Source organism: Castanea sativa, chromosome 10, assembly GCF_040712315.1.
Source record: "Castanea sativa cultivar Marrone di Chiusa Pesio chromosome 10, ASM4071231v1".
NCBI classification, from domain to species: Eukaryota; Viridiplantae; Streptophyta; class Magnoliopsida; order Fagales; family Fagaceae; genus Castanea; species Castanea sativa.
This window is the reverse complement of record NC_134022.1, coordinates 31707761-31779634: the sequence shown is the minus strand read 5'-3', so window position 1 is coordinate 31779634 and position 71874 is coordinate 31707761. Positions and strand designations below refer to the sequence as shown.

The 71874-nt window shown below is 36.7% G+C and overlaps 5 protein-coding genes across 8 annotated transcripts in view; 2 read left to right on the top strand and 3 right to left on the bottom strand.

The window, feature by feature from the left end:
• Positions 1-641, bottom strand: part of LOC142613075 (transcription factor PHYTOCHROME INTERACTING FACTOR-LIKE 15-like) — a 4032-nt gene extending 3391 nt beyond the window's left edge. For all 4 annotated transcript variants that reach the window (XM_075785261.1, XM_075785263.1, XM_075785262.1 and 1 more), the window contains exons 1-3: positions 502-641; positions 224-284; positions 1-143 (exon numbers count right to left, since the gene is read on the bottom strand). The exon at positions 1-143 is cut by the window's left edge. In XM_075785261.1, the coding sequence (XP_075641376.1) occupies positions 1-143; positions 224-279 (199 nt within the window). In that variant the 5' untranslated portion in view covers positions 280-284; positions 502-641. The remainder of the gene's footprint in view (positions 144-223; positions 285-501) is intronic.
• A 7407-nt stretch (positions 642-8048) lies between these two features.
• LOC142613906 (meiosis-specific protein ASY3) lies at positions 8049-15138 on the bottom strand. Its single transcript, XM_075786423.1, has 11 exons — positions 14962-15138; positions 14238-14316; positions 12198-13715; positions 11934-12087; positions 10857-10997; positions 10639-10702; positions 10379-10528; positions 10245-10303; positions 10021-10155; positions 8782-8873; positions 8049-8209 (listed from the first exon to the last, which is right to left on the bottom strand). Exons 2-11 carry the CDS (start codon positions 14268-14270, stop codon positions 8138-8140), a joined length of 2418 nt encoding a protein of 805 aa, XP_075642538.1. The 5' UTR covers positions 14271-14316; positions 14962-15138; the 3' UTR covers positions 8049-8137.
• A 15335-nt stretch (positions 15139-30473) lies between these two features.
• Positions 30474-35393, top strand: LOC142614064 (protoporphyrinogen oxidase 1, chloroplastic). The gene is made up of 9 exons (XM_075786599.1): positions 30474-31071; positions 31419-31604; positions 31752-31836; positions 32020-32167; positions 32251-32331; positions 32420-32591; positions 34085-34244; positions 34571-34674; positions 34840-35393. The coding sequence occupies exons 1-9, from the start codon at positions 30649-30651 to the stop codon at positions 35137-35139; spliced, it is 1659 nt and encodes a 552-aa protein (XP_075642714.1). The 5' UTR covers positions 30474-30648; the 3' UTR covers positions 35140-35393.
• Positions 35394-38787: 3394 nt separating this feature from the next.
• LOC142613769 (auxin-responsive protein IAA20-like) lies at positions 38788-40183 on the top strand. The gene is made up of 4 exons (XM_075786260.1): positions 38788-38965; positions 39284-39477; positions 39615-39714; positions 39822-40183. Exons 1-4 carry the CDS (start codon positions 38802-38804, stop codon positions 39874-39876), a joined length of 513 nt encoding a protein of 170 aa, XP_075642375.1. The 5' UTR covers positions 38788-38801; the 3' UTR covers positions 39877-40183.
• A 9956-nt stretch (positions 40184-50139) lies between these two features.
• Positions 50140-51326, bottom strand: LOC142613894 (chitinase 10). The gene is made up of 2 exons (XM_075786413.1): positions 50803-51326; positions 50140-50670 (listed from the first exon to the last, which is right to left on the bottom strand). Exons 1-2 carry the CDS (start codon positions 51252-51254, stop codon positions 50307-50309), a joined length of 816 nt encoding a protein of 271 aa, XP_075642528.1. The 5' UTR covers positions 51255-51326; the 3' UTR covers positions 50140-50306.
• Between the last annotated feature and the right edge of the window lie 20548 nt (positions 51327-71874).

Here is a 71874-nt window from a genome sequence, read left to right as displayed (position 1 = left end):
CGTTTGCTCTATTCTCCACCTGAGCATTGTAAGGGTATAAATTATCCCCAACGCATGAATGGCCCTTTTGTGTTTTGCCTGATCGATCTCGCATAAGAATCTCACCATTTTCCCATACTAGCTCCACAAAGTCATCCTCAAACCTGCATTAGAGACCTGTTAAAAACCATGCCACATAAAAAGAAACAACAACATATGAAAAAGAGATTGAAGAATGTATTACGTAGAAGCTAGAGTAGCCAAGCTGCTAGTCATCCTCGGTTTTGTTGGTTCAAGCATCTCCTCTGCCATTGAATGACATCAAAGTAAATTAGAAGGAAACACTTGCAGCCAGTAAATGTTTAGCTATTTAGGCTTCTACAATGCAGCACAAACACATATTCCAAAGTACTGCATGGTATCTAAATGTTCTACATTTGAAGCTACATGTTCCAAAACAAAAATAAAACACTTACACAACTACACCAAAATCTGAATCATGTTTATAAATTTGTGGAGTACCTGACAAACAGTTTCTTTCCCTTACTGCAACTCCTTTTTAGTTTCCTGAATTTTCTTTGTTGGTTAAAGAAGCAGGAGGACTATTAAGTAAACAAATGAATTCATGAGGACTGGATTTATTGGCCACGACATTACTTTTCTTTTCTTTTGTATATATGGCCAAACATAGGCCACGACATCTCATCTGGCACCTGCTCTCAAAAGTTCTCCACTTATGGCAATGGATTGAGTTTGGTGGGATTTTTAACCCAAATCGATTCTAAAAATAGTAAGAGTTTTCACTCAACAAAATAGGAAGAGTTTAAGATTTTTTATTTTTTTAAGTTGGATTCACATTTTTATCCCCGCTAGGGTTTGGTTTTCAAATCTTAAATACCGGAACTCGGCGATTATATATTTAAATTATTAAAATACCTCTATCATTATATTTTCTTACACAAAAACTTTAGGTTTCTAGTGCTTGCTAATGCTTAAATTGTATAAAATAGTATTTTATATTTTCAATTATAGGGTAATCTAAATTCTAACCTAATCCGACTTGTTTGATCCAACTTATGATGGCATGATTTTGGGATGGAATTTTTAATTCAAAGGAAAATTCTATAATTCTATAATTCTAGTAAACCAAAAATACTCCCGACAGCATTTAAACAAAGGTTTAAATTCTGATGGGTCATATCTCAATAAGGTTTATGAACAGCGAAGTTGTTGTACTTGTAAGGTTTATGAACAATGAAGTGGTTGGTTAGAGTCTTATGTAATATATATTTGGTTCGGTTAATGTGTGTTTTAAACTTTTCTTTTTTAAAAATATTTTTTCAAAAATTAAAAAAATTATTAATATTTTTTCAATTTTTAAGAAGATATTTCTAAAAGTGATGCATCCTAAATTTGTGGGCACACATTAACAAAATCTTATATATTTATATGATGCATCCTAAATTTTTTTTTTTTTTTTTATGGGACATCCTAAATTAATTAAAAATGAGAGATCCATAGGCTTCAATTGACTTATCCAACCCTATGTGAACGAAAAGGAGAGGTGCAAGTGCAAGAAGGTGGCTATAGGCCAACCTAGCCATGATATTTTTCTTTTTTCCTTTGCCTACACCTAGGCCATCACATCTCACCTGCTCCTCAAGTTTCGTCTCCACTCGAATCATCACCAACGGTACCTCTGACAACATTTAAACAAAGGTTTTAAATTCTAATGACAGGCTTATGAAAAATTAGTGCAGGGTTAATTAAAAGTTATTAAAAATTTTAAGTGTAATTTGTTATGTGTCTTTGTATTAAAACGTTTAATTCAAAGTATTTACATTTGAAAAAAATTCACTATTTTCTAAATTTTTTAATGATTATACAAAAGTTGCTTAGCTTGTTTTAGACACGTACAAAAAGTATTTAAAGAACTCAACATCTTTCATCAAAATATTTTTGAAAAGAACTTATTATTTTCTAAAAATTTTAATGATTATACAAAAGTTGCTTGTTTTAAACATGTACAACAAATATCTAAAAGAGAACTCAACATCTCCCATCAAAATTATGTTCAATGATGTTCTTTCATAGAATAAAAATTAATCAATTATCATCCCCATAGTAAATTTTCTATCTATTTTCTTTTAATCAGTTCAGTTACAGTCGTACGTATTCCTAATGATTAAGGTGGATTTTATTTGGATAGATTAATGGACCTATCCAATCTAAAAGCAAACAACTCTTTTGTCTAAAAAATAGTGGGCTACAAAACAATATCTACAGTAAGATACGAGTAGCAATACTTATTGGTTCTTCAAGCTGAGTTCGCAGATGAATACAGTAAGATACATGGTCTTGTTGTGATTCAGCTGAGTAGGTGACGTGGCTGTACATTCTGATCATATCCATATCAGTATAGATAAAAGATTCCAATTTGGCATTTTTGCAAAATCTAAAGCAATGGGGATGAACTGCCAAATGTCAATAATGTAAACATGCCAATTCCAACATAACCAGAGTCAGGACATGAACTTATAACCAAGTAAATTGAGACTTCTTCTTTTTAGAAAAAAAAAAAAAAAAATGTTTTTCTTAACCGGGTTTCCACAAATTTTTTTTCTTAAACTTGGCAAAGAAATAAAATTAAACTAGTCGCTAACCCGTGCGATACACGGAATAGTTAAATAAATATTAAAAGAGTAATGGTACATCTACTACATTTTCATAACAATTTCACAATAAATTTTTTGTAGCAATTTTTATTGGTTCTAATCTTCGCTCATTATTGAAATTACTTTTTTTTTTTTTCCTTCTAATATCAACTTGTCACTTAGGATTTATTGTCAAAATTGCCGTAAAAATTTTGTAGACGTAATATTTCTCATATTAAAAATATTTAGTTTAATGGAAGGTAATATGGCTTAATTCACATAATTCATCTAAAAGTAATGAAGTTAAAACAAATGGTTAATACACTACACTTGTATAAAGGAATCTGTGGCATGTATAAATAGGTTAAAACATAATTAATAGGTATAGTAAAAACACACTAAAAACATTTATATTATTGTAGGAACGCTTTGTGGCATGCCTGTTAATGTCTCTCTCTCACACACATATATATAGACTTTCACCCATCTGCTAGTCCATTATTCTATGGTCATAATTACATTATAGCTGTCATTTGAGAAATTAACATACATAAAATAATGCTTCACATAAAAACTTGGCAGAACATATGGTAGTTCAAAATAAGTTAAAATCAAGGAGTATAAGTTTATACGTACATATGCTCTTCTTTGTTTTTTTTTTTTTTTTGGAGAGAGTTCTAACCTATGACCCCTTATAACGATATTCCATGACCCCTTATAACAATGACAGAAATTCTCTTACCACTCATCTAGCTCTTTTGAGGATTAATCATATTAGCTGCAAAACCTGTTGAAATTGGCCACAGCTAGAACATTAGAAATCACACAAAGCGTGCACAATGCTCCTCCAATTTGACAATTATAGAATTAGAACCCAATATTTATTGAGACAAATCCAAAATATATAACAACAAATCAGATAAAATATAAGCAAAATATAAAACTGAAGATTAATGAGCATATATAAATTCTAAAACCGAAGATTAACTTAACATATATAAATGGTGTACATCGGTGAAATCTGCTTATGATTGGTTGTGAGTTGTCTTGTTATCCCTAAACTTTTTTAATATTTCCGCGAATGAGACTTCACCAACAGACTAATCAAACAATATTATAATTTCGTAAAGAAAGTGGAAATAAGAACGTCCCTTACAATTCATTAAAAAATATATGAAAATGTTGTAATTTTAAGTTGAATGAACCCAACTTACAGGAGTCCCATAAAAATAAAAATAAAAAATTTACAGAAGGAGAATGGAAAGGAGAAAAGGAAGCAAATCTAGTGAAGAGGCTGGTTCTGCAATTCAGCAATTCAAATATATTTCTAACAAAAAAACAGAAGCAATCTAATGAAAAACAAAAGCAATCTAATGTTTGTGTCGGTGGCTTGGTGCTTACCGTGAGGTTTTTTGCAAAAGAAAGAAACCCAAACAACTAACTTTAGGTGATAATTTAGGTTTCCTTTAAGTATAGAGGTTGTATGTCACCAAACAACTAAAATTTTTGAAATAGAATTTTTGTTAAAAATAGAATTTTCAAACTTTTGAAACATATATCTAATAGAGTTTTACTTAAACTAAACTATTGTAATACTTGAAAAGATAATTACACGTTGAAGAGAAATAATAAATATATAAGATATAAAACCTAAAATAAAAAAGAAAAAAATAATAGTAACATAAAAAATTGTGAAAGTTTCAAAGGGTTCAGTTTTATATATATATAAAACCATGCTTCTGTTAGAGCATCATTAAGCAACTTCTTGAAATATGTATCAATAATTAAGTCATCACAATCTTGATCTTCCTTGCCTCTTGTATCGACAAAAGATCATCATACCAACTCCGCAGGGGCTCTAGATACTTGATTTTCAATAGCTAGGAAAAGCTTAGGATTTATTGGAGACTGTATACAAAATAGACCAAACCCTTTTAATCAAAACCACTTGAACACATGGGATGGTAGTGGGTATTAGATTTGGTCCATTTGGCACAAAGCAGTGCAAAGAGTCAAGAAATCTATTAGTATTCTAACCTTGGAGGGATTTTCTCTAATCTATTAGATAATAATATATATGCATTCTAATCACATTACTCATTAAGTTATCTAAATAAGTTACATATTATTAAATAAACCATGTAATTAAAAACATAACTCAATGATTGAAAGACATTAAAATACTTTTCCTCCAGAGTACTCTTGAAGAAAAATCTCTCACTTTTTTTCCCCCCCTAAACATTTTCTACAAGACAACAACTAAAGAATGACAAGCATGACAATTGACATGTTTATCGTTTTCATTATCTGGTTGAAATTGTGTACGACTACGAGAACTACATGACTTCATGACCGGGACACAACAGTAGGGTGAGCCCACACTTACGGGAATCTAAGAAAACCCACGTGGACCAACGGGCCCTAGCCTCCTTTTACCATTTTCTTCGGTGTCCTCAAACTCTACATTGTACCTATAAATACAGTCACATCAGACACACCCATTCCCTTAAAACGTCAAATCAATATTTTTCAATCTTTTTTTAGGAAAGACTTGGGAAAAGAAAAGGATGCACTTCACGTGCTCCTCCCGTGAGATTCACGTGCCCCTCTATCTTCTTGTCTGTGTACTTTTTCATACATAAGCATAGACTGACACACGAAACTTTAGAAACCTCCTGAGAGCCAATCGGTCCAATCCTTTCAGCTAATAGGCACCAACTCCCAGAATTGCTAATCCAGTAAGAAAGTGACAGTGATACAAACTACAAAAGTCCTATGTTTTCTTTTGTAGAATATACTCTCTTTTTTATAATTTTTTTTTTGCATCTTAATCATGTAGAATAAATATACTTGTGGACCGATTCTTGCGTCGTGTGTGCTTATTGTTCACAATTTATGTAATCAATCATCTCATATGACTCATCAACAAGTTGTATCATCCAAAAAGAAACAATGTATTATTTGGGATACTCAGCAGCTTGCTATTTGCAGGGTGACTTGAGCAGTAATATTTGTAAGTTAAAATTTATCTCCAATATCAGTTAATGTAAATTTTTCTTCTATTTTGCACAAAAAAACTACTTTTTTTATTTTATATACTCACTTTTACAAAATAGTCACATCAGTTTATCTATTCTCCACATTTATTCAATAAAATATTCATTCTTTTACAATTTTTTATTATTCTCTCCCTCACTGCTTCTCTCTCACAAACCCAATCCGAAACCCATCTCCCTCGCCACCTCTCTCTCTCTCTCTCTCTCTCTCTCTCTCACAAACCCAATCCGCCTCTCTCTCACTTTCTCATCAACCAAACAATAATTACAATCTTCCGTTTCATAATAAAATAACCACAAAACATCCAAACGACACCATAGAACAAATTTTAGGTTTGTTTTGACAATTTTTTTCTTTTAAAATTTTGGGTTTTGTTTGTTTTTGTAGGGTGAAACGAAAATGGAATGCGTGGAAGCACCTTGTGACAATTTTTTCCATGGCGATGTTCACAGACCAAATCTGCCTCTGCTCTTGTGACGATTTTTTTGTAGATGAACTACTTGACTTGTCTAACGAAGATGGGTTTGTGAAAGAAGAAGAAGAAGAGGAAAAAGATAAAAGCTTTGTCTCTGAACACGAAAATTCCAACACCAAAACCACCACTGTCACTGCCAGCAAAGACGAGTTTAGTTCCATACCCACAAGCGAACTCGGCAGAGACGAAGGGGGAGTGAGGTGAGGTGAGAGTAGAGACAAGGAGAGAGTCAGGTGAGAGTGAGAACATGACAAGAGAGAAAAAAAAACTAATAAAATATCAAATACACATGCTATAGTAACCGTGCATATATGCACAGTTACCGTAGCAATTGTGCAAAAATGCACAATTTTACACCCACTAATAGGGGTGTTCTTTTGCTCAAAATGTGTAAAATGAGCACATTTTTTTTCTATTTTGCACAATTTTGCATCAACTGATGCAATTACTCTTACCGTGCAGTGTATTATATTCTCAAATTGAATTCAAACACTTGATTGTATTGATCATTAAAACACAAATAGTGTTATCTTTTTCAATTACAAGTGCCTTCAAAACAAGTATTTGATTTTAATTGAAGAACATGATGTATTACACCTTATTTGTAATATTTTTGACAATTTATTTTTATTATAATAGTATCCTTAATAATAACGTGACATATTTTCCTTGAGGCTGAGATGACCAAATTGACAACTGACATTTGCAATATTATGTCATCTGCTGTATCACTCGTGGTAGTGTGAGTCCTCCAGTACCCTCAAACTCTTTACCTACTGATGAAGTGGTTTCTTTCTGCAATTGCAAACAAACCCTCTGAAATTTTTTCAAATAGCACACATTTTAAAATTCGAGGTCTTAATTAGTAAAAAATCTTGCCTAACTTATATATCTGTTGAGAAGAAAGAGTTGGACCTGAGGTGCCTCATAAAAATTGTCTTAAAATCTCACACAACAGGAGAAGCGCAAACACCACAAGGTCAAGTAATTATCCAATACTTTACAAGCGATATTCATTATTCCCTAATGTCACGTAATACTAAATTAGACTAATTACATTTAAGATAGAACCTACCATTCATGTGTAAAGAAGCATTACTTTTGGGGTATTGAATAATTTTCCCTCAAGATCAGTGATGCTTGATCTTACATTAACACAAACAAATAACCAAGCAATAATTTAGACAGAGGAAGCCTAAAAAAGTAAGAAGACAATCAATTTTTAGAAAAGAGCTAAATCCTCTCACTTTCCACGTACTCAGAGATCAAACCAAATGAAAAGCAGGCCAGCTTCTCAGGCAAGATTTGAAGTCATTAGAATTCATTTACTTGGTGGCATGTAAGCAACGATTTGAAACGCAAGCCTCCAGTAACATTCTTAAGCCTGTTACAAGTTCAATGCAATGACGTGGAAGACACAAACTACATTGATACATAGCAAGACCATGTTGGAAAACAAATTTATTAACATTCATTTATGTACTTGTACACAATTAAAGGAGTTCCCTAGTTTCCCAGTGTGTTCCCTCAGAATTAGAGATCAATCTCAATACTAAAAGCACAGATATAAAGTACTACTACAGCCTTAAATTCAGACACTGTTTCATTTGAAAACATTTACTATTTCTTCCTTTTGGGTGTCATTTACAATACAATTTTGAACTAATTGCTATCTGATTGTGTTTGAAGAATTTTTCTATTGGAACGAGGATATTCTCACACATGGAACTAAGAGACTAATGTTGCTGGCCATTAAGAGAAAATAAAATTGTCCGTACAATTTAGAATATAATTGAGAAACAGTGATAAGATGAAAGATATATTCCTAAGCATGATATAGGTAATAGGATAATATTGATGACCTACAAAATGCAAAGGCTTACAAGGTCAATTCCAAGCATCAGTGAAAATCTTTGGTATTCTGTAACTCTAGTTGAAGTCCACGACTTCCTAGATAGCGGTACAAATCATATCAACTTAGTACACCCTCCTTCAAGCACAAGGATATCACGTGTTTCAATTGGAGCATCTTTCCCCTTGCCAACTGCAAGAAATTCAAAGAATAAAATTACATTATACTAGATAAATAAACAATGACTTGGTATTATGCAGCAAATGTACAGTAATTACTATACATCAAATCTATGAATAGAATATTAAAGAAGGGGGAATTAAAGTTATGCTAGAAAAAACAATGACTTGGTATTATGCACTGACGCAAAGTAAGTACTACTACTATATGATCACATTCTATGAATAGAATATTAGAAAAGAGGGGCCCACTACAACATTTTGCTCCCTACATTCAATAAGCCTAGGCTAGGTCAATTATAATTAGATGTTCTAGTTTGCACGATAATTGTTGCACAAAACAAAACTTCATAGGAAAGAAGAGTCATTCAAAAGCTTATGTTCCAAGCAACTGATAGTGAGACCCACTGAAAGGAGATTCCCAACCACTGCATGCAGCCACCAGCATGTATGTCATACAATTGTCTGCTATGCAACTATCTTCCTTCCAAATAAGCTTGCCACACATCCCGATTACATTATGCCCACAACAGTGAGAAACACAGTCATAATTTTATATATAATAAAAGCAGCACAAAAACTTGCCTCATGGATAGCTGTGATTCTTCTTTCAGCATCGTTAAGTTGGGTGTTGACTGCTTCTTCCATTTGCAAGAGAAGCTTCCGGTGTGATGTTTCTGTCAACAGAATTAATAAAATATATAAGAAATTCTGCATAAAGTAACTACAATGCCAATACATACTTATCAAGTGTATCCCAAAAAAATAAAAATAAAAACACTTATTTATTGCAGCCATAAAATTCTGTTTTAATTTTTCTTTAGGAGGTAACTGCTCAAACTTAGTTTTCAAATTTCTTGTTTATGACATGTTTGGTCAGAATTTCAAGTCCATGACTTCTGCTGCATGATATATTGCAGCCATGAAAGGAGAGCAACCAGCTGCTACATATATCACACTCTCTGACTCATTTATTAGACATGACAAGATGCTAGCAAAGATGAAAATATTATGTATGTTACATCAAAACTGAAAATGAAATAGGTGTACAGAAATTCAGTCAAGAGGATACAAACATTTTTTTTTGCATGGGATTTGTAATACTCAGGTCTGTTTGCATTTAATGAGTTGCATTATTTTTCTTTTCATTTGTCTGATCTCGGTCATTCTCTGTTTACTGTAAACAACCTCATAGGATAAATTTATCCCTGTGATTATGCTGATGTCACCACATTGAACTACCGTTTATCAGCTTTATAAAGGATTGTCGGGTTCAAATGACATTCAAATACTCCCAAATCAAATTGATAACAAATTTATACCATGGGTGCTAATGAAAGAATCAGGATAGAGTTGCATTATCAACACAAAATGATGACTTAGGTACCATTCTATAGTTCCTTACTTGAATTCCAAATCATAAGAGCTAAAACAATGCATTAGCATCACCCATCTGTCACTTACAAACTCTAACCTAATTAGTAATGTGCACCAATCAATGGATTGCACCTGGTGTATTCATCTTACAAAACCGTCAAGCCATATAAACAAAAACTTATATGAATCAATTTATCAGATTTATTTAATTCTAACCCATTAGTTCATGCAGTTAGGCACATTTGATCATGTGGATCCTTCACTTATGACAGATCCATGAGCATTACAATGAATATACAAAATTGGGTTGCTTGTATATGTTTCACATGGAATTCAAAATGTATGATTTATATGCATACTTTGATAGATAATGCCAACTCAAGGACATTTTTTGATGAATTGAAACAATTAATAAATGCACATTCACAACAATAATAGATGCCATACTTTGCTTCTCCATTGTTCCCTTAAACTCTATCTGGTGTGCTTCTAGCCCTTCAAGCATGTTTCTGAAGTCCTGAAGATGCTGATTAATATCCTCTTTGAATTTTTCATGAATCAACTTCAATTCGTTTTGTCGCTCTGTGTGATTAAAACATCACCTTTAAGCTTCATCAAGTGGAATATCTCACCATTTAATGCAATGGTCTAGTTGATACAAATTCTGTTACCTTCAAATTTTGCTTCCAACCGTTTTCTTTTTGATTTACTGAGGCCTGTCAACTTCCCTCTGGAAAAATTATCAAGATAAAAAATAAGAAACAATTGCCTTGAGCTGAGAAACCTATCAACTTGAAATACCTACATGTCTGTCTGAATATGAGACTCAAGGTTCTGCAGCTGCAAAGATATCCCATCAGCAATGGACATCACAATTTCAGAGGATCTTCTAGTAGTCTCCGACTTCATTCTGCTTTTTAGTTTTTGTAGTTCCAAGCAAAACAGTTGTATAGCCCTAAAGTATAAAATGAAACAAAAATCAATCAGAAATAGATTGTGTAGACAGGAAAGTAGTTCATATTTTCTAATGGTAAATTTTATGGTTCTGAATAGCAGCAGAAAAACCTCGACAATCCATCCTCTTGGCTCTGTTCTAAAGGTTCTTGAATTGAACTACTTTCTCCAGTCCCTGGCCAGATTTTACAGAGATAGAGAAGAAATTCAATGAAAAAAAAGCATATAATAAAAGTGAATGTTTGACAGATGAATCAAACATATATATATATATATATATATATATATATATATATATATATATATATATATATATAGCGAAGTTGTACCTTTTGGAGAGGGTGACATGGGACTGATATTATCAAATCTAATGCCTTCACAGGACCGGGGCCTTTTAGTTGAATGAAGTGTGAAATTTGATTTCTCAGCGGCACCAGTTTCTGGAGACAATGTATCTCCTTCTCTACAACCTGCACATGACCATTAGGCATTAGATAAAAGCAGACCAACACTTAAGAAAAAGATGCAGAAAAAGAAGCATATGGTGGTAACAATATATTTTTAAAAAAAAATGGAGATGGAAAAGAAGAAACATATAAATTATAATACTTCCTGACACCATAAACAGTCTACTCTGATGATAGCTACTAGTCGGCGAGCTTGAGGTGTAAAGTTAAAGCTTGAGTTTTCATTCTATAATATAGATTAATAATATGTTACAATTACTTTGTTGATAACATTTATTATCAGTGGTTGATAACTTGTGGAGTGAGGCCCACATATTTATCTTCACTCTACTTATCTCAAATGTATATATCTTCAATCAAGAATTACAGGATTTATGTGACAAATACATAAGATGTTAATAGAAGTATCTTCTATATTGAAGTTCACGTGGAACTGATGCAGGAGCACAGCCAAAATAATTTCAGAATTTCTATGTCAGATTTTCATCCAATTTTCTTTGGATTGTTTCAGTTTTTAAGTTTTTATTTATTTAGTTTGAGATCAGATAGGGACTAAAATTTCATGCTCTTAGATAGGGATTAGTTTGGACTTTCATTTCTAGTTTGAGTTCAGCAAGGATTAGTTTACACATGCACCACAACCTTACCCTCCACCCTTTCTTAGGGAGAGAGGAGGAGCCATTTGTGCAATAGCTCATTGGCATAAACAGTAAACATAATTAAAAATATAATACTTTCTATGGTGTTCTCAGATGGCCATTCTTATTACACAATTCAATCATATTAATTTTATAAGATAGAATTCCATGTTTAGCTTCTCATGCTCTACTTCTCATGTATATCAGTGTTCGTGAATATCAGTTATAAAATGGAGCCTGCAATAACAACTACAAATGCCTTGTTCACACATTGAATGTAAGTATTTACAAGTGTACAAACCACTATATGCTTCAAGGATGGGTGAACCCTCTGCCGAACTCTTACAATCCTGTTCTTCAGCTGATGATTCAGACAGGCCATCTTCTGCATCTTTCTCTTCAATATCAACCGCTGCTTTTTGGGGTGGAAACTTTTTAAGTTCCTCTGCATCACCCTTAAGTTCAATAAGGAAAAACAAAAGGCAGAGAGACGAGAGATTCCAGCTTAGAAACCAGCACCAATACAATACTATCATATTGGAACCTCTAAAACAATAAAGGATACAGAATACTCTGTCTGTGCATTTGATCCATAACGATCTGGTTTTGAAGTCAAATTCCTGAAGCTATGAATGCTTCCCACCGTAAATCTTTTCTTTGTTGGTGGACGACTGGGAACATCATGTTCCAGTTGGTCCGTTTTTGGTGTTGAGGTATGGGTAGAACTTGAGGTGGGAGTTTTAATTCTAAATGTTGGACTCTCAAAGTCATCTTGTTGGTCCACAACATTCTTTAAAGAAGGATTAGCAATGTCTTCTTGTTGGTCCCCATTTGCTGGACTGTTAAAATCCTGCTGATCTGTCTTGTCTGTGAAAGGGGATTGACGTGAATTTTGTTCCTGGATTTTTTTCTCCACTTCAAGGTACCCTCTCTCATTCTCGGGTAAACAATGATGAAAATCTCCCATTTTCTTGCCAGGTGAAGGTATCTCCTCAGCAGGAAGCGTTGCTTTACTCCTATAACTTTCTCCCTGGATCTTATCTGAAGTATCCTTTTCTGGAAACAAAATCTTGCGTGGCTCAATTTTGTTACTCTTTTTATCACTCTTCTTCCACACAGGCTTTGAGGAACCACCATTAGCAGAACCATTTACTCTCCCAGACCATCCTTCTTTAAAGGAGAAGATGTTCTTCTCTTGATTTTTCTGTATGTAACCAGAAGATGGACCACATTTAGTTCGTTTAACTTGCACTTTTGGTGAAACTCTCTTTTGGGTCAAAGAACGAGTTACTGGTCTCTTGATAGTGTGATCAGGATCTTCAGAGTCAGTTTCTATTGTATCTGAATTCTGTCCGGGCCTGACTACTTCACCACCCTTTTGATCAAAATTCTGCCCTGGCTTTAAATTATTGGCACCAACCTCATGACTTTGAGAGTTAGAATGCTGACTCTTAGGTGAAGAAATATTGCCCAATATCTCCCAGAGCTTCATTCTCAAAGTTTCAGTTTGGGTTTCTGTTTTATCTGCTTTATCTGACACATGATCTTCTTGCGCGGCTGCAAAACTAAATTCCTTCACCGTCTCTGTGCTTCCATCCTTCGTTCCCTTCCTTTTGTAGGTAATCCCATCAAACTGCTTCTTACCACTGTCAGTCTGTAAAATTGATGTCTTATTGGTACAAAATTGAACGGAATGTGTCGCTGGTGCATTTTTTTGTCCATTAAGCTTGTTCTGCCTGCCACTAGTGGCTGGTTGCTCTGCACGAAAGAAAGTCTCCGGAAAAGATGACTGTTGGTGAAGTGATCTTGTAGTAAGCCAAGGCGAACCCTCCTGCTCTGGAGCCTCAGCAACAATTGGTTTCCCTTTGACAGGAGCCGTGACTCGTTGCCCCTTCTTTTTCACTTCTATGGAATTTTCCACATTAAGATTCGTCCTTTCTGTCAGGACTGCAACTTCATCTTCCTTAGCAGCTCCAGACATTTTCTTGGCTACTGAATCAACCATAACCCCAATAGATATCTTCCTCGATTGGCTAGACGGCTGATATTTGCTTCCAATACTCCGACAATCACTCATTCGATCCTGCAATATGTTTTTGCAAGGGTGTCAATTATCCAATTTTATCAACAACTTGCTATGGTTCGAATTAATCATAGAAATTAAGGCCTGTAATAATCCCAATTCCCCAATTCCGTTTCCACATCTTTTTTTGTTTACACACACACACACACAAAATTAAAACTACTAAAGTATAAGTTTCTGTGAAAGAAAAGCTTCCCAATAACACAGAACTGAGACTCCAATCAAATCCAAATATCCACAACTAGATGCAGCCTAGAAGATAAGTACAAGGCACAACAAAACCTTCATCACATATGACTTGTATATGAGCAGACGCCATTATCAAAAGTCATCAGAAGTGATTATTAACGAGGCAAATGACACAACATACAAGTAAGCTGATGAATATATAAAATCCAATTTAGCAACAACAGAAAGGAAATGAATGTTAAGCTTATAGCATTTAGCTTTAACAAAGAGTTGGGTATCAAAACACCTCTATCAGCACTATTAGTCCTTAAGTCCAAGATTGTCAGTACTTACATCTCGTAGATTCCGTGGTGTATCGACCTCCATTATCACAAATTTGGCTGAGAGGACACGAAATTAAAACCAGTAGCAGCTGTGACCCAAAAAAGTCACCAAAACCAGGTTAGATGAAGAAGCGAATGGGAGAATTAAACGAATCCATAAGCAATTTGACAAAAAAGGAAGCAAAACACAAAGTAACTAATCTAAACTCAGCTTAATACAACCGTTTGGCTTGTTTTCGAAGAGTTCTTTCATATATTTTAATTTCCGGAGTGAAATTAAAGCAAAATTAAGTACAAAATTCAAGTCTGAATATCTCATTTCTCACCAACCAAACAGAGTGTTAAATGAAAAAGAAAACGATAACTAGAATCGATTACATGTAAGCCCTAATTTTCTCCGGTCTATTCTTCTCACATCCAATTTTGGCAAGGCATTTCAAACTCAATTCTATATTCAAGCTAAAATTAAAAAAGCAAAAACCAAAGGTTCAAATCAAATTCAAATTTCGAAAAATCCAAAATCCTCCGAGCACACTTTACGTTCTCGATCACACAGATTCCAAAACAAAATCAACAACACTGAGCTCAAACAATCACAGATTCAGAATTCCAAAAAAAAAAAAAGGGATTATCAGATAGTAGAAAAAATTCGAGTCCAGGCAAAAGCGAAACTGAATCGGAGAAATAGTTATTAAAACGACGAAATAGACGAGAAAACGAGAGAGATCGCTTACGGCTTGTTTGGCGGAACTAATTGAAGAGCTCCGAATTTAAATTGAAATTTTGTGAACCAAAAAATCGTAGAGGAGTATAAGCTTAAGTGGAAACTGGAGAGAGAGAGAGAGAGCTCAGTGGTGTGAATTTCGTGATCGCCAAAATTTTTTGGCCGAAATGAAATAAGAAAGAAGCGGGAAAATATAAAATGTGATTACGGTTTGGATCGTAACTGCCTGATTGAGTGTGTCTTATAGACTAGTTTAAGCGCGGTGCGCATCGCGCACTCCTCTTTAGATAATTGGACGGTTTTACCCCTCTATGTTTGATACACTTCCTTGGATATTTTAAAAAATAATAATAATAAAACTTGAGTGTAGATACTTCAATGTGTTAATATTAAGTTCTCTAAATCAAATTTAAACACATGTAATTATTAAATTTAATTATCCTTTATAAATATTATATTTTTTATTGTTCATTGATCAATGCACCCATGTGTTTAAATTTAATTGAAAACCTAATATATTGTTCCTACAAAATTATACCTAAGTTTTATATTTTATTATTATTATTTTCATGCTTATATTTATTTTATTACTATCAAGGTATGCATGATCATTGTGCGGAACAAGGGAAGCCATGATTTTAATTTTGTGATGGAGTAGGTCAAGTGAAACCAAAATATTTGAGATAATATATTTTCTCCTCTAGGTAGGGGTGGCAAAGTAAGCCCAAATCCATTTGCCCGCCCAAATCCACCCACTCTAATTGAACCCAAATCCACCCAATTATTAGTTGGGTTAAATGGACATCAACCCAATTAAACCCAGTGATTATTGAGTTTTAACTAAAAACCCATTTAACCCCATTTAACCCAAAAACAATATACCCAAATTTAACCCAGCCCTTCCCATAAAAAAAATAATAATAATTTCTCAATTTTAAAATCCATTCATTTTCTTGTCCTTTCTTGCCTTTTCTTGGAAACCACAAAGAAAATTTTTGTCATTTCCCTTTCTCTCACTTTCTTGGCAACCAAACAACAGCACTCAAATACTCTATCTGAAAATCCAGAAAATTTCCAAGCAAAATAGAGTAAGTGTCTCAGAAAATCTTGATACATCTTTTTAAATATTATGGAGCTCTCTGAGCTTGCCATCAGAGCTACCATGGCAAGACTCAATCGAGTCCTTCAAATCGTCGACAGAATTCTCGATATGGCGCGTTCGATTCTCAAAAACGGAGTTCATGGACAAGCAAATCACCAAATTGTCTCAATCTCATTCCCAAGATTTCTCCCTATTCTTAAACCCTCACCACCACCACCACCACCACCACAACGACGACGACGACGAGCTCCCTCAGTTCAGACCGAAGGTCTCCCTTCTCGCTCGAATCTCTTCATTTCTTCTTCGCTTCGAACTTGCAGTTTCTTTTTTCAAATCCAAAATCCGTTTGGTTGCTGAGAAAGTTGAGGAATTGGTAGTTATTATTCTTCACTGTCTTCTTTTTTTGAATTTGGTGCATGTAATAAAGCCATTTGGCTATATTTGGTTAGATTGAGTTGAAGTTGCTTCATTTGGCTTTTTTTTTGTGTTGGTTTTCAGTTCGTAAATAATTGGAATCTGATAGGGTATGATAAAGTACTAACCCCGACGTCGTCCATAGAGGTCGTCCAGGACAAAGCCAGCGAAGCAAGGACCCCGGAAACCTCACTAATAACTACCTCGTCCATGAAGGAAGAAGCTTGGACGAGGTTCGTATGATCAGGGAACAAGTCTCCTCGTCCTAGAGAGTCGCAAAGCTCGTCCTGAACAAAATTCGTCCATAGGAGGAACGACCCTTATTCCTAAGCTAGGTACGCTCGACAGGAAGATCCTCGGACGAGGCTGTCATACTTAGGAAAATTCCCGAATGTATATTACAACTCCTTATTACACATATAACTCCCAGTGACCGTTATGTGAGAAGTATATAACTCCTAAACAGTTATGGAAGTTATCTTTGAACCCTCACACCTCCTCGAATCCAGGGGAAGTTACAAGTTTGATAACTGTCTTTAGGACACTATATAAACGCCCATTTGGACCAAACAAAGGTACATTTTTACTTCTCCCAAAAAGTTGGAACTCCAAAAATATAGAGAGAAAACTAACTTTGCCATCGGAGGGTTCTTGGCCGGCGACCTCGGTCACATTTGATCGCTTTTCTTTCTTTTTCAGGCCATCGAGAGAGCAAGTGGTCATTTCAAGTCCAAAGCATCCAGCCTACTGATTTTTTTCGCATCATCAGTTGGCGCCGTCTGTGGGAAATCACTGTTCTTTTCGTTCGATTATCTATTTTGTTTTCAACGATTAGCCTTTCCCAGACAAAAGGTTGAATGGTTCGAACAAGATCAAGGGCTACCAGCCCAGGCCACCAGGAGAGTAGGGATACTTCTAGTAATCCCCTTCGCGATCGCCAGTCAGCGCCTGTCATGCAACTGCCTTCTGTTCAACATATACAATCCATGGCTGCCGCTATAGCAGAATTGACCCGTCAGAGTCAGGAAGGTGGAGGAGAAAATGTTGAGTCCGAAAATCAGACAAGGGGTACTGCTTCAAGAAGAGTGCTACACTTGGAAAGAGAGATGGACCAGATGAGAAAAGCCATGGAAGAGATGAGGGAGAACATGAGGCGGGCGAACCTAGTGGATGATTTAGTTCACCGAACGGACTCCCCTTTCATGGCTTCCATTAACAGTCATCCCCTACCTCCGAAATTCAAAATGCCTTCTTTGGATTCGTATGATGGAAATCGTGACCTGTGTGATCACATTGCTACTTTCAAGACGACCATGCACCTTCAAGGCGTCCTGGACGAGATTATGTGCAGAGCATTCCCTACCGCACTTAAAGGACCAGCGCAGGTGTGGTTCAGCAAAATACCCCCAAACTCGGTAGGATCATTTAAAGATTTGAGTAAGTTGTTCGTCAATAATTTCATTGGAGGACAACGCCACAAGTGTTCCTCTTCTAGTTTGCTAACTATAGAGCAAGGGAAAAAAGAAAGTTTGCGGTCTTTCATTACCCGGTTTAATAGGGAAGTCTTAACGGTGGACGAAATGGATGACAAGTTATTGTTAGCCGCTTTCCACAATGGGGTCAATTCTGACTTGTTCATCCATAAGCTCTACGAGCAGGAACCATAGACTATGGCCGAACTCATCCATTCGGCCCAGAATTTCATAAATACTGAGGATGCTATCATAGCCAAGAAGAGAAAGAGAGCAAAGCGCTCGGAAGCGGACCACCAGCGTTACTCAGATCAAGGACCTCATCCAAAGAAGGCTCAGGTAGACAAGAGAAAAGACAAGGATGGTAAGAAGACAGGTTCTTCAGTGAGAAATCAGCAATACACACCCCTGAGTATGCCACTAGAGTAGGTCCTTATGCAGATCAAGGATGATCCGTCCTTGAAGTGGCTGGATAAGATGAAAGGAGATCCTAACAAGCGCAATAGGAGCAATTATTGCCGCTTTCATAAAGACCACGGGCATGACACAGACGAGTGCTTTGATTTGAAGCAGTAGATAGAGAACCTCATTAGACAAGGAAAGCTAAGGAACTTCCTTGGACAAGACCAGAGAGATGAGAAACTAAAAGCTAAGGTGGAAGAGTCATCACGACCCCCACTAGGAGAGATAAGAGTAATTATCGGAGGAAACTCGATAGCACAGTCATCCAAGCGAGGAAGACATACCTAAAGGTGGTGCAGAACATCCAGCTGTCTGGACGACCTCCTAAGACGAGGGAAGTAGACGAGCAGGCCATTACGTTCACAAACGAGGACGCAGGACGACTTCATCACCCACACGATGATGCGATAGTCATCACCCTACTCATTGCTGACTACATGACTAGGAGGGTGTTGATAGGCAATGGCAATTCTGCGGACATTTTGTATTACCCCGCCTTCCAGCAAATGAGACTAGGACGAGATCAGCTTCGACCAGTGAATTCGCCATTGGTGGGATTCGGAGGAATGAAGGTGCAACCAGTGGGCACCATCACATTAGCAGTGGTCGTTGGAACATATCCACAGCAGATAACCAAGGAGGTAAATTTCCTTGTAGTTGATTGTGCATCGTCATATAATGCAATTATTGGAAGACCAACTCTAAATAGTTGGAAGGTAGTAACCTCTACCTACCACTTGTCCATCAAATTCCCGACCGAGCACGGAGTGGGCCAAGTACAAGGAGATCAATTGGCCGCCAGAGAGTGCTACTTAGCCATGCTAGCGATGGACGAGCATATACAGGCAATGAGCATAGACGGGAGAAGGATTGCAGCGGGACCCACTGAGGTGTTAGAAGACGTCCCTTTGGACGAGAACTAGCCTGAGAAGTTCACTAGAATTGGGGCGAGCATGGAAGAAGAGGCAAAGCATGCTTTGGTCAAGTTTTTGAAGAAAAGCCTCGATGTCTTTGCATGGAGTCATGAGGACATGCCTGGTATTGATCCAAGTGTTATTACTCACAGCCTGAACATGTGTCCCTATTCCAAACCAGTGCATCAGAAGAAAAGGGTTTTTGCTCCTGAGCGAGACAATGCCATCAAGGAAGAAGTCCAGAAGTTGGTTACCGCAAAGTTCATCCAAGAAGTTTATTATCCAGATTGGTTGGCGAACGTAGTTATGGTGAAGAAAGCTAAAGGCAAGTGGCGAATGTGCGTGAACTTTACTGACTTAAACAAAGCTTGCCCCAAGGATAGTTACCCATTGCCACGCATTGACTAGCTGGCGGACTCGACGGCAGGTCACAGGGTGCTGAGCTTCATGGACGCCTTCTCAGGCTACAATCAGATAAAGATGGACAAAGAGGATCAAGAAAAGCCCTCATTCATTACAAGCCAAGGGTTGTATTGCTACAAAGTAATGCCTTTCGGTTTGAAAAACGCAGGGGCAACTTACCAAAGACTGGTTAACTACATGTTCCGTCCTCAAATCGGGCGAAATGTGGAGGTTTATGTAAATGATATGCTGGTAAAGAGTCTAGACGAGGGAAACCATCTGGACGACCTTCAAGAGACTTTTAATACACTTCGGCGGTATAACATGAAATTAAATCCAAGCAAGTGTGCTTTCGGAGTTTTGTCAAGGAAGTTTTTGGGGTTCATGGTTTCGCACAGAGGAATTGAAGCAAATCCGAAAAAAAATTCAAGTGATACTGAATATGGAACCACCGAAAAATATCAAGGAAGTCCAGTCTCTTACCGGACGAGTTGCCGCCCTTAACAGGTTTGTGTCGAAAGCTACTGACAAATGTTTGCCATTCTTTAAAATCCTCAGGAAGGCATTTGAGTGGACAGACGAATGTCAAAAGGCCTTCTAAGACTTGAAGACATATCTCATAACAGCGTCGTTGCTGAGTCTGTCCATACCTGGAGAAGAGCTGTATTTGTACTTGGCGGTGTCCCCACACGCAGTAAGCTCGGCGTTGGTTAGAGAAGAAGGGAAAATCCAGAAACCGGTTCATTACACAAGCCGTACGATGAGAGGAGCAGAAGGACGATACCCGATGATGGAGAAGCTAGTTTTTGCCTTGATTACGACTTCTAGGAAGCTGAGGCATTATTTCCAAGCTCATATTATCAACGTCCTAATAGATCATCCCATAAAGAAGGCAATGAACAAGTTGGAAGCCGCTGGACGATTAATACAGTGGGCTGTGAAACTTAGCGAGTTTAATATCAGATACCTTTCAAGCAGTGCGATAAAGGCGCAGGCATTAGCAGATTTCATCGCAGAGTTCACCCCCAGCTAGGATGAGCTGGACAAAGATGAAGGAGTTAAAAGGTGGGTTATTAATGTAGACGGATCGTCCACACTATATGCAGGAGGGATTGGAGTCATACTAAAGTCCCCAGAAGGTGACAAGCTGGAGTACGCGGCCCGTCTACAGTATCAAACCACCAATAACGAGGCTGAGTACAAAGCTCTACTCAAAGGATTGGAATTGGCTAAGTCCTTAGGGGCAGAGTCGATAATAATCAAAGGAGATTCTCAGTTAGTCATCAACCAAGTAAATGGAATGTGTGATACCAAGGAAGATTGGATGAAGAAATACCTCAGCAAAGTGAAATGACTTGTGCGAAAGTTTTCAACAGTAAGTTTTGTTCAACTCCCTAGGGAGGAAAATATGGAAGCAGATGCCTTGGCGAAAGTAGCTTCGGCAAGAAGAGTTACGGACGAGTACGACAACGTCCAATATATGCCGAGCATAGACTTTCCAAACATACAGCAGATAGGAGGGGGAGGAAATTGGATAAGCCCAATAGTAATCTATCTTAAAGATGGAAGGCTTCCGGAAGACAAGGACGAAGCTAGGAGGTTGAGGGTCAGGGCAGCCAAATACGTCCTCATAAACGAAGTGCTGTACAAGCGAGGTTTTTCCCAACCTTACCTAAGGTGCTTGGCTCCGGACGAGTCAAACTATGTTTTAAGGGAAGTTCATGAAGGAGCATGTGGAAATCATTCAGGAGCGAGATCACTAGTCCATAAGGTCGTCCGTGCAGGCTACTATTGGCCTACAATGTAGGCATATGCTAAGGCCTATGTCAAGGTATGTGACCAGTGTCAGCGCTATAGCAATGTCCCTAGACAGCCATCAGAGTACCAGATCCCAATGATGGCCCCATGGCCCTTTGCACAGTGGAGACTGGATATCCTAGGTCCCTTCCCCATGGGAACCAGACAAATGAAGTTTTTGGTAGTAGGGATTGATTACTTTACCAAGTGGGTAGAGGCCAAACCTCTTGCAATAATCACTCAGCAAAATGTTAAAAATTTTGTATGGAAGAATATTCTATGTAGGTTCGGAGTACCTAGGGTACTAGTATCGGATAACGGACGTCAACTTGACAACGCACCCTTCAGGAACTTTTGCAAACATTTTGGAATCAAGAATCACTATTCCTTACCCTCCCATTCATAGGCGAATGGACAAGCATAAGTAGCGAACCGATCCCTGCTGAAAATCATCAAGACTCGGCTCGAGGGGGCAAAAGGGATATGGCCAGACGAGTTACCAGGCGTTCTTTGGGCCTACAAGATGATTGTACGAACTCCGACAGGAGAGACCCCTTTAAGCTAGCCTATGGAAGTGAGGCCGTCATATTGGCAGAAATTCATATGGCTAATCATTGAGTGATGAAGTATCAGGAGAGAGAGAATGGGGAACAACTTCGTCTTGACCTCGATCTTATTGACGAGGTAAGAATGGATGCGAAGCAAAGGACAGCAAGATACAAGAATCTTATGGCTAGGCAGCATGATGCCATGGTGAAACCCAGATGATTCAGTGTTAGGGACCTTGTTCTTAAAAGAGTCTCCTTGGCAACCAGGAACCCAGCTCATGAAAAATTGGGACCCAATTGGGAAGGACCCTATAGGGTAATCAACTGCAAAAGGCAGGGGTCTTACTACCTGGAAGCTCTAGACGGATGGAAGTTAGAGCATCCCTAGAACGTGGAGCACCTGAGGAGGTACTATCAGTGATAAGCAGGGACGAGGGAAATCAATGACGAAGTTACAGCTATGATCTACGTGTTCACTTATATTTACTGTTGTGTTCTTACTACTACTATGGTGTGTATTAAGAATAAAAAGCGCACTAGTTCTTAAACTTTTGCACCACCTACAGACCAGCTTGTGAAAGACGAGGTTATGTATTTTCTTAAGTATTTTAATAAGGCGCTAGCTTATAAACGTATGCCATACTTGTGGAAAATGTTCATATAATAATATGGTTTGGATTTCTAATGTATTTAATGCATAAATCTAATTTCCATAATAATACCCACAAGGGGGGCAAAAACCTGAAATGAATGAAAATCCCTAGACGCAGGGATGTGACGTTCATAAGCTTTTCTCGAGACGAGGATAAAGCAAAAGGAAAATAAGCTAAGGCATGCTCGTCCACCGACGAGAAAAAAAGGCATACAATGAAATTTGTCCATGGACGAGCATATGGCCAAGACGCCAGATGCTCTAGGATGAGGTAAACACTATAAACGCTTGAACGAAAGACGAATGCCAACTGTCTAGCCATGGACGAGGAAAAGGACGCATGATCATCGTTGTCATTTTTGAGACGAGTTATACTTAGAAAAATTAAAATGGCTAACAAAGACGTCCATGCATAGGTAGGTCGTCCATAAGAAAAATGCATGGACGACCATACAACACAATGCTTACTGTTTAAAAGCCCACATCTAATGGTAAAAACAGAGCATAAACTCGTCGAAACAATAAAAACTCGTCCAAACAATAAAAGTCAATACTGAATAAAAGTATGCATTTATCAAAGTTTAAAACAAGGGTAGACGACCAACGTCCAAAAACCCTTGCAAAGTAAGCCTTAAAAGGCAATTGTTAATAAACTCGTCCAAAAAACCTTGGACGAGATAATTGTATTCAAATACATCTGAAAAAGGTCCTAAAAATAGTGGACCAAAACAAAGAAACAAAACAAACACTTTGAACAAATAGTCAAAATATCGTCTTCAGGCAGCAGGGGCATCGGCATTGGGGTCGTCCTGGGCAGGCTTAGTCAAGGCGTCATCTTCAATGTTGATATCTTCAGAACTTGTTTGAAGAAAAGAACTAGCAGCACCCCCTAATTGAAGCACAATGGAGCTGAAATCAACCTCGGGAAACTTTTCCTTCGCCTCTATGCGAAAATCTTCGAATCCGGCTGCATAGTTGGCGTCCAGCAAGTCAGTTAATTGCTTTGAAGTCCTAAACTCCTCTACGGCATTTTCCTTGGCCTTCTCAAGAGAATTGCTCAACTCGTCAGTCTTCTTCTGAAAGTGATCAAGACGAGTGTCTTTCTCTACTATATCAGCTTTTAGCTCTTCGACGAGGTTCAGCAAACCCTTGGTTTCCTCCTTAGCCTTGGCTGCTGTTTCAACCCAGCCTTTACAGTTGTCCCTGACTTCCTGTATCCTTCTCTCCAATAAAATCCTCGTCTTATCCAGCTCAGTAGCCTATCTGGACGCGGCTATGAACTTCGACATAACCTACACAAGTGATTACGAATTTTCGTATAAAGCAAATAAATAAAGCATATGACGAGGAAGACATGGACGAAAGGAAAAAGAATGGAGAAAAGTTGGTATTAATTACCTTGAAAAGGTCGTGGACACCTGAGTGTTCAAACTCCCTCAAGGACATGTTGTAGCACGCAGCCACATCCTCACTAGAAACTGCCTTCTCAAACCTCTCCCAGGCCAAGTCCTCATTCTCGATGATGTTTGAAGCAACTTTCAAAGGAGGCTAGGACGAGGTAGGAGCATTAGTTTTGGATGGAGGGGTATGGGTAGGCTCAGACGACTCTACATCTAGGATCTGGATGGACGGCGACTGAGATGGAGGAGGAATGGGGACAACAGGAGTGACGACCCCAGACTTGGACGACCTCTTGTGCTTCGCTCTCTTCTCCTTCAGATGGCTGGGGAGATTCTCAAGATTAACAGCTTTTGACATGCTTCTCTTATCACCTACAGCAGGACGAGCCTGAGTTTCAACGTCTTGCTTGCTTGCCTCGTCCACAACTTCCTTGCCCTTGTTCTCTTTCATAGTAGCCATTCCTGTAAATAAAGTGTTAGCATCATTCAAAAAAAAAAAAAAATATATATATATATATATAATAATAATATGATGATGGTAATGGCGAAACGAACAAAATGACGAAGAAATCTTTCAGGGCAAAAACTTACGTCTACGGACTGTAATTTCATGAGCTGTGGCTTCAGGAGAGGGCTCAGGCCCAAGTCCCCAAGTAGCAAGGCGTTGAAGGGTAACCAAGGAATGGAAGTCCCTCTCTGGGTGAAGACGAGCTTTTTGAACATGTCCCAAATAAAACTTGTTCAAGGACGACCTTTTAACACCTGCAATAAGGACGAGGAGCTTAGTTAGTATAAAACGATGTGTGATAAAGGTAACACTATAATAGTAATAAGCATACCTTCAGGACGAAGGTTCCCTAACTCTCCTGTATATGGGGCAAATGCATCCCTGCCCACCTTAATAAGGTGTCCTGCCCAAAAACCAGAGACGAAGAAAAACTCCGTCTTCCAATTCCTATCTGATGTGACCAACGATTTTATTATCCTACAATCTCTTCTTCTGGCTGTAAATTGATAAAAGTCACGGGATTGGCTAATTTTAGAGGGTTTGTAGTAGAAACGGAATTCGTCCACGGTAAGGGGACAATCCCATTCAAAAACCTCTCTCCACAAAATTTGCATAGAAACGATGAGTCTCCATGCATTGGGATTGAACTGACACAGCCCTAAACCCAATCTAGTGAGCAACTCCCTAGAAAATGCATTGAGAGGCAACCTAAGACCTTCTAGAAGATAGGCCTCATAAATTCCTATGCCAAAATGGGGTTGGCAACACCACTCATCACGGACGGCCAACCTAGGGTTTAGCTCATTTGGAATATGATACCAGCTCCTAAGAGATGCTAACTTCTTCTCGTCCGTCTTAGAAGGAACCCCCACAGCACAGCTATAAATGGTCTCAACCTCGTCCTTAGGGGTGGACGGGGGAGCACTGGAGGGACCAGCCCCAGACCTAGACGCTGCTCTCGTCCTAAATTCCTCTTGAAAGACTTCTAGGGGAACCCTAGGAACCCCAGAAACATACTCGTCTGTGGTGTTACCCCCACTACTACTACTGTTACTACTAGAGCCACTGTAACTAGTTGAGTTGTGGTATTCGTCTATCTCTTTGTCAACACTATTACTAGACGAAGAAAAAACTTCAGACATTGTGGAAATTTAAGGGAAACCTAAAGACGAGTGTAAAGAAAATACTTGGCTCTAGACGAAGGGAAACTAGGGACGTTGGAATACTTCTAGACGAGGCGATGGACGAGGAATGTCAAACAAGAAAATTTGAAAAATGCAGAGGGTATGAGAGGAAATCTACTATTTATAGGCGTTGAAAAATGAAACCTAGAACGACGTGATCAATCAGGAAGAGCCACGTGGCAACTTCCTTGAAAACATGAACCGACGCGACGGTTAACCAATAAAGTCATAACGCGTGGCACAATCCGAAACCAATGGAACTCAACCATCAAGATCGTGACACCTGGGGTAACTCATGATCATGAACAAGGAAACACGTGTCCAAAGACTGAGAGCTCTGGGCGACCTTTGGACAAGGGGGCAACTGATAGGGTATGATAAAGTACCAACCCTGACGTCGTCCATAGAGGTCGTCCAGGACAAAGCCAGCGAAGCAAGGACCTCGGAAACCTCACTAATAACTACCTCGTCCATGAAGGAAGAAGCTTGGACGAGGTTCGTATGATCAGGGAACAAGTCTCCTTGTCCTAGAGAGTCGCAAAGCTCGTCCTGAACAAAATTCGTCCATAGGAGGAATGACCCTTATTCCTAAGCTAGGTACGCTCGACAGGAAGATCCTTGGACGAGGTTGTCATACTTAGGAAAATTCCCGAGTGTATATTACAACTCCTTATTACACGTATAACTCCCAGTGACCGTTATGTGAGAAGTATATAACTCCTAAACAGTTTTGGAAGTTATCTTTGAACCCTTACACCTCCTCGAATCCAGGGGAGGTTACAAGTTTGATAACTGTTTTTAGGACACTATATAAACGCCCATTCAAACCAAACAAATGTACGTTTTTACTTCTCCCAAAAAGTTGGAACTCCAAAAATATAGAGAGAAAACTAACTTTGCCATCGGAGAGTTTTTGGCCGGCGGCCCCGGTCACCTTTGATCGCTTTTCTTTCTTTTTCAGGCCATCGAGAAAGCAAGTGGTCCTTTCAAGTCCGAAACATCCAGCCTATTGATTTTCTTCGCATCATCAGAATCCAATTTTCAAAATTCATTTTCTCATTTTTCTAAATTTTCTCGGCAACTAAACGGTGGACCATTTAGTTTCTATCTTATTTCTCTATTTTCCTGGTGCTGAGTTGTTACTGTGTTTATGGGTATTTTTGGTAATTTTAATAATTGGGTAATTGGGTGGGTTGGGGTTTACCCATTATAATTGGGTTGGGTTGAGTTTGGGTTAGAAGCAATTAGTTAAGTGGGTTTTAATGGGTGAATGGGTTTTAAATACCCAACCCAAACTTACCCAAACCCACCCATTTGACACCCCTACCTCTAGGGAATCAATCCTTGTTAATGGTTTGTTTGATTAGGTGAAAAATGAAGAGAATAGAATAATGAGAGTTTTCATTTTGTCTTGTGTGGTGAAAAAAAATGAAGGATGGAAAAAGGGGTGGGTGGTTCCACTTCACCCAGGCCTAAAAAAAAAAAAAACAAAAACCATCCTCCTAAATTGGGAGGAAAATTTGGGACAAAATGAGTTTTACATTAAATTTAATACTTTCTTGATTTTTTTTTTAATTTCCTTATGTTATAACTTATAAGGGTATAACAATAAATTTATTAAAATCATATTTTCTATCATATCACTTTATCATCCTCTCTACCGAACATATATGAGGGAAAACTGGAACATTTTTTTCCTTCCACTTATTTATCATTCCTAAATTTTACATCTTTTCACTTTTCCATCCTCTAACCAAAAGAACCCTAAAACAAGTGTGGCTCCATCTCATACTACCACATTAATTGTGCCTCACTTCTTCAAGACATATTCTGCCATTGATAAACTTTGTAGGGATTTTATTTTGGGCTCCTTACATTAAAAAGAAAAAAAAAAAGGTTTAATGGGAGAAAGTGACTAAATTGAAGGATTATAGTGGTCTCGGACTCTCAAGTTGTTTCAAATGAACCATAGGAATGAGACCCTATTGGCTAGATTATGTTGAAGGCTTATCAATGATCAAGACTCCTTTTGGGCCCAAGTTATGTCTAAGAAATACTTAACAAAGGCAAGATTGTGTGTTGGTTAGTCAATAAATTTGCCTTGCTTATACTTTGGTTGTTTATAAGGGAGGGCTACTTTTTGCTTAATGCATGGTTGGAATTACTCTTTGCTTAACTCATGGAACGATTTTTAGCTAACTTTAGGGCTATAGTGAGGATTGATTGAGGGACCTCGTACAATTAATGAAGAGACCCATTTTTTGGCTATTTTTTTATTTTATCTATTGCCAACTTTTGCAATTGGGAAGTCTTTCTCCTTTGGTTTCCCTAATTCTATGATTTATGATGTCAAATCTACTCTTCATATGTCCTCTAGAAGAAAGATGACTTGTTGATTGGGCTTATTCAAAGAATAAAAGTTTACAATATATTTTAAAATTTATTTAGTTAATGACTACAATTCAAGCTCATTACCAAATTAAATCACACGTTTCTTCTAAAATTTATAATACTTTGAATGTCTCTATAAACTCATTACCAAATTAGATGTCATGTTTCTCTCTATATAACAATCCATTTAGATCTTTGTTAAATTAAGGATATTTCTATTTGTTTTGAGGCTTTTATTCACATAGTATGTTGTGAAATAATGAAGAATAAGCTTAATTAGTACTTAGCTCATCATTTATGTTATTTCTATTCCAATGGTGTCTTTTATTATTATCTATTTTTCTATTCCGATGGGTTTAATTAGCCATTCACTGAAATTACAGAAATTAAAATTTTAATTTTGGCGTAAATGTATTTTTAGTCCCTATATTTTGCACTTTTTTCATTTTGGTCCCTACATTTTATTTTTACTACTTTTAGTTCCTAAACCAATTAACGCCTGACATTTAGGTCATTTCCGTCACCAAACTAACAACAAAAGCTGATGTGACTGACGATGGAATAAAAAAAAATATAATCACACACATTAATTAATTAAATTAAAAACAAATATTAAAATAAATAATTTTTTTTTATGAAAAAACTCATTAGTTTTTAGGAAGAACATGAAGATCACAAGAACTCGAACCCAGATTAAAGAACTCAAGAACACACGTCTCTCTCTTCATCTCTCTCTATCCATCATGCCCACGACCAGTAATCACCACCACCACCAACAACCCACCAAAGCCAACAACAACCTAAACTCAACCCAACCACCAAAAGCTAGCCGCCGCCACCACTGAGACACCACAGAATCCTAAATTACAGATACCCACATGAAAAAAACACATTTGGTTCGAACTACATCAACACACTTCCTAGACATCTTACAATGGAAATCACACACAAATAAAAACAAAAACATGTCAGCAGCTCAGATCTGAACCCAAAGACAACAAAAAATAATAATAATATACAAGAAAAAGAATTTTCTAGGAGCTGATAAATATTGTTAGCAAATCTAGGTTCGTGAGAGATAGAGAGAGAGAGAGAGCAAATCTGGGTTTGTGGATATTGTTATGGATTTTTGTTGTTTTTTATTTTTCTTTGTCTCGACTGGGTTCAGTTGGAAAAGAGAGAGCAAATATGGGTTCGTGAGAGAGAAATTGCAAAGGGAAAAATGGGTAGAGGGGTTAGAGTGTTGGGCTGAGCGGCGGCGGAGCAGCAACAATAGCAGTGAAGCATCGGTTCAAAACCCAGAAAAACTCAGAACAGGCACAAAAGCATCGATCTATATCCAAAACCCATGCGAGCAAAACCCAGAACAACCAATCTTCAAGCCGTCACCACTGTCACCTTCAATCTTCAAGTCTCTGTTGTCGCCTTTGCCGTTGTCATCACCCTTGCCAAGAGAGCGAGATCGAGAGGTAGAGATAGAGCTTTGGAGAGATTTGATGGGGATTGTGGAATAGCTCAGAGAGAGGAGAAGAGAATTTTTTTTTTTTTGATAAGTGGAGAAGAGAAATTGGTTTATAAGGATTTGTTTGGTTTTAGTTAGGAATTGTAATTGGAAATGGAATTGGAAGAAAGAGATAGTCTAAACATGTTTCCAACCAAAGATTGGGGAAAAAACATGTTTTTCCGAATTTTCGGAATATTTTGTTTTTTTAACTTTGTTCAAAATACTTTTTAGATCTTAATTTTAGTGGTTTTTGGGTTTTAATTCTATTTTTTTATTTAGTTAAAATTAATAAATTAATTTTTTAAATTTTTATGCTGATGTGGCATTATATTCTGTATGATTATATTATTTTTTTATTTCACCGTCAGCCATGTCAGCTTTTGCTATTAGTTGGACGATGGAAATGATCTAAATGTTAGACGTTAATTGGTTAGAGACTAAAAGTGGTAAAAATAAAATGTAGATACCAAAATGAAAAAAATGCAAAATATAGAGACTAATAATACATTTATGCTTTTAATTTTTCCACAGCTAAATATGTGTTAAGTAGTTAATAATAGTAAAAAAAAAAAAAAAGTTATTAGATAGCTATACCTATGTTCTATCTATCATCTATGTAGGCCTTTAATTTTTCCACAGCTAAATATGTGTTAGGTAGTTAATAATAGTAAGCTTTAAAATAATAATAATAATAATAATAACAGTAAAAAAAGAAAAAGAAAGAGTTATTAGATACCTATGCCTATGTTCTATCATCTATGTACCGTGTAGCGGTAGTAGCCAAATCGTAACAATCAGCTAATCAAATAGTGGAGAGACACGTCATTTCTCAAAGTCATAATAGCTATCCACCATTTTCCCTCATCGAGATAACAAACGCCGTCGTTTCTTTCAAAGCAGTGAACCCGAGCCCGAGCCCGAGCCCGAGCCCGAACCCGCCATCAACCATGAACACCCTCACGGACCTCCCCGCCCAATCGCTTCTCCTCCGCCCAAGGCCGCCGTCCACGTCACCCTCCTCTCTCTTTTACACACTCCCTCTCGCTCGCCGCAACCCCACCGCACGTATTCGCTGCTCGATCGCCGAGGACTCATCCGCCACCACGATTTCTCCGCCTCACGCGGCGGCGGAACACTCCTCCTCCTCCTCCTCCTCAAATGTAGATTGCGTGGTCGTTGGCGGCGGAATCAGCGGCCTCTGCATCGCACAGGCACTCGCAACCAAACACTCAGACGTCGTTCCTAATGTCATCGTCACGGAGGCCAGAGACCGCGTCGGTGGCAACATCATCACCGTCGAGCGAGACGGTTATCTCTGGGAAGAAGGCCCCAATAGCTTCCAGCCCTCCGATTCCATGCTCACCATGATCGTATGTGATAAATTATCAGTTTCTCCCAAAAGTTTCTAAGCTATTATTGGGAAATTATGAATTTAATTGCTTAGCTTATCAATTCATTTCTAACTTATTAGCTTTCTAAATTTTTATTTTTTGTTTAGATGAGTAAGATATCTTATTCTAAAAAAAAGAGAATTCAAACTCCAATCAGAGAACCAATCTACTATTTCATAATTTCATATTATAATTTTAATTTGGTCTGTTAAGTGTATGTCTGTAATAGCATTTACAATGTTTTATAGGAAAGGTTTTTTTTTTTTTTTTTTTCCTTAATTTGATTTTGTTGAAATGTTGGTTCTTTTTATTTATTGCATTGTTAGGTGGATAGTGGATTGAAGGATGACATAGTTTTGGGTGATCCTAATTCGCCGCGTTTTGTGTTGTGGAATGGGAAATTAAGGCCAGTCCCCTCGAAGCCAGCCGACCTGCCTTTCTTTGACTTGATGAGCATTGGTGGCAAACTCAGGGCTGGCTTTGGTGCTCTCGGCATTCGCCCTCCTCCACCAGTTTGTCCTCATCAACTCTTTGTTTATTATCTTTATCAATTTATGTTACTCTTGAAAATTCATTCACAATGACATCAAGCATGCATTTGTGCACATGCATATTTAAAGTGAATTTCTCATGTCTTATAGTCTTCACAAAGGTGACAGGGGCGTGAGGAATCAGTCGAGGAGTTTGTGCGCCGTAATCTTGGCGATGAGGTTTTTGAACGCTTGATTGAGCCATTTTGTTCAGGTTATAACCAATAATGAACAACCTATGTCGCTAATCAATCTGTTCTCATTGTTTATTTTTGTTGGAATCTCTCTTCTTCCTATTAAGAAATTTTCCAAGTTGGGAATATGCATGCCGTGACTTGTTTCCTTTCAGTTGGTATATATGGCTGCTTAGTGGAGCTGAAAATTTTGTCATATGCAGGTGTCTATGCGGGTGATCCTTCAAAACTAAGTATGAAAGCTGCATTTGGGAAAGTTTGGAATCTAGAGCAGAATGGTGGTAGTATCATTGGTGGCACTTTTAAAGCAATCCAGGAGAGAAATAAAGTTCCCAAGCCACCTCGAGATCCGTAAAAATACCCGTCCATTGATGCATATGTTGTGGTTATATTTAAAATTTGTGTTCAATGCCCTGAATTAAGTTATCTTTTAGGAGTCTACCAAAGCCAAAGGGCCAAACTGTTGGATCACTTAGGAAGGGACTCGCTATGTTGCCAAATGCAATTTCTACAAGGTACCCTTCATTGGAAGTTCAACTATTGATGTGCTTGCAATATTCGTTTTAGGATTGTTGATTTTAGTGACTTGTTTTGTGTTGGCAGGTTGGGTGGAAAAGTAAAATTGTCTTGGAAGCTTTCAAGTATTAGTAAATTGGATAATGGAGGTTACACTTTGACGTATGAAACGCCGCAAGGATTGGTTTCTCTTCAGAGCAAAAGTGTTATCATGACGGTTCCTTCCCATATTGCAAGCAGTTTGTTGCGTCCTCTATCTGTATGCCCCTTTCTTGTAACATTTAAGAACTGGTTGTCTTATTACTGCTCTTATTAGTGGAATGCTTGAAAATGGATTATATTGAAGGTCTAATCTTCTGTTTAATTTTGACTTTTGTTTTAACTTTTTTAATATGTGATTCATATTGTTTGCAGTTTGTTAGTAATATACTAATATAATTTTTTAGATAAGGCACCACTTGTTCAATTATTTATTGTTCATTTTGGAAAAGATGATTACTTTCATTATTCTGAATACCGGGTTGTGTTTGACATTGATTGAAAAAGTCAGTTTTTTTTACTATTTAGCTTATTTTTGCTACTATTTAACTTATTTTTAGTACTATTCATGGGCCTTATTGCACTTTTTGGTACTATTTATGGCCCCATTGTACTATTTCAACTAGCTTTTAGCTTTATCTACAATGTTTTCAGCAAAAAGTTTTCAGTTTTAGCTAAATAAGCTGTTTCCAAATGGACACTTGATTCTAGTTTTTCTTGTTTTCTGGTGGTTTTTTTTCCCTCCTCTTTTGCTTGCTGTTCTGTAGAGCTTGTGTCAGTCCACTAACTTCAGTGCACATTATCACAATGCTTTTATATACAGATAATAATATCTCACTATTTTTGAAAAAAATTAATTAATCAATAGTGGCAATGCTGAATAAAATTTAGATCAGGATCTGAGCTACATCAAAATTTTCAGGGTCAAGGCAGAGTAACACAAAATTAATAGACACTCTTGTGTTTGGAATGCCAAAGTTGTAAATATCCTTGGAGAGTATCCTGTGTAGGAGAGGTCATGCTAAAAAGTAGCATGTAGTTTCTGAGTTTTGGTTCACTGAGGTGCTATTTTTTTTTTAGTTGACATTCTATCATAATTGTAGACTGGTTTTCACTTGGATGTAAGTTGAATTGGTAGAAAGTAGTACCATGTTGAAATAGTTCTTCCAGGTTGTTCAGCTCTTTTTATTTATTTATTGATACAGCATAGTGGACATATGGCTTAGACTTTGTCTTCAGCAGATGCCCTAAAGTTATCTAGAACTTGCGTTTATACTAGGCTTTAATCTTATTTTATATATCAGTTAACTAGCTAGTCCTCATCTAAAATTTGACTATGTTTTTTTTAGCTCAATCTTATTTTTTTAATTAAAAATTTATTTATAAGACAAATAAGTCTACTGAGTCATTTAAAGTTGCGAGCTGGTGAATATTTAAGGCATAGTTTCTTACAGATACTCTAGATATTTTAGCTCCTGATAGTGTATATCCCATGCTTGTTCAACTGTTAAAGCTTTGTTTTTAAGACATGCCTTGTTAGATGATCCTTAATGGTGTATAACTAAAGTTTGTTGTAGCATGGCCACATCTAGGGGGTTAATGAAATCATATTTATTTACTGGATTATTGAAGGCATTTTTTGCTGTTCCTTAATTTTTTAGATTGCAGCAGAGGCCTGTATAAATTTTTTTCCACATATTTTCTTTTTTACAGGCTGGTGCTGCAGATGCACTTTCAAAATTTTACTACCCACCAGTTGCAGCGGTGTCTATTTCATATCCAAAAGAAGCAATTCGGACAGAATGCTTGATAAATGGTGAACTAAAGGGGTTTGGTCAATTGCACCCACGCAGTCAAGGGGTGGAAACTTTGGGTACTTCCTTTTAAACTCTTAAATTAGTTATGTCCATGACTCATTCTTAACATCTGTTTTGTTTTCTTTGCTTAAAATGATTTTTTTTTTTTTTTTTATAAAAATTTTTTAATTCTTTTTTTATGGGGGTGGGGCACTTGATCCCTGGACGTGGGGGGATGCTAGGAGGTACCAACTGACCCAAGGGTCATAGGCCATTCTTAACATCTGCTGGTACTTAATATAGTGTTGAGATGTTTAATTAATTGTAAGAAGTAATATTCTGTTAAGGATGCATTGAAAATTTTGGGCCAAATTTAGCATGTGAATTATCTTGGGAATTGCAGGAACCATTTATAGCTCTTCACTTTTCCCTGATCGAGCACCAGCTGGAAGAGTTCTACTATTGAACTACATTGGAGGGGCTACAAATCCTGGAATTTTGTCCAAGGTAGGACAATTCAAGAAGATTCATATCTTGATTTCAGTTTTTGTTGATTGGTCTAACTTTTAGTGTTACAATCTTTGGGCTTTGAAATATTATGTTTAGATTTTAAATGCCTTTCAGTTTCTTCTTTCCTTTTAGTCTTTCTAATGCCACAGTTTTTAATGACAGACGGAGAGTGAACTTATTGAAGCAGTTGATAGAGATTTGCGGAAAATGCTCATAAACCCTAATGCAAAAGATCCACTTCCGTTGGGTGTGAAAGTGTGGCCACAAGCCATTCCACAGTTCTTGATTGGTCATTTTGATCTCCTTGATGCTGCAAATGCTGCTCTCAAAGATACTGGGTTTCAAGGGCTGTTTCTGGGGGGCAACTATGTATCTGGTGTAGCTTTGGGCCGATGTGTTGAGTGTGCTTATGAGGTTGCAGCTGAGGTGACTAAATTCCTGTCACAGGTTGCATACAAGTAGTGTCAGATTTTAAAGCAACTTTTGGAAATAGATGGGCTCTTTTGACTGATCGAAAGTTTCTCTTCAGCTTTTCATTTGGCGGTTTGGGTAGCCTCTTTTGTGGAGAGTTTTTTCCAACAGGCATATTTTTTAGGATTTTGTTTGACTTGTAATTACTGGGTCATTGTCATTACTGATCACTTTAATGCTATGTTTAGTGTTTGCTTTTCCGTGATTATAACCAGTGCAGAAGCACACATGCAAAATGTTTTCCATTGCGCAACTTCTCCTTTAATTTGTGCGTTGATTGGTTTTTTTTTTTTTTTTTTAGAAATATTTACAACATGCTACTAACTCCACAGTTCAAACCCTTTTCCCCCAGACCCCCAAACACTTTGTACATAGGAGGTGTCAATTCAACTACAAGTCTTTGACTTGCGTTGATTAGTAAGCATAGATGCAGTTGATACATGAATGAATGAAATTATTATTGTCTACATTAATTGTAAGGAGAGATTGGACAATGCTTTGATTTAGATCCGCTAAAATAAACTTTGTCATTTTGTTTGTGGTCATGTGGCCCCAGATCCAATCCCATGCTACGTTCCAATCTTTGATGCATCATCCACAGTAGGGCAGTGGACCTAGTGGTTTAGTTAGGATGTGCACTTGGGCTTCAAGTGGTAGCCCAGTGTTAATGATGCATCATCCTTTGTGACGTGTAATGTATTTGAGTGCCATCTCCCATTCTCTCAGCATGTACTTATCTTAAAAGATAAAGTCTATGGACATAAATTTTGTGCCACAACTATCTCCGCAACCTTAGCATATTTGACTGTGAGTGATGAAAAAAAAAGTGGTGAGTCCATGTAAAAGTAATGGTTCATCAATCATAGTGAGACATGTGATCAAATTGAGTCAAAGATGGTAACAAGTGGCATTGGTCCTAGAAATACTATCTCAAAAGAATAAGGTGTGCTTGAAGTCATCTAGTTATGCACACAAGTTGGTGATGTCCTAGAAATACTATCTCAAAAGAATAAGGTGTGCTTGAAGTCATCTAGTTATGCACACAAGTTGGTGATGTATGCGATGTACAAGTTGGTGACATATGCAATGACCTAGCAAGCTTTATACATTGATGTGTCCAATTAACGAGTGTATTGATTATAATTGAGTTATTTATTATTGTAATTAACAAGTATTTTGAGGAGCTAGGCAACTTTTAATTAAAAGGGTATTTGTTTATTAGTTTTTTTACTTTTCACAATTAAAATGATATTTGTTTATTAGTTTTTGTTACTTTCCAATGTAGTGAGACTCGCTTAATTCCTCCTTAACAAGTTAAGGAGATATTCTTCTTTAGCGTAAGGAGCAAAGAGCACCCATTAACATACTCCAATATTAATTTACATATAAAACACTGCCCGTGGACACAATCTTCTTTGAAATGTGCCCAAGACACTATTCTAGTAACTCGAAAACACTGGACAACTGATCTCTTTAAGAGCGACAGCTGCGACACTAGGGGAAGGACTCCTTTTTAAAAAGCCAAATATTACATAGGTGGCCGAGAGCGTGAACCTTGATGAACCACGAGGCTCCTAGATTTCTTGATGCGTGTATAGGATTTCAAGACAAGGGTGATAGAAATGATGGTGCAAATTAACAGCAATGAGAGAAAAATAAAAGGGTCCGTGAAGAAAAAGCCTGAAATGGGGCCAGGTCCCCCAGCGTAGGGCCTGGTGCTTTACATGGAATAATTCAAAAGCAATTCATAGTTTGACTGGGAAAAAAAAATGTGGAGAATCTCCAACACATTGATGGAGAAAGATAGATTTGAGAGTGGAAGAACACAGTTTTGGAGAAGAATGTGTAAAAGAGGAAAATAAGAGAGACTATGGTCTTAAGAGTCCAAGACATTACGGGTTCTGTAAAGAGTGTGTGGCCTGTGGGTAAACATGCTTTAAATTCAATGGGAATAATGTGTTGGAGACCAATAAACATATGATGGTTAATTGAAGCAACAGCTTGGTAGGGGTGGTGGGGAACATTTTCCTTTTCTTTTTTCTCTTTCACTTGTTTGTAAGTTTTTCATTTCTTCCTATCAATAGGCGTATCTTTAGGCCTACGAAAGATTTTCCTTGTTACTATTCCTCACTGTGAGAAACAACTAGGAAAATGAATTCTAGAGAGAGAGAAAATGTGCATTATACACGTGAATTGTACACGTGAAGGAGAGATGTTTAATGCATAAGCAATCAAGAATGTAAAATGCTTTTTGTGTCTTTTTTTGTTCTCAAATCTTTTTCTTGTGTTTATAAATCAGATTGATGACATGTCTCCATGATAGGATCTTAAGTATCGTCTTTCAATAAAAAGTATTATCAAGCAAGATTTGTCAGTCTGTTTAATGTAATGATGTAGGGTATAAAGTAATATAAAGAAAACTAATTACCTTTTGTTTATATTTTATTTCAGTTTTAGCATATCATCAAGAAATTTTTAGAAAACTTAGTGAGTTTGATTTCTTAAAAATCTACCCTCTAAAGTTAAAGCCGTTTAGGATTTGGAGCCCCTAGCCTAGGGGCAAAAGAAAGTGAAATAATGATGTATAGAATCAGAACTATTCAGAAACAAGTTTTTATGAAATACCAATAGATCTTACGAACGTATTGATTTTAAAGTAGATGGGAAACATGAGGGCCCCATCAATACTTATAGAATGTACAAAATGTCCGAGGTTTCATCTTGCTTGTTGAAGCATCCCCCCATGGTTTGTCCATAATTATTTACAGCTCTTTAAATAATTCATGTAAGTACATATCGATGTGGTTTAGTCTACATAGCACACGTAGCCTCAACATTATCAATAAGGTTTATTATGTGTCAATACCTATGCCCCATGCGCAGCACGATAATCATATCCATTGAACATTGAGTGAAAGATTATTTATGACATGGGTTTATTTTAATACTGTGTTTCAGGATGGTGTAAATAGATTTCTAGAATCGATGCCTTTCTATCCAATGAAACACAATGTTTAATTACCCCATTTTAATACTTTGTCTAGATTCATGTCCTCCAAGTACACATTATGTTATAGTGTGTGGACTCTTTGTCTAATCCTTAGACTCCAAGTTTTACAATTTTAGAGAATATTGTCTTCACAATGGTTAACAATAACATTATGAGCTCTCAAAATTGGAATATAATGTTTGAAAAATGGTGTGAAAACTAAAAACATTGTGTTTCATTCTTCCACGTTTTGATTACTTCTTAAAAAGTAAAATTTTCCCTATTTTTTTCCAAATTGAAAAGTGTTTGGTAAAAGATGCTTATTCTATCAACCTGAATTATGAACTTATAGTAAAATGTCATCAAGCCAGCCTAATTGCACATGAACCGCATTGTGATTGAATGTTTAAGATTCAAAGGGAAATTATGATACAAGCCACGTTGGTTCCTACTTGACGCGTGTACCTGTCTGCTACCTTGACAACATTTCAGGCCGACCAGTTGTTTCAAAGAAATGCTTCCCCCCCAACACATTCATATCTCATAGACTCTTTTTTTTTTTTTTTAACTTTCTCTCTCTTACACACACTGTTTGACTGTGTGCGAGTGTGTGTCTATTTATTTAAACCTTGGGTGGCGGCTTTGTTTGTCGTCACATCTAACAATGGGCAGAGCTACTAGTTCTTCTTCTTCTTCAATTGACAGTAACAACCATCAATCTCTCTCTAGTTCCTCCTCTCTTTCTCAGCTAAAGAGAGATCTTAGCACAGATCTTAGGCTTGGACTTAGCATTTCAGCCTCTCAACACAACAGCTCTTCAACTCCAAGGTATTATTCTATGATACTCAATACCCATTTGATGAAATCTTATCTTTCTTCCATTTTCATCTTATATCAACCTTTTGCCCATCATCTCCGGAGTCTTGTAACTTAGTGTCATTACTCAGTAATTACAAGTGGCATTACCCAATTCTTCTGCTGTAGAGAACCTGCGTTTGAATCCTTTCTCTTATTTATTACAAGGACAAAAATACAAAAACAAAAAACTTTTTTTTTTTTTTTTTTCTTTTCAATCTATGATTATCATTGTCTACGCCTACTAGCATTGCTTTTCTCATAACAGTTTATGGTTCATTTTTATGTTAGGGTGCAAACATTGGATTATCCACCAATTCAGTCACTTGTGGCAGAAGGAAACGAGTGCAATGATCATGCCACCTTCTTTGTTAAGGTTTACATGGAGGGCATTCCAATTGGGAGAAAGCTGGACTTATTAGCCCACGATGGTTATGATGACTTGATAAGGACTCTTGACTACATGTTCAACACCAACATTCTCTGTAAAGTTTACATGCTTCCCTCTTCCCTATTTGTTAGAATGATTATTTTGATCTATTTTTATTGTTGTAAACTTGTAGAAGATTGAGCTAATAATTGTTTTTTTTTTTTGTGGGAATGCTTTTGATTTTTGGCACAGGGGGAGCTGAAGTGGATACAATGCATCCTGAGAAATGTCATGTGTTAACATATGAAGATGAGGAAGGGGATTTGATGATGGTTGGAGATGTTCCTTGGGAGTGAGTTTATGTGGCTCTTTAATTAAGAGTAATCCATTTTCAATTCTAACACTCTATCAGATATTTTTGCATCCATTAATGTGGCTCTTGCTTCTGTTTTTGTATAGGATGTTCTTGTCCACTGTGAAGAGATTGAAGATTACAAGGGCAGGCCCTTGCTGATTAAGTGACTTTGATGCATCCTAGATCCTAGTCTTTCTCTCGCTCTCTCTCTCTCTCTCCCTCTCCAATTTTTCCCTGTGGAGTTAAACCAATATAATGCCCCAAAGCATTAGTACTCTTGTGAATTTTGTTCTGAAGTTGCGCATGTACATCTATACATGATCATACAGGCAATAGTTTTATCTTCTCTTCTGGATGCATGTAAGAATTTTGTATGATAATGATGTAGTTAGCAATCTTAATGCAGAAAAAAGATGACATATATTCATGACTTCGCAGAAAGAAAATTTGTTTCCTTGTTGAAGAAGACAGTGGTATTCCTAATCTATTCAACAACATGAAACTTATAAATCAGACAACAAAACTTGGTCCTCCTTCCCTCTCTTCCTCTTCTTAACCCTATTGATTGGCCGAAGGGAGATAGAGAGAGAAGATGACATAGAAAAAAAAAAGAGGAGAAGGTGACTAGAATGTACAAAATGTCCTCTTCTCCTATCTCCTAATGAACATAGAATTAGCAGGCTATGGCTTACTAATTAATTTTCTAATTAATTTATACGCTTAAATCCAAGACTTCAAATTATATATATAATTTTGCTGAATGTAGTACTTCAAAATCATGTGTCCATAAATTAATTGAGTCTCTCCTACGCTATAAGAACATTCTTCCTCTTAAGTCACTGGTGTACTAGTATAGCCATCTGTATCTCTATCCCTCTTTTAAAAATGTGAATATGAAAGGATTAAAAAATAGGAATAGAAATGGATGCAATGCGTAAAGAACTTTATAGTTCAATTGATACCACTTGATATTTCAAACAAAAACGTTTAGGGTTCAAGTTGATAGTTATTGAATTATAAAATAAAAAAAATCAAATAAAAAAAAGAGAAGGGGGGGGGGGGGGGTCTTTGTATGCTTATTGGGAAAAGCCACCAAAAAATATGCATTTTTATTTTTGTAATGGTCTTAATATATTTCTACAGCGTATAAACTTCTGAACTTTTAGGCTTGCACGCTTTGTCTTGTGTGTCCTGTGCGCACAAGATTTAAGTTAGATGTGCCACATATCCCCAATATGGTATATACAAATGAGGCATGAATGGCGTGGATGAATTGCAGCACATCATTTTATAAAAGATATTGTAATAAAATTTGTAATATTTCTAGCATAATTTTTTTTAATAAATTAGTAATTATTTGCCATCAAATGGGAGGAGTAGAATATCAGTAAACAATGGAACCATAGGAAGACAAGACCAGGTGTGGGAATCAAGCTAGTTAGGTTTTAATTTCAACTTGCTAAGGAATTCAAGATTAAAACGAACAAAACAAATCATTTAATAGACTTAACTACACACAACTCATAAGCCATGCTTTGTCTTTGAAGAATTTAATAATGTGGTTGTAATAATGTTTTCTCTTTTCATATGAATGATAGATCATGGATCCCACCATAAAGAAAAAGATATATGCTTTTTGGTTCTCATTTTTCTTATTAGCGATATGGTTTTGCATTCCACATGTTAATTAAAAATTATACGTAAATTAATAAAAAATCATATTATTAATACAATCAAAATCAACTAATAAAATGGATAGTAAAAAAAATCTTAAGTTATGTAATAGAAGTACATATTTTTTAATGCGAAGTTTTTATTAAAACAAAAAAATCATGCTATATGATTAAATAAATAATTTAAATAGATAATGAATTTCTTGATGATTTTGGTAACTGGAGTAATAATTTTAATTTAGTGAAACTTTGATAACATAGTTCACTTAGAATAAACTTATTAATGATTAATTAGTGAATTGCGACCAAAACACAGTCTGCCACAATTGTATTAATTAAACATCAAATAACTAAAACAAAATCATTAGCAATTTTACATGATAATACTAATATGAACCCCTTTGTAAGCTATACTACAATCAAAGCTAGGCTCCTTTCAAAACAAAGAATCCAAGCTAAACTTGTTTATAAGAGTAATGTTAGGAATACAACAAAATGTCACAACATTCTTAAATTATTATGTCAATACACATGGGTTCACCACAATCTCTAATTAATATTTTGTAATGATGTGACTTGTTAATTTGAAATTTTTGTGAAATTTTTGTTGTGTTCATAGCATTACTTTGTTTACAATTTTAAATTTTTTTTTTTTAGAAGTTACACTTTACTACCCTAAAATTTTGCACCTTAAACTATTCGAATGCACATTTTGCATCCTAAACTATCACACTTTGCACCCCGACATTACTGTTAGTTAGACAGAAATTAATAGCACATGACTTGCATATGATTTCTTGCTTAGGTGGCATGTTTAAATACCAAAACACCCATATAATTAAAAACAAATGCTTATTTCTCTCTCTCTCTCTCTCTCTCTCTCTCTCTCTCTCTCTCTCTCTCTCTCTCTCTCTCTCTCTCTCTCTCTCTCTCTCTCTCTCTCTCTCTCTCTCTCTCTCGTGCATACAAGTCTTCGTCTTCGGTCTTCCCTTCTCTCTCGCCTAGCATAAAATAACATAGTGATGAATACACACACCCAAAAAGAAAGCCGATTAGTAACACAGAAATAACGTAGAAGCAGGGAGAAAATTGTGGTAACATCTAGGTGGATGATTCTCAGCGAATTAATCCCAAAAGAGTTGAAAACATGAAGCAACCCAAACTGATGATCAGAGAAACTTTTATCATTAGCATACTTGTTTCCATTATCAAACCATGCAAATAGAGGATGTTGATAGGAATACCTACAAAAGATATCTACGATCACTAAACATCAAAGGCGTAGTCTAGACCATGTCTTAATAGGAATAGAGAAATCCTAGATCTGTGATTCTGCAACAAATAATACAAATTAGATCGAATGGAATTATGGTCTCCACAAAAGGAATGTTCTCAAATTTTTCAGAGGAGATCAACCATTTTCATCATATTTAGCATCAAAAGTAGAACAAAATGTAAACTAGGGCTATGTTTGGCAACATGTAAAATATTTTCCGAGTGTAAAATATTTTCAGGTGAAAATATTTTTGGAAAAGGAAAATATTTTCAAGTGTTTGGCTGCATTATGAAAATTGTTTTAGAAAATGTTTTCAGGTGTTTGGTTGCATTCTAAAAATGTTATTTTCTACTCGTTTCTCACATTTTCTCAACTTCCAAACTAATTTTATAATTGAAAATTTCAATATATACAGTTAACAAAGCAAAAATCCATTAGCTCCATTCATTCACAAGCTGAACTCGGTTAAACTGAGAGAGAGGGAGAAAGAAAGAGTGAGAGATTGAGGGAAAGAGAGATAGATTAGGAAAGATATGGAGATCAGGTCAATGAGATCGGTCTTCAACGGTGGCAACGAGATCGGTCTTGGGTGGGTCAAGAACGAGATCGGTCTTGGGTGGATCGGGTATTGTAGAGGGTGGGATTGAGAGAAGTGTTTCGTCGGCGACGTGGGAGCGACGGATAAGAGATGTTAGAGGTGAGATGAGGTTGTCGGACTGAAATAGAGGGTGGATTAGAGGTGAGGTTGTCGGACTGAAATGAACTCAAACAGTGGAGGAAACTCACTGTGGGTGGATCGACGACGTTTGTTGGACTGTGGGTGGAGCTCAGATTGGCGTCAGGGAGAGGGTGGAGCTGCGTTTGGTGTGAGGGAGAGGGTGGGGCTCGATCACAATTGAGCTTGGAGAGTACTAGTGATGTCTTTGAGGAGTGCATGTGCGAAGCTTTGAGAGAGTGTGTGGGAAGTGTAAATCAATTGAAGGTAAAATTAGAACTGAAATGGTTTTACAGGTGAGAAGGGTTATTTTACAGTCAACTAGTAAAATAATTTTTGTTTGACCCAATTTTCCATAGGTACCAAACACACAGCCTGGTGTAAAATAATTTCCTAAAATCCTTTTCAAGCGAAACAAACGCAGCCTAGATATAACTTATTTACTGCTTAAAACCATTATTCCAATTGAACATTTCTTTTGCCTAGTTCCTGAGCTGAGAATAAGGACACAGAGGTTGATTAATTGTGTGATTGATAAGATGAACAAGGCCTTTATTAGAGAAACTAGCAACTAGTTAGATGTAAAGGCAGCCATGGAAGGTGATGTAGTTTCACCAACTATTGTGCTTAAAAAGGGTCCAATATTGTTGGGTTTAGTGGAGAAAAGCTGCTAGGTGAGAGAGAGGGGAAGACCTAACGTGTGTGTGTGTGTGTGTGTGAAAGAGAGAGAGAGAGAGAGAGAGAGAGAGAGAGACCTAAAAAAAAGAAGAGAAAAAAAAAGAAAAGAAATAAACATTTGGTTTTAGTTGTGTGAAAAGGGTGTTTTGGTCTTTAAACAATGTGCCACCTAAGCAAAACATCTTGTGCAAGTCATGTGTTTTTAATTTCTGTTTAACTTAATTGTAAGAGTGATGCTAGGAGCAAAGTGTGATAGTTTTGGGTGCAAAGTGTGTATTCTAATAGTTTAGGGTGTAAAGTGTAATCTAGTATATAGTTTAGGATGGTAAAGTGTTTTTTTTTTTTTTTTTGTTTTGGTACAATCTATTTACAACGTACTATGGAGTTTGGATATAAAAGAAATGATCTTTAGGTTTTGGGCCAACTCTCTCCAAGCCCGTCCCCATGCTTACATTACGGCCCAATGCTAGTGCTTGCGTTTTGCCAATCTGGATCTCTGGTATTCCCCAATCCACTAAAGCATCTGTGACCTTAAAGAAAAAAGAAAGAAAAAAAGGGGAAAAACCCCCCAGAAACCCACATAATTAAGGGTTCAAGTGATGATTATTAGTAATGATATTTTTGTGGTATTCCATGTTTGTGTTCAATCTCACAGCTCCCTTTCTTCCTCCCACAATCTATCTATAAAATTAATAAAAAAAGCATAATTAATTGTGAACTTTGAGAATGATAAAAATGACTAAGGTCTTTTTTTCTTGGTCAAGTATATCCATGTATAAACATATGATTTGATGTTGTTTGTGAGAAATGCCTTGAATTGAGTTTTAGAATAAGCATGGATTTATCAATTGTTTATTTATTGAAAGTCTATAAAAGGGGAGTTTTTTTTTTTTTTTGGGTTTAATGTGAGGCCCTCCAAAATAAGTTTGAAAAACCCAAAATTTTGCCTTTTGATCTTGCTAAATGCACTTTTAATTTGAAGAGACAATACATGCTAACATTTTAAATTAAAGAAATACTATATCCACAACATTTTACAAGAAATTTTAAGTGGCAAGTCGTTAATGGTCGTTAATTTTGGAGCAAAAATGTTGTGTAAATTAAGTATTGCATTATAAATGAGTTTGACATTGGACAAAATATAAAGATGAAGAATATTCATATATCGATTCTCTGGTTGTAGTGAATATAGAACTCTCTCCATTCTATGTTATGGAGAGAGATTAAATTAGTCATGCAAGCCACAATAGGATCAATGGGAGATTTAAGAAAAGTATAAACTCAAGTAGGTGTTCCCTATAACCTTTCTATTAGGTTTGAGGCATTATTAAGGCATTAAAAAATATTAGTAGTTTATTTTTTTGAATCTCAAAGAGAATAAAATACATTACAATACAAAGCATAAAACCCCTGAAAAAGCCACTTTTCTTTTCAAAAATATTTGAAAACAAACATAACAATAGTAAGGAACACTTTTTTAATATGATTTCTGATTTTCACAATTTAAGTTAGGTCCAGTATGAACATTAAACAACTTAGCATATCTCTAAAAATAGCCAATCTGATCATTAACCCGTCTATCATTGGGGTTTCCACATTCATGTCCATTGATTATGTTGGTTAACAACCAATATCCAACTGTTCAATTGGCTTCTTTGTCAACTTTTGTGGGGATATATATCTTCCAACCATGACATTGTAACATGAGAGCTTAGGCTTCTGCTCACTCATCCAGAACCACAGAGCTATCTTGAAAGCAATAAAGGAGCTATTTGCTACAATTTTGAGGTTCTTTAGTCCATCAAATCCTAAGGCATTTCCAACAGGACCATAATTGAAATTCTTGTTGTGGGGGATTGGGCCCAGAAGGCCCGCACAAGCCCACTTAATTAGGATCCAAAATAAGGCCTAAGGCCCACTGGGGCAACTCGTTGTGACACGCGTGGAGGGGGATGACCCCGGGCCTTATCATCGTAAGCCTAACCCTAAGGTCAGGATGACAAGTAAATGGATTCCATCTCGAGGGAGTTTAGGTGGTTGGCCTAAATATTGACGGGCAACGAGGAAAGTGGGCATAGAACATGTACATGGTGAGGTTGGTAACCGAAGGCTAGCAGTGTCCTTGGGAAAGTTCACTGCTGAATACTCTTTGGCATCTAGAACAAGTTCCAAGGAATCCTCTTAAATCGTGAGGATCCCTTGGGATTCTAATGAATGTGGGAGTATGTGTGAAGTGGGGAAATAATGATGATGATCCCACTAACAAGAGACTATAAAAGGGAGAAGTGGACAAAGGATTGGGGGATGGAAAAATTATGGGGAAGGAGGTACAGAGAGGGAACACTAGGAAACGCAAGGGAACTAAGGGAAAATACAGTGTGGGCTGTGAGTTAAAGCTAGGGGAAGTTAAACCAAGCGAAGCTTAGAGCTCAATTGGTAGGGTAGTGTGATAGGCCACCTACAAATTAATTGGGGGCCCAAATACCATTGTTCAAGTAGGATTTGCAGCCCACACCCGTCATAGTTTCAAGTCAACAAAATTAATTGCATTTATTCGATGTATCTTATTTCCATAGATATCTCATAGAGGTATTTTAACAAACAGTTAATTGCAGGATGACAGGATGACAAACCCACAAAATTGAATGAAATACAGAGAAACCCATGGACAAGTCACACAAAAATACAAAACCCATAAACAAACCCACACAATTCTGTTGAAATTTTGTTCATGCAAATTTAGGCCACACCCAACAAAAAGGGAAAACACACCGACACATCAGAAAACTTCAAAACTTTAAATACAACTTGTAGTGACCCAAAAGGGGGTCTTGCATTTCATGAAATCCCACATTGCCTAGGGAAGCACATGAGGATGTGCTTATAAGGAATGTCCTCCCTTGTTGTGTTGTTGACACCTCATTTTGCAACCCGTATTTAACCTCACTTGGAGGGTAAAAGGGTAATTTTCCTTGAAAATTTGCATCTTGATTCTAGTCATTAGATCCTTAATCTCATTTCACCAAAATAATCTTGATGATGTAACGATCAAATCAACTGGTCATAAGCTCTAATCGGACCACTTGATTGAAAGTTATCATCAAATAAAGTTTTAATGACTGAGATGCACTGTCACAAATTGAGTCCGACCATATGTGATTATGAACAATTGATTTCAATTGGTTATATGTATAATCAATTTGAGATCAATGATGTGTCATAATTTGATTAATTAGGACTACATTTTATGGTAAGGTTGCATACACCTAATTAACTAGATAATTAAACATTAATTATTCAATGAGTAATTTGTGTAATTATCTTTTAATTAGAGGAAAATTTGGAATCAATTAAGTCTGAAGTGAGAGTGATTGGAGCCATTTAATGTTAATTGGGAGCTAATTTGGGACCTATTAATGTTAATTGTACTGAAACTATTTTTTTAACAAATGACCTATGCTCACTATTTCATCGATGTCTCTTAGAATATTTTGAATCTGTGAATGAAGTTAATTTTCCCAGAAACTAGACATACATGGCTTCAATTTGAGCACAAGAATGAGACAATTCTAATCAAAATTGAGTCAGATATGATTTTTTGAAGTTTGCTCTACAAGCTGTTACAACAGTTACAGGAAAACCGAATTTTGGCTTGCTCCTCACTCCCACCAATCTCTACATTTAATGCTCCAGATTTCCCCCAAGTCTAAAATGAGGTCTAGGTTCATGATTCTTTGTCAACCCTCATTAATGACCTCTCATTCATATTTCCTCTACCACTACTATATAAACTCCCCAATTTCTTCATTTCAAGACACACAAAAAACCCCCTCTCTTCTCCTCTCTTGAGTTCTAGGAAGTTGAGTAGTCTTGTCATATCTTGGTCTTCTTGAGACTCAAGGTATTGAGTGAGACTCACTCTTCCTCTCCTAACTCTTCTTTTCCTTCACCCTTAGGACTTCCCTCAAGAGTCTCCTCATCCACCATATGGATCTTACATGAAGGTATAATCAATTTCCCTAACTTGTTTTTTGTGTTGCTATGATGAGAATTTAAGATTAAAGCATGATAATAATTATTTAAATTATCTTGAATATGTTTGAATGTTCTTAAATGTTTTTATGCTCTTAAATGTTTTTATGCGTTCTTCACATATTCTTGGTTGTTCATCACATGTTCATGCATAAACATTAGTTTTGATCTTAAATCCACATCAAAAATATGAAAAACATGTTTGTTTCATAATTCTTTCAAATCCTTGAATCTAGAGTATCACTATACACACACATTCACTAGAATTATTTTTCAATCCAAATGCAATGCTTAATAAATTGAATTAGGGTTCATCACATGCACACACATTAAATTCAACATGCAAATTGATTGACATATTGGATGATATGATATGAATGTTGGCCATCATAGTCTAGAAGACCGGTTTCACCGGGCAAGGTGGGTGCCTAACATCTTCCCACCTTGTAACATAGCCTCCAAACTTAGATCAAGGGTTAGTAGATCAAATGTTTATCCAAGTAATTTTCAATTTTTAGATTGTAACTAGGAAACAAAGTGATGTACTTTATCTTAGATTGTATCTAGGACCAAAGCCATGTAATTTTCCTATGATCAATGTAAATTCAATTGAAAATTAATAAAATGAGGAATCTTTCAATTTTGGTTTTCTTATTTTTCCAATAATTAAATAAGTGGCGACTCCATTGTAAAACCCGTGATCTAAAGGGGAAAATATAATCAGTCGAACCTTCATTTTGAGAGGCAATAACACGACTCCACCCATTCATGTGAGTTTGGCCCGACACTTTATAAAACGGGCTGGGGGCGCGGTCTCTCACATGTGTATGAGGCCTTTTCCCTAGCCCAACTTGGGGAAGAACAAAACCTTGAGGGACTAAGAGAGCCTTTGGGCCATCCAAAGAGGACAATATCATGCACACGGGGTTGGGGCGTGACACAACTCATAGGGGTTTAACATCGGCATCTCTCTCTCACAGTGGCGGCATTAGCTTTGTGATTGATTTTCTTTCGCAGCCAAGAAAATCGGGATATTGGGCTTTTTGCCCTTATTTTGCAAAAATAACAGTAATATGTCCATGTTTTAAAGCTATTTAGGTCTGTGTCCTTGTTTTTTAAACTCGATTTTAACTGAGTTCAATATAAAATTCGATATCCTCAAAATCGAGTTATATGTAAATTTTTAATTGAAACTTGACTTTAGCAAATACGAGTTTCACTTAATTTTTTTAAAAAAAAGTTAAGTGGCAAAATATGCATAGAACTCGACATTGCTAATGTCGAGTTCCACTTGTAACTTGATTTTGTTAAAATTGAGTTTCAAAATAGGGACATGAACCTGAATAATTTCAAAACAAGGACATATTGCTGTTATTTTTGCAAAATAAGGGCAAAAGCCCAACATCCCCCAAGAAAATCACAGTGATAAAGGTTGTTCTAGAGAGTTTGTATCACTTTGTCCGAATGAAGGCTGTTTCAAAGAGTTTGTGTATCAGATGCTTCAAATAAATTTGGGCAGTTGGTGGTAGATGTAAAATTTAAGAGCTTGAGGATGAAGTTGGGGCATTGATGAGGATGAAATTGGGGCATTGACGATGAGGTTGGGGCATTGATGACGAAGAAGAAGGGAGATTTTCTTGCAAGAAACGGCTAAAGAGAAAGTAGAGATTCAAAAAATGACCATTGCTAAACACACCGTTTTTGTAAAAGATAAGGTGCGTTTTTTCTTTCTACTATGGTCCCATGAACAATGAAAAGAGACCCATAAAAATAATCAAAACGTTGAAACGCAGCAAACTTGTAGTATGCCAAACGCACGCTAAATTTGATAGCATATAAAGAATTAGTTATTTAACTTTAAAGTATTAATTTTGAAACGATTGACTTTGGATAAACATTTAAAATACTAAAAAGTTAATATGATTTTTGGGTTTCCAATAAGGCCAAAGGCCCAGATTTCCAATTTGAAAATGTGACTTCAAAGTTACGTTTTTAATTGATTTTTGGGTTGTGTGTAAAACTTTGTAAAGCAATTGGTGTGCAACAAATAACCCATTACAAAATTCCACTTTATTCTTCAAATTTTATAGAGAATAGGATACAATAAAATACAAAACAAAAAGTTAAATTAGAAAAAGCCAATGTCCCAAAACTTTAGGGGGGAGGGGGGGGGGGGGAAAGGCAATAGTAACAGCCACCAAACTGGGAAACTTTGTTAATATGATTTCTGATTTTCACAATCTAAGTTAGGTCCAGTATCAACATTAAACAACTTAGCATATCTCTGGAAATAGCCAATTCGATCATTCACTCGTCCATCATTGGGTTTTCCACACTCAAGTCCATTGATTATATTGGTCACCAACCCATATCCGGCTGTTCTATTGGCTGCTATGTCAGCTTCTGTGGGCGCATATCTTCCAACCATGACATTGTGACACGAGGGCTTAGGATTCTGCTCAGTCATCCAGAACCATAGAGCTGTCTTGAATGCAATCAAAGAGTTGTTTGATACAATTTCCGGGTTCTTTAGTCCATCAAATCCTAAGGCCTTTCCAGCAGGACCATAGTTGAAATTCCTGCCATAGTTGCAAGTCAACAAATTAGAAATTTGCTTAGCTAGCTTAAAGAAATGTACAATCTCACATGCATGCAAAACACACAGTAATTTTCACGATAATTAATATATATATATAGTCACGTAACATTACCAAGATAGTTGAATGGGACCTCTTCCATTGTAAGATTTGCCTGGATAGCATGGCCATTCAGTGTTGCTGGAGTCACAGTAAACACTTTGTGGATTAACTTCCTCTTTAAAGCACAAACCCCAAGCATAAGGTCCATCAGGTGCGGTAGGCCACCCACCTGTGGTCTCATGAGATATCTGACCAAGAAAAGCAGCAATTTCTCTCTTGCGTGTGGTTAAACTTCCTGTGTTACCAAATCTGGGAAAGCATCTCGATGCCTTGATGAAAGAATCATATGTGTAGAAGTTTTTGGCAGGGCATGCATTGTTATCTTTGTGCAGAAATATTGTGTCATAAAGCTCTTTGCTAATTAAAGAAGAGATGGGGAATCCCCGAGCTTCAGTACCCCATGATGTAAAGGAGAAGAGAATGAAAGAGAGTAAAGCAAGAGAGTAGGAGGCTGAGAATGCCATTGTCTCTAAGGTTAAACTTGCTTGCTTGGTAATGGGAGAGCAAGAAAGGCCCTTCTTATAGGTTCATGCAATGCTAAGTGTCCCCTAAATTTTGTGAGATATAAAGAAAAGGACACGTTTTGGAGAATAACAATTCCTCTAATAAAGTCAGAGGTCAAGTTTTTGACTTTGCCATTTCACTCCTTTCATTGGGTATTAAAAAATTTAAAGAAGCATTTTATTGAACAATAATGTTCTCTGAATCTATAAATATGAAACTACATTTGTATAGGCCTTTTTTGACTAGGTCATCGTTTGAGATGGTCCAGACAGTTGACATAGCATTGTCCAAGTGGAAATGTCGACACCCAGCATATTTATTTCTACTTATATAAGCGAATGGAAGCATCAATCGGCCTGACGCTCAGGTTGTGGGATAAGAGTGGAAGACCCACTACTTCTCATTTTGCAATTTTGTAATCTGATTGATGATGCCGAAAATCGTCAGTAAGCCACACGGTCCTCACGTGTCTTTGATGAAGAACCTGCACAACATAAAAGTTGAAGACCTTAGGAAGGGTACCGGTGTGGTACCGGCCAAACACCCTCCGACGGTCAAGTTAGAGAAAATCTCTTATTCACAACTCTAAGGTGCTAGAGCTGAGGTGAATTGTGCGTACCTTATTTTCTGAGGGCCTTTGGGTTTTATAGTAGTGTAGAACCGACCGCCGTTTCTTGTGTAGCAAGACATTTCCTTATGGAGAAAATCATCATTAATGGGCAGATATTATGAGATCCTCCTTATGTTAGGATTCTATTTGCATTGGGACTCTATAGGCTAGGGTTAATCGTGAGATGCAAGTTGTTTCCATTTAGGATTCCTTGAAGATCACTAAAACTAGGTGGATGCCACGTGGCCTTTAGATCCGTCCACTATTTGTCCGTGCATTTTGGATCTGTCCACTATCAACCCACTGATCTAGCACCGTCAAGTTTATTTAAATGGATCCATCATCCCTAATTTTACCCTCTTCACTGATAAACATTTTTTAATGCTTCAAAAGCTGCATTTCTGCTTAATCTCCAATCTTCTTAGCCAATGGTGAAAATCCTGGCCTACAAAAATGGCATTAATTAGAGTGTGTTTAGATACCGCTTATTTTGTTAAAATTGAAAAATTATTGCTGAAAGTACTGTACATAAAAGTAAAAGTGAGTTGAAATAGTACAATGAAACTTATAAATAGTATCAAAAAGTGCAATGAGGGTCATAAAAAGTAGTAAAAATAAGTTAAATTGTGAAATAATTTTAGTTTTTAATGCTAGCACAAACGCACCCTTAGGTTGAAACTTGAACTTTAAGTTCTGATCTTCTTAGCAAATGTATCCCTAAGAGAAGATGAAAGTCCAGCCACATTTATAGGCCATATTGGAAACATGTGTAATTGCAGGTGGGATTTGGGAATTTGCCCAATTTCATATTTACTGATATAAAATTTTGTGATATAAAGCACAAGCATTATTGTCCGCCTAAGCCCACCAAGTTCTTGGATCAAGCCTGATTGAGTACGCAAGCACTATGTTGCTGAGATTTAAGGTAATCTAATTGTAACCAAAGATATAGAGTAATGTCTATTTCACACACTTACATATATTACAGACATTCACTACTTTTGTTCAAAAATTGTGACTTGAAATCACGATTTCCTTCCAAGTTAGAAATAATGACTTTAAGTCAAGATTTCAATAAAAAAACTGAATGAATAAGTGTATGCAATAAAAATTTCCCAGGTACATGTATATTTTATGCTTGAATCATCACAATTCATGCTTGCGTACGCTGCCATGTATTTAGAGCCCAAAAAAAAAAAAAAAAGTGTACGTCATGTGTGCAAGCACTAGCCAAATATGATCCTTTCTTGTTTCTTCACACGGCAGTGCTTTGACTAAACAGTTCAATGAGAGCCAAGTGCTATAAGATGCATCCATAAATGTCCAAACTCATGCTTTCTTTGACTGCTAAAAAGGATATATTATTTAGATATTTACGCTTTGTGTCTGATCCGATCCCGCTGCATTGTCTGACTGTATGCAAGTAAAACCCAACTTGGCAATGGCAGCTTACCATTACTTTATTTATTTTTATATGGTTCTTTTGATCGAGGTAACTGATACATACAACAAAATGCATCCTTAGTAAGACATTTACTATTTTCATACTTCAGACTTCAGAGAGAAGCAGCCTGCTACCAATTGTCTTTTTGGCCATTTTCAACTATGATTGAGGTCCATTATTTGTTTCAGTTTTGACCTTTTTTGATTTTTTTAAATATTTTATATATATATATATATATATGCTGGAAGAAAAAGGGATGTATCGTGTTGTGTTGTGAAGTATAAATTGAAATAATTTAAAGTCAACATAGGATTTTTATTCATTTTTTAGGAAAAATTGGAAACAAATAAGGAAGCAACCACTGTATTTCTTCCTCCCAACAGTGATTTATTTAGTAGGAGAAAAACCTATTATTAAAACATAATGAGGTCCACAAAGGGTGGTAAATGAATTGAGTTATTTATAAATAGTTTGAGTTTGATTCGGGAAAAAATTTGTATATTTATTTATTTAACAAACAAGTCAAGTTTACGTAATTCTTTCCAGTAATTGCTTAATGTTTGTGGAATGAATGTACTCCACAAATTAATGAGAATAGTACATAGATTGGACACCCTGTTTATAAAACTGGGGAAAAAAAAAAAAAGTAACTCATTAGCAAGAGTGACTTTTTTTTTTTTTGGGTTAAAATCTAAAACTAATTCTCTAAGTTTCAATTTTTGTCATTTCAGTCCTCTAAATTTCAATTTTGTTATTTCAGTCCTCTAAATTTTAATTTTTATCAATTCAGTAATCTGTTACCCTTCAGTTAAGTGCTGCCGTTAACTAAGCCAAAACAATGCCATTTTGGGCTTCTTTTATTTTTATTTTTTATTTCGTAATTTAAAAAAGAAAAGAAAAACTGTTATTAAAAAAAAAAAAAACAGTTAACCTGAAAATCAATTAGCCTCACCGATTTTTGAGAAATAGTGAAATTCTAAGAGATGCATTTCTGCAGATCTTCGACAAAAAAGTGAGCGGGGCTTCAGCCTATATTCTTCCTTCCTTTCAAGTTCTCTTGAAGTTGATTAGAGTTTGTCAAAATGGTGATGTGGGAAGAGGAACAGTCCCTCCACAAACCTAAAGCTCGAGAAGTTGCTGGACTGCGGCAAAGTAGTTGGGCCTGGCCTTTACACAATGGGCTTAAAGCTGGTTCATCTTAGGGATGGAGGACGAGATTCATTACCACGGGAAGTCCATTCCCATAGAAAAGGTAAATTAGTAGCTACCCTGAGACATGGAGCGTGGATTGTCAACACGTGACTTCTGGAAAATACTAGTGACCACGAGAAACTCTTGGAAGGTGCAAGGAGGAAGATTTTTGCCTCCGCATAAATAAGGGGGTCTTACCTAACCTTTGCTGCATTAATGACACATAAGACAGCCTGAATAGTACACGTCACCCCAGGCCGTCAAAGTTTCAAGATAAGAAGGTTAGGAAACTGATAAAGTAAAAAGAAAATATCCTTGCAACCCTAAGGAGAAGTGAAATAGCTATAAGAGTAAGAAGGAGGTTGAAGCTATACAGGAGGAAAAAGGCCAAAAGAAAGGGAATCTAGAAAAAGGATAAGAAAGAACCATTCTTAGAAAGAGAAAAAGAGAAACAATGTGTGTAACATCACGGGAATATAAGTAAGAACTTCCCGAGGCTAATAAATCTTAGATTGTAATAGTATTTAAAGTATGATAATGGTTAAGGAAATCCACTGTTTGAGTTTCCTATTGTAGAATGCATCTCCCTACCATTTTTCCAGTATTTATATTAGGGGTGATTGTAAAAGGTTTCCGAGTTGTGTTCCTCAGGGATTATTTTCAGTGTCCCTACAATTGGCACCGTCTGTGGGAATAACTTTACCGAGCAAAAGACTCAAGAGTGGGGTTGTCTGAGACCATGGCTCATCGATCACGAAGTGGTCCCACCCATCTAGAGCGGCCTCGTATTTTAGAAGAATCTGTGCATATGGATAGACACATGAGGTCTGAAGTTCATAAGGGGACTCAGCAACCACCTAGTCCACCTTTACAGCGTGAGGGATCAGCTACCAATGTGGAGGAACCATCCCATGCTTATAGGGACATGGAGTTGGAGAGATTGAGGAAACGAGTGGCTTTGTTGCAAAGAAATTCGGAAAAGGATAAAGAATTGCTCTGCCGTAAAGATGAGGAATTGCACCATCAAAAGGGGCCAAGTCCAGCACCAAGTCGCTCCCAGGGAGGTGAGCGCCGAAAGGGTGAGGAGAATAGAAAGAGAAACATGAGATCATTCCATCATGAGGATCGAGAGAAGACTCCCCCCAGAGATAGAACATTATCTCTTCCTCATAAGAATAGAAGGGACAAGCATGGGAGGAGGAAGTTGAAAGACCAAGTTCCTTACTCATAAGTCTTTTCACCCATGGATGTTTTTGGTGAAGATGCCATAACCAAGGCTTTGCGCCAAATATCTCAGTCTCCATTTTCGAAAGAAATAGAGAAAGCGGACTTATTGAAGAGGTTTACTAGGCCAACTTTCACAATTTATGATGGCAAAATGAATCCTGTAGAGCATGTTAGTCATTACAACTAAATCATGGTCGTATACTCTAAGGATGAGGCCCTGATGTGTAAAATTTCCCTTCTAGTTTAGGTCCGATTGCTATGAGCTGGTTTGATGGACTAGAGAAATGGTCTTTTCAGGGTTATGATGGGCTTATCAAAGCATTCGGGGCTCGGTTTGTCACTTGTAGTCAGACCCCAATGCTATTTGCTTCACTCCTTTCATTAGCAATGAAGGAGGGAGAAACCCTAAGGGCTTATTCGGATCAATATTGGGAATTATACAATGACATCGGGGGAGATAATGGAGGAATTGCTGAAAGTACCTTTAAGGTGGGCCTTCCTATTGATTCTAATTTAAGGGCTTCACTGGCCTTAAAACCAGTTATGAATATGAATAAGCTGATGGAAAGGGTGGAAGAATATAAAAGATTGGAGGATAATCAGTTGCAAGATAAAGCTAAGGCCAAGTTACCTGTGCCAGAGAAGAAGGAAGTTAGATTGGACTAGGGTTCTCAACCTAGGAGGGACTTTTTCCCATAGGTCCAAAAGCAAAGGACGGAAATGATTAGTTCATTGTATAAAGAGCCTGTTTATTGAATTATGGAAAAGATAAAGGATGAGTTGTACTTTTGTTGGCCGAGCAAGATGAGTGGGGACGTAACCAGATGGAATAAGAGCCTTTATTGTTCATATCATAGAGACCGTTGGCATACAACTGAAGAATGCTGAACCCTGAAGGAACATTTACGTCAACTCGAGAAGGCTGAATACTTGGGAGAATTCTTGTTACAGGATGATTCACATCCACAAGACCACAAAGGTGGGTCCACTTCGGTAACATCAACACCAGCTCGGGGACTCATAGGGGTTATCCATGCAGCTAGGAAGCAAGCAGATATTGTTAAGGCCCCATCTAGGGTGTTAATTATGAGTTCATCCTTTTACTTAGAAGTGGGGGAACTCGTGTTTAAGAGGAGGTGCTGGGAGGTTTAGCACATTAACTTTACGGAAGAAGACATGAAGGGTATTGTACAGCACCATGATAATGCCTTGGTAGTGACATTGCAGATTGGGGGCTTTGATGTTAAGAGAGTCATAATAAATCAAGGGAGTGGGGTAGAAATAATGTACCTAGATTTGTATTAAGGATTGGGGCTTACTCCTGAAGATTTAACGAAATATGATAGTCTTCTGGTGGCTTTTGATGGAAGTATTGTTGTGCCAGCTTGGCAGGTGACCTTACTCATGGAAGTGGAAGGAAGGAAAGTGATGGTTCATTTTATAGTAGTTCACTCATACTTTCCATATATAGCCATCCTTGGACACCTCTGGATCCACTCTATGGGTGCGGTACCCTCATCCTTGCACTAGAAGGTGAAGTTTCCAACTGAGCACGGCATTACAGAAGTATGTGGAGATCAATTTGTGGCAAGGATGTGTTAGATAGCCGCGGAAGGGCATAAGTAGGAGGCCAAGTTTGGGTCAGTAAACCCCTTGTAGCAATTATAGTCTCTACCAGAGGATACTTGTAAGCAGCTAGAAAAAAAAAACATATTGACCTCGGGGATAAATATTTCCAGGTAGGAGCTAAACTCCCTATGTCGGAAAAAGTAGAGTTAATCTTGTTTTTAGTAAATAATATAGATGTATTTGCATGGAGTCCATACAAAGCACCTGAGGTAGATCCAGGCATTATTTTACGTCAGCTTAATGTTGATCCTTGTTGTATACCAAAGAAACAAATGCCACGTAGGTCCTCGGATATACATTTTAAGGTAGTAAAAGAAGAGGTGGATAAACTTAAAGAAGTGGGGGAAATTAAAGAGGTTTACTATCCCGAATGGTTAGCTAACATGGTGGTGGTAAAAAAAAAGAATGGAAAATGGAGAGTGTGTGTTGACTTCACAGACTTAAATAAAGTGTGTCCCAAAGATCCTTTTCCAGTGCCAAAGATAGACCAACTTGTCGATGCAACCTTTGGGCATCCCATAATGAGTTTTCTTGATGCTTTCTAAGAGTATCATCAAATAGCGCTAGCCTCCGAGGACCAAGAGAAGACTTCTTTTATCACCCCAACTGGCAATTTTCACTATAAGGTTATGTCGTTTGAGTTGAAGAATGCAAGGTCTACCTACCAGAGAATGGTGACCAAATGTTCAGGGAGTAATTAGGGAGAAATATGGAAGCATACATCATTGATATGGTAGTAAAAAGTAAGGCAACTAAAGATCACCTTGCAGATCTCACAGAAATTTTTTAGACATTACGGAAGCACCGCTTAAAGTTAAATGCTTCCAAATGTGCCTTTGGGGTTAACTCGGGAAATTTTTTGGGCTACTTGGTGACGCATAGAGGTATAGAAGTCAATCTGGATCAGATTGTAGATTTGCGAAATTTAAGATCACCTCAGAACCCTAAGAAGGTCCAGTGACTTACCAGGATGATCGCAGCCTTTAATCAGTTCATCTCTAGGTCTGTGGATATGTGTCATTCTTTTTTCTAGTAGTCAAAGAAGTGGAAGGGCTTTCAGTGGACGATGAATGTCAGTAAGCATTTGAGGAACTGAAACAATACCTGTCACAGGCTCCCATTCTGTTAAGACCAGTTCCCAGAGAAGCACTGTATATGTACCTAGTTGTGACTAATTACGCGGTAAGTGCTGTTCTACTAAGGGTGGATCAAGGAATTCATAAACCAATATTTTATGTTAGTAAGACTCTTGTGGAGGTGGAGACGCGGTATCTTCCCTTGGAAAAAGCTGTGTTGGCAGAAATTCGTGTTGTGCGGAGATCACCCCACTATTTTCAAGCCCATACTGTGATTGTGCTAACTGAGCATCCTTTACAAGCATTGATTAGAAAATTAGATTTTACAAGGAGGATAGCCAAATGGGGGGCTTCTTTAGGAGCCTTTGATATACAATATAATCCTCAAACCGCTATTAAGGGGCAAGTCTTAGCAGATTTTGTAACATAATTCACACTCAAACAACCTGAAGTGTTAAAGATAGAGGAGGCCAGGATAGCAGCACCTCAGGAAAAGGTATGGCAGGTGTATGTTGACAAGGTATCGAATTGCTGACAGAGTAGGGGTAGAGATCATGCTTATTTCTCCAGAAGGAATTAGAGTTGGGAAGTCATTCCGGCTTGGTTTCCCTGCATCTAATAATGAGGCTGAGTATAAATTTGACTCACAACAGGTGGTTAGTTAGGTTGTGGGAGAATTTGAGGCTAAGGACCAGAGAATGATAAGCTACCTAAGGGAAGTTGGGGTAATGAAATGCCAGTTTAAGCAATTAGAGATAACACATATCTCTAGGGGAGGTAATAGCCATGCTGATTCACTTGCTACTCTAGCTTCCACAGTGGCAGATCCGCTTCCAAGGATTGTATCTGTTGAATTATTGCCTTTTTCTAGTCTAACTCCCCCTAGCTGCGTTGTAGTTTTAAGTATACACCCATTCATTAGTTGGATGGATCCTATAGTGGCCTATCTTCGGAATGGTAGTTTGCCTGATGATAAGAAGGAATCTAGTCAGATTAGGTGCAGATCTCCATGATACTGGGTCTCTGAGGATGGGAGACTATATAAAAGATCCTATTTGGGACCTTATTTATTGTGTGTGCATCTTGAAGCAGTTGAAGTACTTTCGTAAGAATTACATGAAGGAATATGTGGAAGTCACACAGGAGGCCGGTTGTTAGCCGACCGAGCCCTCACTCAGGGATATTGGTGGCCAAACATGCAAAAGCATGTGCAAGAATTCTCGAAGAAATGTGATCAGTGCCAGAGATTTGCTCCCTACATCCATCAACCCGGGGTAATCCTCAATCCCATATCTAGTGCATGGCCTTTTGCGCAGTGGGGGCTGGATATTATGGGACATTTTCTAGGGCTACAGGTAATAGGAGATGACTGCTAGTAGGAACAGATTATTTTACCAAGTGGGTAGAGGCTGAGCCCTTGGCAAATATTCGTGACATAGATGTTAAGAGGTTTATATGGAGGAACATTGTTACACAGTTTGGTGTGTCAATAGTTCTCATATTAGATAATGGTTTGCAATTCGACAGTAAGGTGTTTCGGAGGTACTGCTTAGAGTTAGGAATTACTAACAAGTATTCAACTCCATCTTATCCTTAAGGAAATGGTCAAGCTGAAGCAACAAATAAGTCTATTGTGAATGGTTTAAAGAAGAGACTTGATAACTCGAAGGGACAATGGGTAGAGGAGCTCCTGAGCGTGTTGTGGGCATACCAAACTACTCCTCGGCATTCAACGGGAGAAACACCTTTCTCAATGACATATGGTGCGAAAGTTGTGATACCCGTAGAGATAGGATTGCTGACCTCTTGGACTGAGGTGTTTCAGGTCGAAAAGAATGATCAGCTGCTTTGCAAGCATTTGGGCTTGATAGAAGAAAATCGTGATAATGCTTCAGTGCGGTTGGCAAACTATCAGTAGAAGCTTAGCCGAGGATAAAATAAGGGTGCCTAAAGTAGAGAGTTTATTCTGGGGGACTTAGTATTGAGAAAAATAGTAGCGAGTGCTTGAGATCCTGCTATGGGATAGCTTGACCCGACTTGGGAGGGGCCATACGGGGTAACGTATGTTACTGGAATCGGTGTGTATCATTTAGAAGATCTGGATGAAAGGCTTGTGGCAAAGCCCTGGAATGTATTTAACTTAAAGAAGTATTACTTTTGAGTGTTATATAAGAGATATGTATTGTTTATTTTCTTTTGTGTTTTAGTTTTGTAAACAGTGTGAAATCCCATGAAGGCTTAGATGGAAACACCTCAAATGATAAAGGGAGATAAACCTCGAGGTACTAGGCCTTATCTTTGCTTTGGGTAAGTTTTAAACTGAGTTCCTTGCATCAGTCTAACTTAAGGGTCACTATCATGGAACAAAATTAAAACTTCTCATAAATAAACCTTGAGGTACTAGACCTTGTCTTTGCTTCAGGTAAGTTTTAAGTTGAGTTTCTTGTCTTAGTTTGATCCCACGGTCACTATCAGGAAATTAAATCAAAACTTTACAGAACTAAAACTTGAGGTACTAGGCTCTACTTTTGCTTCGGGCAAGATGTAATGAGAGACCTACGCCAACACCTCGGTAAGAATCAAATAAAAGTTTTGTATTTCTAAGTTATAACAATGTTGTTGTTAACTTAAATCCTGAAGAGCAAGTAGTATAACTTATACGGAATAAAAGTTATTAAGCATCTAGAGAAGTTAGCATAGCATAGATAACAAGCATAGATAAATTAAAAACTTAGAAAAATATTGCATAGATAAAAGTTTGAAGTACTTGGAAAAAAAAAATACAAGGTCATAGCCCCCAAAAACCGAGCAAACTATAAAAGCATTTAAAAAAAAAAAACTTAAACTCGAGGTGGCTCATCAGTGCTGGATACAGCCATCGAGCTGGTTATTTCTCCTCCTGATCCCGCAACAGGGCCTGCTCCCTCTATGACGCGGACATGAGATTCATCATTGATAATTGCTTGAATCTTGGGATTAGGGATGATGACTAGTTCCTTGAGGATAGGGATGCTACCTCTTGCCTGAAGGATGAAGAAAAGATAACTTGCATCTTATCAAGAGCTACAAACCATCCCCTAGAGAAGTAGACTTGCAAGTTCTTTTGTACTTCAAGCTTCACAGAGGCAATACAGTTGTATTGACCCTGGTTAGGATTCCTGAATCCTGGCATCATCAGCTGCCATATAGTCCTCTAATTCGGAATCCTTCTCCACAAGAGCCTTCTTCATTTCCTGAAGCTCCTTCTCTAAGGCCTTATTCCTTTTGGTTAGAGCCTTGTTGTTCTCCTTGGCTTTAGCTCTGCACCTCTCAAATTCAGAAATTTTGTTCATCACATTCGAGATCTTCTTGACAAGATCTTCGTTGTTAGTGTTCAACTCTTCAATTTTTGATTTGGCGGCGCGATATCTCTCCTTTATCACCACAGAACATTGGTATCCTTGCCGAAAATTGTAAAGAAATAAGGCTAAGTGTAAAAAAAAGGGGGGCGGGGGTAGTAAAGAAAAGACAAAAGTGAGATAGGAGCTGCTTGTTACCATGATGGCCTCCCTCTTCATGTTGATCAGTAGGGCTTCATCATCCCATATTTCCCAGTGCTTCATATCCTTCATATCCTTGGGGAGAAGCAGAGCTTTCCCCACACACTTTGCTACTTTCCCTCCACGGCCGTCTCTTCAAGGCCTTACTCTATTTGTGGCCGGAAGAGCTTCCCCGTCCACCATAAATGCCTTCACATAGGCTAGGGCACCCATGACATCAACATGAGTGTCACCTAGGTCTAGGGGAGAATTCTTGGGGTCTTGAATGATCACGGGCTACTCGGAACCTGCCCCCTAGGACGCTTCCATCCCGCCTTAGTCTCGCGAATTAGAGCAGTGGTTGCCGTAGTAATCGGGGGAGTGGGAGGAGGAGTAGAAGTTGTTGTGGTAACTGCCCAATGAGGTGTCTGACCTTACCTTTTTGAAGTAGAATTTGGGCAAGGGTGACCCTACCTCTTTGAAAGGGCATCTCAGCAAGGGAATCTTCTAAAGGGATGGCTGTTGGGATGGTAGGCACTTCTTGGGAGTGAGATGGGCCATGGGTACTGGCATTTCCCATTGTCTTCCTTCTCCTACATCGAGGACCTTTAGCTGGGGTAGGAATAGCAATAGTGACTCTTAAATCCTTGGGAGTAAAGGGAGGAGGAGAGTTGCTACGATATCGCCCTTCCTCTTGACAAGCGCGTTCAAATGGAGAAAGCATGTATCCCTTACAATGTACATTGATGTAAGGAAGCAGTGGATGCTTAGCAGTAATGGTCTTCCCCGTGGCTTGGAAACTGTGGTACACGGGAGAGTACCCAAGGATCAAGTAAGCTGCACGAAGTTGACCATTAGGATGAGGGTGGATGGGAGATCTTAGCAATCTGTTCAAGTCCGTGGAGTTGATCAATTGCCTCTTCTTCTTGAATGCGTGCTCCTCTGAAAAAGAAGCAAGTAAAGGTTAGACACTATGAATGTTGAAATAGTTGTGGAATGGATACAATAAGTCAGTAAAATAAAGTGAGTTCTACAAAATCTACCCACCTGCTTTGCCTGCCCTAGTAGGGCAGTGGACTCTGCTTTGGTACCTGTTCCCCGAGATGACCAATAGTCTCCTTCTGTTCTCTGTTGGAATCTAGGAGACCAGAAATAAGCCTCACTTCCCCATGGCATATCTTAAAATAATACCCCGAGGTCTTACTATCTTGGAAACTATATACATAGTTAATTCCATGCTCGATAAGGTTTAATCCAAGCCTTCTATTAAGGGTATTTACACGACTAATGACCCTAAAGACGTTAGGGGTATATTGATCGGGACAGATCTTAAAATGATGAAGAAAATTGGTGAGAAGGTCACTCATAGGAATCCTAACTCCTCCCTCTACCATGGCAACGAGAGGAAGCACTACCTTATCTTCCCCTGTTGAGAGTATTGCCTTGTCTTCCGGGCAATATCTCACTTCTACATCTTCAGGGAAGTTATACTTCCTCCTAAACTCTGCTAATCTTTCAGGGTGATCTACCATAGACTTAAATTTACTCATAGTGGATAGAACAAAAATAAAAGAGGAAAGAAACGACAGAAACTAAATCTAAGAGATGATGAGAAAGATGGACTTACGATATGGAGGAAAGGCAGAAAAAATGGAGGTCGCTAGTGGTCGCCTGAGGGTTGTTGGAAATGAAAGTAGAGAGAGTTTTAAGAGATTTTGTGGAGAAAATAAAGAAAGAAATAGAGAAAAGGAGGAATATACCTCCTTTATATAGGGAAGAACGGGGAGAGCAAGGGACAGAAGAGACCCTTCCTTTTATGCTCATTTTCCATTTTCCCAAGACGATCTAACCGTTCATTCAAAAATGTGTGCAGAAGATCGTGGGGGGGGGGGGGGAAGCACCTGCGTGTCCGCGGCATTGATTGCCTGACGTCGCCACTATTCATAAATTCCAGTTAATGATTGCCATTATTTTTATTGAACCATGGTCCCCACATCATTAATGATGACTTGGAGATCGTGGAGGGCTATTGTGGGAAGAGGAATAGTTCCTCCACAAATCTAAAGCCCAAGAAGTTGCTGGACCATGGCAAAGTAGTTGGGCCTGGCCTTCGTACAATTGGCTTAAAGCTGGTTCGTCCTAGGAATGGAGGACGAGGTTAATTACCACAGGAAGTCCATTCCCGTGGAAAAGGTAAATTAGTAGCTACCCTGAGACATGGAGCGCGGATTGTCAACATGTGACTTCTAGAAAATACTAGTGACCACGAAAAACTCCTGGAAGGTGCAAGAAGGAGGAAGATCTTTGCCTCCGCATTAATGAGGGGGTCTTACCTAACCTCTGCCGCATTAATGACACATAAGACAACTAGAACAGTACACGTCACCCCCAAGCCGTCAAAGTTATAAGATAAGAAGGTAAGGAAATCGATAAAGTAAAAATAAAATAGCCCTACAACCTTGAGGAGAAGTGGAACAGTTGTAAGGGTAAGAAGGAGGTTGAAACTATAAAGGAGAAAAAAGGCCAAAAGAAGGGGATCCAGAAAAAAGATAAGAAAGAACCCATCTTAGAAAGAGAAAAAGAGAAACAACATGTGTAACATCACAAGAATATAAGTTAGAACTTCTCGAGGCTGATAAAGCTTAGATTGTAATAGTATTTGCAGTATAATAATGGTCAAGGAAATCCATTGTTTGAGTTTCCCATTGTAGAGTACGTCTTCCTACTATTTTTCTAGTATTCATATTAGGGGGAGATTGTAAAAGGTTTCCGAGTTGTGTTCCTTGGAGATTATTTCCAGCGTCCCTATAGGTGATGTTTGGGTAACCTCACATTATAGATTAGAATCCAGCTTCCCATGTAAGTTGTAGCCATCATTGTTGCTTGTGTCCTATTTGTTGGAAAAACATGGTTTGTATCTCTTACAAAACATATGTAACGAAAAATTAACGGATTTACTTCATTCGCGATTGATAACATGCACCATGTAAATTTTAGAATTTAAGAACAAGAGAGCGTACCTTGAAGCGATGAAATTCAAAACAAAAATTAGAAGAACTTGAAAACACTTTTAATCGTACTCCAATTCCACTAACACCCAAGAAGTGTGGTCTCTCAATCAGTTTCCAAGCAAGGAAGTCAATACCGTACCGGAGGCTGTACCGATTTGGTCATCGATACAATATATTTCGGATACCGATCAATACCGGTGTACCGTTTCGGGTTTACCGCTATTTTATACACACACACACACACACACCAAAATCTCTAGAACCATGTTTATAAACATATAATATTTCACTTATATTATAGTAAATATAAAAGTTTATTATAAAATATTACTTCAATTCAGAACAAATTATTTATAGTTTTAGACTTTAATATCAAATAAAAGAAAAAAAACACAATATAAAAAATAGAAAGCTTAGTTGTTCATTGCATACTAAAAAAACAAATAATACTAAGAAGTTAATGTAAATAAGTTACCATTATGCCTTTACAAAAATTACAAAACTAAAATAAATAAATAAATAAAAGCTTTTTTCTGTACCGGCCGGTATTGCCTGAGATTGGCCGGTATGGCCGGTACACGGCTGATACGGCCGGTATTTTTGAGCCTTTCCAATTGGACTTTAGTATGTGACTTGGAGTGAGACCAATAAGATACTAGTTCTAATGGGACTTGAGTTTTTTTGTCAACTCTTGACAAGTCCAAAGTTACTATTAAATATATTTAATACCACTATATAAATATAGTTGCACTCTAGACCTTATTTATAAATTATATTCCAAGACTTTATTGTACATGCAACCCCTTCATAAAATATTCATAGTAATATAAAGTCATGAAAGTAAACTGTCATTTTGAAGATTACTACATTTTAATTCCTTGAGTACCCAGTTTAATCCTTTAAGTTATTCATCATATATTTATGAAATCCAATTCCATAAATATATATTTTAGTAACTCCTTACTAAAGTGGTTAGGCCTAACTTTTGGAATAACCAAAATCATTAAACTTATCTTAAAGGAATATTTTATATCTCCGTTAAGAGACTATGAATTCCATTTTGAGAATATATGTCCCATCAACACTAAATATGGCTGCTCAATATACTAAAGTTTAGATTGTTACTTTAGATCTCACTTCTGATATACCAAAGCAATCTACACTTCATAATCAAGTCCATTATTCTTTAAGGATTAAGAGTTCATGTAAATAGAAGTCATGAGATTTATTATTCATTTGATAGTCGTTAGAAGAATAATAAATCTTACACCGATTCAGTTCAATATGTTTTAACTCTTAAAACATATCAACATACCAATTAGAAATCTCAAGATTAAGAGTTTATGTAAATAGAAGTCGTGAGATTTATTATTCATTTGACAGTCGTTAGGAGAATAATAAATCTCACAACGGTCCAGTTCAATATATCTTAACTCTTAAAACATATCAACATACCAACTAGAAATCTCCATTTCCATGATCAAGACAAATCATCTTAGTTGATATGTTATAGTTTTTGCAGATGAAATATCTAATTTCATCACCGACTACGAACTAAATTCTAAGTTTACAAAGAAATTGTGATTTATATCTTCTGTGACTTTTCACATAAATCATATACTATGCATCTCATGGACTATATGATAATGTCACAATATTCATGTTACCATTATTTTTAGATAATAATAAAACAACTTTATTAATCACAACATTAATATCATACATAAATATCATACATAATGTCATACATAGCATCATATAATAGGATTTAAGGGCACACATCCTAACACTATTGTGGTCTGTGATAGAGTTGACACTATTGTGGTCTGTGATAGAGTTGAATCCTTTCAATATTTCCCTGCCACTCTTATCTCTAGCCAAGTAAGCCACTTTTTAACTTGGGTCTGCAATAACTAGCTATAAGGATGAGAAGTTTCCAGTTGGGATCCCCCTCCCATGGCTTGATTCTTCTGGATTGAACATGGATGCTGTGTTCTGCCTCTTGCTTGCTTCATTGGTAAAAGCTCTGTAGTACCTGTCAACCAAATTTTGACAAGTTAGTAATGTATGCTGTAGTTTTGGAACTTGCAGGGGCATTTTTGAGAAATCGGTGAGGCTAGGGTATCGGTGGGGTCGGGTTTTTTGTTTTGACTTTCAAGTTAATTTTTTTTTTCTTTTTTTAAACAATTTTGATTTAGTTATGATTTTTTTTTTAAAAAAAAAAAGAAAGAGCTTGGCTTAATGGCAACAGTTAACTAAAGGGTAACAAAATACTGTATTGACAAAATTTGAAACTTAAATGACTGAAATGACAAAACTAAAACTTAAAAGACTAAAATGACAAATGTTGAAACTTAGAAGATCAGTTTTGGATTTTGGCCTTTTTAAAAAAAAAAAAAAAACAAGAGCAATCTTGTTTGATAATAAAGTGAATCAAACTTAAACATATAGTCTAGTTTGATGGTAAAACTGCTCTTGACTTATATTTGAAATAAAATTAAATGAATAAATTCTAAATTTTTAATATTCGTCTTTGCAACCTTAATTTGCTAAGGTTGGTAGGGATAGTAATCAATGTGTAAATCCAACTTGCATAAAAATAAAAAATACATGAACACTTTACTATGACCAACCAAGTTTATTTTAAGGGTGTGTTTGGTAGAGTGAGTTTTAAGAAGGAGAGAGAGAGACAGAGAGAGAGAGAAAACACTTTTTGGAGAGTGTTTGGTTGGGAGGAGGAGAGAGGAAAATGATAGTGGAGCCTAGGTGTTTTCTCCTCGGGCCCACAAAAAAGTTCTCTCTCCAAAACGGAGAGAAAACTGAGTGGGGGGGAGTTTGATCGGCAAATGACAAAATGCCCATGTGCAACCATGTGCACTTGCACATGGGTTTCGTTCAGTACTTTCTTCTTCTTTTTTCTTTTTTCCTAGACGTTGCCTCTTCTTCTTTTCTCTCTCTCTCTTCAACAAGCCAACACGTTACTCTTCTTCTTCCTTTTTTTTTTTGTGTTTTTTTGTTTTTGTTTTTTTTAAACATGATTTTTATTTAAAAAAAATTTTGGGTGATTGTTTTTTATTTTTGTCACTTTTTTTTGTTTTAATTGGGCGTTAGTTTTTAACAAGGGTATATGAGTAAATTTATACAAACTCACATTTTGAATTCCTCCACTTTTCCACTCCAAACCAAATAAAAAAGAGGGAAATTAATTTTTTTTCTTTTTTTTACCTTTTCACTTTTCCACCCTCCCACTTTTCTACACCTTCAATCAAACGGACCCTAAAGAGTCTTCAAAAAAGAAAAATCTTAAGAGATGAATTACTTTAGTGAAATCACAGTTTGAGAGGACATAAAATTAAATGTATTGCATTTAACACTATGGGGAGTGTCATTTCAATAATGGGTCATGTTAACTATTGCCTTTAGGGCAATTGTTAATAAACCAAATTATGAAAGTTTTATTGTTTTAACACCATTTTTATAGTAAATACAAAAAGCTATTAGAAAATAATTACTTTATCAATTTTCAATAAAATGTTTCTAAAAATGGTTCCTAAACCAATCTCCTTAGGGTATTTATTAACATTTTCATTCAATAGTTATTTCAAAATTGTCATTAACTCAAACATTTAAGATTGGTTGGTATGATACCACTGTGCACCCTTAGCGTAATGATTACTCTGCATGATTCAGATCCTCTAGAGTTCTTAGGGTACTCTACCAGTAGAGTTCATTAAATCCTAACCACTCTTTAATGATTTAATGGTTTAGATTCTGCCATGTCAGCATTTCATTAATAATATTCTTGAAATAATAAAATAATGTTGTAAACAAAACAATTAAGATGATTGTTAATGAAATGCTGACATGTCAAAATCTAGACCATTAAATCATTAAAGAGTGGTTAGGATTTAATGAACTCTACTTGGTAGAGTACCCTAGGAACTCTAGAGGATCTGAATCCTACTCTGCAAGTATAAGTACTTGTGAGGTGTAAGATGTAAAAGTTAGGATTCAAGTATCTAAAAGAGAATTTTACACACATATATACTTAGATTAGAGTAGAATTCTATCTTATATTAAAAAAAAAATAAAAAAAATAAAAAGATTGGTTGGTATAATTGAAAAAAGAAAAAGAAAAAGAAAAAAAGCAACTAGAGTGAGCCAAGTCGGTGCATTGACCGATTGATTGGCCACGTCTAGATCTACCGTTTGGCATGCGAGTAAAGAAACTGAGCGAAGTCGGTGCATTGACTATTGGATATTGGTGAATGGGACAGCAAATTCCCAACTTCGAGATATTCATTGACTGACTATGGTTTACAAGGTCGATTTAGTCCAGTTCCAAATTTCCAATGTGGAAAAACTAAGATAGCCCGCAGTTTGCAGAGGACATAGAGAACAATTGGACCTTAAATGACCATAGGCTAAGTTTGGATCACTATCTTTTTTTCTTTTTGAGATTTTTTTTTTTTTTTTTTTTTGGGATCACTCTCATAGCATATTTTTGTATCATTATTCAGATCCCAGAACTATAAAACTTAAAAAAACTTAGTTATTTCTTTAGTTATATAATTTAAATAAATAAAAAAACAAATTTATATCATTTGGTTTCTCAAAAAAAAAAATGTCATTTGTTTTTTGTTTGCTTATAACATGACAGGGAAAGTTGAGACTTATATCAGCTTCGTTATAGCAGAAACATTTTACTTTTTCGGAGTCTTTTGGGTTTTGGCGGATGATAATTTATGGCAGAACCATTTTACTTAAAGAAAAAAACAAGGATCTAATTAACACCTTAGTTAATCTACAGAATACAGCTGGGTTTAATTCTGCATACCCGTAAAAGTTCAAAACCATGGCGAACCCGAAGCCCACCAATTAATCAGTGGACCATGCAGACAAGCTTCCATTGTGATTTACATACATTCGTTTTATTTTATTTATTTATTTTATACAAGCTGCAATCCATTAAAATTTTATGATCATATACCAGGCCTTATTTGTGTAGAGAGAAGTAACTTAAAAAAAAAAGAAAAAAGAAAAGAATTTGGCCTTTTTTGACAAAAGAAAAAAAAGGCCCAATTGAACTCATCTTATACCTGGTTTATAGGAGTATTGGAGAAGTTTCAATTTTAAAATTTTACCAGTTTAGGCCCACCATTTTTTTGGGCATATTTTATATATATAAAAAAATTGTTTGTATTTTTACGTGTCTGGTATTACTAAAACTATTAGTTAATAAAAAAACGTTATCAATGATTATAAAGAAACTGAAAATCTTTTATACTTTTAAAATTCATAATACATTTTTCCAAAAAAAAAGTCCTTTTAGGTCTTTTATCCCCACTATGGGTACTTCTTTGAGCTCCTTTATGTTACCACAACACAGTTTTTGCCCTCTCATCTCCAATCTTTGGCCACCACTACAAAGATGGAACCAGGATTTGAACATAGGGGGCCAAAGCATGAACTAAAAAAATTTTCATGTGACATGGTTTATTAAAAAAAAATTCATGGTAGACAAAAAATTGCACTTTATTACCTAAATATTTAAGTTAAGAAGGATATAATATGAACAAAAAAAGTTGAAATTACAACATGATATATTAACCTTTTTTGAACAAGAAGAAAGGAAGAAGAGGACTTCAGATCTCTAGATTTTGGGTAATTGGAATTAATATGTTGATTTTATCATGTTGACCGACTCACCAATATGATAATCTCATACTTTTAGATGCAACTGAAAATCACACTAATGAAGTTTTTCAAAACTTTGCTTGAGGATTTAAAAAAAAATTGGGATATCATCATATCAATATTAAGAGTTGGCAATGCTATATCATCAATATTGGCTTCTACAAGAATTTTGGCATTTTATCTTTTGAAAAAAATATAAATATTGTAATTTACTTTCCCATAGTTTATATATCAATTAAAAAAGTCATATAAATTGTTGTAACCCCCATAAGGGAATTTTTTTTTTCTATGAGATTTTTTTGGTTATGAATTATTGAATTATGATATTAGTGAATTGGAGATTTTTTGTTCATCCTATATACTATTTAAATTTTTCAAAAGATTTGGGGGTGGGGGGCCATGGTCCCCCAGCCCCTTAGTGGGTCCGTCCCTGCACCAATAGTCGATCACCACTTGCTCGTTGTTGCCATTGTTGCATGTCATCAAGAAATTCTAGTATTTATATAATCATATGTTAAAAAATTATTTTTCAAGTTGCTAGCCTACCAAAAAACTAAAAGTATATTTGGGTTGTGTTTAAGATTGGGTTAAAAACTAGTTTTTTATTTTATTTTACTATTTAGCTTATTTTTGATACTATTCGATCATGAGTTTCATTGCACATTTTGGTACTATTCATGAGTTCCACTATACTATTTCAACTACTTTTTAGTTTTATCTATAATACTTTCAGCAAAAAAATTGAAATTTTAACTAAATAAGTTGTTCTCAAACAGACTATTGACGTACATATTGTGAAACAAATATGTGTGCCAATGCTCTAGCTAAGAAAGGCTATTCTCTATCTTCAGATTTCATGTTATTTGAATTTCCCCTTATGATGTACTATTTCTATTGGAATTCGATAACTCTAAGGGTCATTGGAGTCATTTTGTAAAACTTAATTTTATTAATATATGCCATATTTACCTAGAAGAAAAAAAAATCAATTTTTTTTCTCAAAATTATTTTCCACTATTTTTTTTAATAGAAAACATGTTTCAACTAGAGCTTAATCACTTTGTAATTAAGGGTCTTACTTCCCATCCAATAAGATAATTCAGTTCAGCGCCTTTTCTAAAGTCTAACCATGGCGGCCACCTGTCTGTCTTTATTGCTCAAGTAAAATACTCATTTT

Coding starts and splice junctions, on each gene's coding strand:
- LOC142613906 (XM_075786423.1), bottom strand. CDS start 14,270: ATGGAGGTCGATACACCACGGAATCTACGAGAT. Junction 10,703..10,856: donor CATGTCACCCTCTCCAAAAG/GTACAACTTCGC, acceptor AAATCTGGCCAG/GGACTGGAGAAAGTAGTTCA. Junction 8,210..8,781: donor GAATCACAGCTATCCATGAG/GCAAGTTTTTGT, acceptor AATTTCTTGCAG/TTGGCAAGGGGAAAGATGCT.
- LOC142614064 (XM_075786599.1), top strand. CDS start 30,649: ATGAACACCCTCACGGACCTCCCCGCCCAATCGCTTCTCCTCCGCCCA. Junction 32,592..34,084: donor GTTTGTTGCGTCCTCTATCT/GTATGCCCCTTT, acceptor TCTTTTTTACAG/GCTGGTGCTGCAGATGCACT. Junction 34,245..34,570: donor TCAAGGGGTGGAAACTTTGG/GTACTTCCTTTT, acceptor TGGGAATTGCAG/GAACCATTTATAGCTCTTCA.
- LOC142613769 (XM_075786260.1), top strand. CDS start 38,802: ATGGGCAGAGCTACTAGTTCTTCTTCTTCTTCAATTGACAGTAACAAC. Junction 39,478..39,614: donor GTTCAACACCAACATTCTCT/GTAAAGTTTACA, acceptor TTTTTGGCACAG/GGGGAGCTGAAGTGGATACA. Junction 39,715..39,821: donor GTTGGAGATGTTCCTTGGGA/GTGAGTTTATGT, acceptor GTTTTTGTATAG/GATGTTCTTGTCCACTGTGA.
- LOC142613894 (XM_075786413.1), bottom strand. CDS start 51,254: ATGGCATTCTCAGCCTCCTACTCTCTTGCTTTACTCTCTTTCATTCTC. Junction 50,671..50,802: donor GGTCCCATTCAACTATCTTG/GTAATGTTACGT, acceptor CAACTATGGCAG/GAATTTCAACTATGGTCCTG.